The 68632-nt window shown below is 58.9% G+C and overlaps 3 protein-coding genes across 5 annotated transcripts in view; 2 read left to right on the forward strand and 1 right to left on the reverse strand.

Moving 5' to 3' along the window:
• Positions 1-15492: 15492 nt before the first annotated feature.
• Positions 15493-49961, forward strand: LOC125436390. The gene is made up of 7 exons (XM_048503349.1): positions 15493-15567; positions 17700-17793; positions 18168-18377; positions 46955-46984; positions 47602-47701; positions 49558-49679; positions 49840-49961. Exons 1-7 carry the CDS (start codon positions 15493-15495, stop codon positions 49959-49961), a joined length of 753 nt encoding a protein of 250 aa, XP_048359306.1.
• Positions 49962-52037: 2076 nt separating this feature from the next.
• On the reverse strand, positions 52038-53087 carry LOC125436435 (basic proline-rich protein-like; the record flags this gene model as incomplete). The annotated part of the gene is made up of 1 exon (XM_048503418.1): positions 52038-53087. A coding segment is annotated over one exon (1050 nt), but the record flags the coding sequence as incomplete, so codon positions are not given.
• A 5019-nt stretch (positions 53088-58106) lies between these two features.
• Positions 58107-68632, forward strand: part of FAM214B (family with sequence similarity 214 member B) — a 24898-nt gene continuing 14372 nt past the window's right edge. The window contains exons 1-2 of one of the 3 annotated variants that reach the window (XM_048504138.1): positions 58107-58349; positions 60413-60447. The gene's annotated coding sequence lies outside the window, so the exon portion shown is untranslated. Of the gene's footprint in view, positions 58350-60412; positions 60448-63583; positions 63832-68632 lie in introns of those variants that run through there. The other 2 variants (XM_048504139.1, XM_048504137.1) reach the window with 2 other exon arrangements.

Here is a 68632-nt window from a genome sequence, read left to right on the forward strand (position 1 = left end):
GGGGTGGGGGGGGGGGGGGGTGGGGGGGGGGGGGGGTGGGGGGGGGGGGGGGTGGGGGGGGGGGGGGGTGGGGGGGGGGGGGGGTGGGGGGGGGGGGGGGTGGGGGGGGGGGGGGGTGGGGGGGGGGGGGGGTGGGGGGGGGGGGGGGTGGGGGGGGGGGGGGGTGGGGGGGGGGGGGGGTGGGGGGGGGGGGGGGTGGGGGGGGGGGGGGGTGGGGGGGGGGGGGGGTGGGGGGGGGGGGGGGTGGGGGGGGGGGGGGGTGGGGGGGGGGGGGGGTGGGGGGGGGGGGGGGTGGGGGGGGGGGGGGGTGGGGGGGGGGGGGGGTGGGGGGGGGGGGGGGTGGGGGGGGGGGGGGGTGGGGGGGGGGGGGGGTGGGGGGGGGGGGGGGTGGGGGGGGGGGGGGGTGGGGGGGGGGGGGGGTGGGGGGGGGGGGGGGTGGGGGGGGGGGGGGGTGGGGGGGGGGGGGGGTGGGGGGGGGGGGGGGTGGGGGGGGGGGGGGGTGGGGGGGGGGGGGGGTGGGGGGGGGGGGGGGTGGGGGGGGGGGGGGGTGGGGGGGGGGGGGGGTGGGGGGGGGGGGGGGTGGGGGGGGGGGGGGGTGGGGGGGGGGGGGGGTGGGGGGGGGGGGGGGTGGGGGGGGGGGGGGGTGGGGGGGGGGGGGGGTGGGGGGGGGGGGGGGTGGGGGGGGGGGGGGGTGGGGGGGGGGGGGGGTGGGGGGGGGGGGGGGTGGGGGGGGGGGGGGGTGGGGGGGGGGGGGGGTGGGGGGGGGGGGGGGTGGGGGGGGGGGGGGGTGGGGGGGGGGGGGGGTGGGGGGGGGGGGGGGTGGGGGGGGGGGGGGGTGGGGGGGGGGGGGGGTGGGGGGGGGGGGGGGTGGGGGGGGGGGGGGGTGGGGGGGGGGGGGGGTGGGGGGGGGGGGGGGTGGGGGGGGGGGGGGGTGGGGGGGGGGGGGGGTGGGGGGGGGGGGGGGTGGGGGGGGGGGGGGGTGGGGGGGGGGGGGGGTGGGGGGGGGGGGGGGTGGGGGGGGGGGGGGGTGGGGGGGGGGGGGGGTGGGGGGGGGGGGGGGTGGGGGGGGGGGGGGGTGGGGGGGGGGGGGGGTGGGGGGGGGGGGGGGTGGGGGGGGGGGGGGGTGGGGGGGGGGGGGGGTGGGGGGGGGGGGGGGTGGGGGGGGGGGGGGGTGGGGGGGGGGGGGGGTGGGGGGGGGGGGGGGTGGGGGGGGGGGGGGGTGGGGGGGGGGGGGGGTGGGGGGGGGGGGGGGTGGGGGGGGGGGGGGGTGGGGGGGGGGGGGGGTGGGGGGGGGGGGGGGTGGGGGGGGGGGGGGGTGGGGGGGGGGGGGGGTGGGGGGGGGGGGGGGTGGGGGGGGGGGGGGGTGGGGGGGGGGGGGGGTGGGGGGGGGGGGGGGTGGGGGGGGGGGGGGGTGGGGGGGGGGGGGGGTGGGGGGGGGGGGGGGTGGGGGGGGGGGGGGGTGGGGGGGGGGGGGGGTGGGGGGGGGGGGGGGTGGGGGGGGGGGGGGGTGGGGGGGGGGGGGGGTGGGGGGGGGGGGGGGTGGGGGGGGGGGGGGGTGGGGGGGGGGGGGGGTGGGGGGGGGGGGGGGTGGGGGGGGGGGGGGGTGGGGGGGGGGGGGGGTGGGGGGGGGGGGGGGTGGGGGGGGGGGGGGGTGGGGGGGGGGGGGGGTGGGGGGGGGGGGGGGTGGGGGGGGGGGGGGGTGGGGGGGGGGGGGGGTGGGGGGGGGGGGGGGTGGGGGGGGGGGGGGGTGGGGGGGGGGGGGGGTGGGGGGGGGGGGGGGTGGGGGGGGGGGGGGGTGGGGGGGGGGGGGGGTGGGGGGGGGGGGGGGTGGGGGGGGGGGGGGGTGGGGGGGGGGGGGGGTGGGGGGGGGGGGGGGTGGGGGGGGGGGGGGGTGGGGGGGGGGGGGGGTGGGGGGGGGGGGGGGTGGGGGGGGGGGGGGGTGGGGGGGGGGGGGGGTGGGGGGGGGGGGGGGTGGGGGGGGGGGGGGGTGGGGGGGGGGGGGGGTGGGGGGGGGGGGGGGTGGGGGGGGGGGGGGGTGGGGGGGGGGGGGGGTGGGGGGGGGGGGGGGTGGGGGGGGGGGGGGGTGGGGGGGGGGGGGGGTGGGGGGGGGGGGGGGTGGGGGGGGGGGGGGGTGGGGGGGGGGGGGGGTGGGGGGGGGGGGGGGTGGGGGGGGGGGGGGGTGGGGGGGGGGGGGGGTGGGGGGGGGGGGGGGTGGGGGGGGGGGGGGGTGGGGGGGGGGGGGGGTGGGGGGGGGGGGGGGTGGGGGGGGGGGGGGGTGGGGGGGGGGGGGGGTGGGGGGGGGGGGGGGTGGGGGGGGGGGGGGGTGGGGGGGGGGGGGGGTGGGGGGGGGGGGGGGTGGGGGGGGGGGGGGGTGGGGGGGGGGGGGGGTGGGGGGGGGGGGGGGTGGGGGGGGGGGGGGGTGGGGGGGGGGGGGGGTGGGGGGGGGGGGGGGTGGGGGGGGGGGGGGGTGGGGGGGGGGGGGGGTGGGGGGGGGGGGGGGTGGGGGGGGGGGGGGGTGGGGGGGGGGGGGGGTGGGGGGGGGGGGGGGTGGGGGGGGGGGGGGGTGGGGGGGGGGGGGGGTGGGGGGGGGGGGGGGTGGGGGGGGGGGGGGGTGGGGGGGGGGGGGGGTGGGGGGGGGGGGGGGTGGGGGGGGGGGGGGGTGGGGGGGGGGGGGGGTGGGGGGGGGGGGGGGTGGGGGGGGGGGGGGGTGGGGGGGGGGGGGGGTGGGGGGGGGGGGGGGTGGGGGGGGGGGGGGGTGGGGGGGGGGGGGGGTGGGGGGGGGGGGGGGTGGGGGGGGGGGGGGGTGGGGGGGGGGGGGGGTGGGGGGGGGGGGGGGTGGGGGGGGGGGGGGGTGGGGGGGGGGGGGGGTGGGGGGGGGGGGGGGTGGGGGGGGGGGGGGGTGGGGGGGGGGGGGGGTGGGGGGGGGGGGGGGTGGGGGGGGGGGGGGGTGGGGGGGGGGGGGGGTGGGGGGGGGGGGGGGTGGGGGGGGGGGGGGGTGGGGGGGGGGGGGGGTGGGGGGGGGGGGGGGTGGGGGGGGGGGGGGGTGGGGGGGGGGGGGGGTGGGGGGGGGGGGGGGTGGGGGGGGGGGGGGGTGGGGGGGGGGGGGGGTGGGGGGGGGGGGGGGTGGGGGGGGGGGGGGGTGGGGGGGGGGGGGGGTGGGGGGGGGGGGGGGTGGGGGGGGGGGGGGGTGGGGGGGGGGGGGGGTGGGGGGGGGGGGGGGTGGGGGGGGGGGGGGGTGGGGGGGGGGGGGGGTGGGGGGGGGGGGGGGTGGGGGGGGGGGGGGGTGGGGGGGGGGGGGGGTGGGGGGGGGGGGGGGTGGGGGGGGGGGGGGGTGGGGGGGGGGGGGGGTGGGGGGGGGGGGGGGTGGGGGGGGGGGGGGGTGGGGGGGGGGGGGGGTGGGGGGGGGGGGGGGTGGGGGGGGGGGGGGGTGGGGGGGGGGGGGGGTGGGGGGGGGGGGGGGTGGGGGGGGGGGGGGGTGGGGGGGGGGGGGGGTGGGGGGGGGGGGGGGTGGGGGGGGGGGGGGGTGGGGGGGGGGGGGGGTGGGGGGGGGGGGGGGTGGGGGGGGGGGGGGGTGGGGGGGGGGGGGGGTGGGGGGGGGGGGGGGTGGGGGGGGGGGGGGGTGGGGGGGGGGGGGGGTGGGGGGGGGGGGGGGTGGGGGGGGGGGGGGGTGGGGGGGGGGGGGGGTGGGGGGGGGGGGGGGTGGGGGGGGGGGGGGGTGGGGGGGGGGGGGGGTGGGGGGGGGGGGGGGTGGGGGGGGGGGGGGGTGGGGGGGGGGGGGGGTGGGGGGGGGGGGGGGTGGGGGGGGGGGGGGGTGGGGGGGGGGGGGGGTGGGGGGGGGGGGGGGTGGGGGGGGGGGGGGGTGGGGGGGGGGGGGGGTGGGGGGGGGGGGGGGTGGGGGGGGGGGGGGGTGGGGGGGGGGGGGGGTGGGGGGGGGGGGGGGTGGGGGGGGGGGGGGGTGGGGGGGGGGGGGGGTGGGGGGGGGGGGGGGTGGGGGGGGGGGGGGGTGGGGGGGGGGGGGGGTGGGGGGGGGGGGGGGTGGGGGGGGGGGGGGGTGGGGGGGGGGGGGGGTGGGGGGGGGGGGGGGTGGGGGGGGGGGGGGGTGGGGGGGGGGGGGGGTGGGGGGGGGGGGGGGTGGGGGGGGGGGGGGGTGGGGGGGGGGGGGGGTGGGGGGGGGGGGGGGTGGGGGGGGGGGGGGGTGGGGGGGGGGGGGGGTGGGGGGGGGGGGGGGTGGGGGGGGGGGGGGGTGGGGGGGGGGGGGGGTGGGGGGGGGGGGGGGTGGGGGGGGGGGGGGGTGGGGGGGGGGGGGGGTGGGGGGGGGGGGGGGTGGGGGGGGGGGGGGGTGGGGGGGGGGGGGGGTGGGGGGGGGGGGGGGTGGGGGGGGGGGGGGGTGGGGGGGGGGGGGGGTGGGGGGGGGGGGGGGTGGGGGGGGGGGGGGGTGGGGGGGGGGGGGGGTGGGGGGGGGGGGGGGTGGGGGGGGGGGGGGGTGGGGGGGGGGGGGGGTGGGGGGGGGGGGGGGTGGGGGGGGGGGGGGGTGGGGGGGGGGGGGGGTGGGGGGGGGGGGGGGTGGGGGGGGGGGGGGGTGGGGGGGGGGGGGGGTGGGGGGGGGGGGGGGTGGGGGGGGGGGGGGGTGGGGGGGGGGGGGGGTGGGGGGGGGGGGGGGTGGGGGGGGGGGGGGGTGGGGGGGGGGGGGGGTGGGGGGGGGGGGGGGTGGGGGGGGGGGGGGGTGGGGGGGGGGGGGGGTGGGGGGGGGGGGGGGTGGGGGGGGGGGGGGGTGGGGGGGGGGGGGGGTGGGGGGGGGGGGGGGTGGGGGGGGGGGGGGGTGGGGGGGGGGGGGGGTGGGGGGGGGGGGGGGTGGGGGGGGGGGGGGGTGGGGGGGGGGGGGGGTGGGGGGGGGGGGGGGTGGGGGGGGGGGGGGGTGGGGGGGGGGGGGGGTGGGGGGGGGGGGGGGTGGGGGGGGGGGGGGGTGGGGGGGGGGGGGGGTGGGGGGGGGGGGGGGTGGGGGGGGGGGGGGGTGGGGGGGGGGGGGGGTGGGGGGGGGGGGGGGTGGGGGGGGGGGGGGGTGGGGGGGGGGGGGGGTGGGGGGGGGGGGGGGTGGGGGGGGGGGGGGGTGGGGGGGGGGGGGGGTGGGGGGGGGGGGGGGTGGGGGGGGGGGGGGGTGGGGGGGGGGGGGGGTGGGGGGGGGGGGGGGTGGGGGGGGGGGGGGGTGGGGGGGGGGGGGGGTGGGGGGGGGGGGGGGTGGGGGGGGGGGGGGGTGGGGGGGGGGGGGGGTGGGGGGGGGGGGGGGTGGGGGGGGGGGGGGGTGGGGGGGGGGGGGGGTGGGGGGGGGGGGGGGTGGGGGGGGGGGGGGGTGGGGGGGGGGGGGGGTGGGGGGGGGGGGGGGTGGGGGGGGGGGGGGGTGGGGGGGGGGGGGGGTGGGGGGGGGGGGGGGTGGGGGGGGGGGGGGGTGGGGGGGGGGGGGGGTGGGGGGGGGGGGGGGTGGGGGGGGGGGGGGGTGGGGGGGGGGGGGGGTGGGGGGGGGGGGGGGTGGGGGGGGGGGGGGGTGGGGGGGGGGGGGGGTGGGGGGGGGGGGGGGTGGGGGGGGGGGGGGGTGGGGGGGGGGGGGGGTGGGGGGGGGGGGGGGTGGGGGGGGGGGGGGGTGGGGGGGGGGGGGGGTGGGGGGGGGGGGGGGTGGGGGGGGGGGGGGGTGGGGGGGGGGGGGGGTGGGGGGGGGGGGGGGTGGGGGGGGGGGGGGGTGGGGGGGGGGGGGGGTGGGGGGGGGGGGGGGTGGGGGGGGGGGGGGGTGGGGGGGGGGGGGGGTGGGGGGGGGGGGGGGTGGGGGGGGGGGGGGGTGGGGGGGGGGGGGGGTGGGGGGGGGGGGGGGTGGGGGGGGGGGGGGGTGGGGGGGGGGGGGGGTGGGGGGGGGGGGGGGTGGGGGGGGGGGGGGGTGGGGGGGGGGGGGGGTGGGGGGGGGGGGGGGTGGGGGGGGGGGGGGGTGGGGGGGGGGGGGGGTGGGGGGGGGGGGGGGTGGGGGGGGGGGGGGGTGGGGGGGGGGGGGGGTGGGGGGGGGGGGGGGTGGGGGGGGGGGGGGGTGGGGGGGGGGGGGGGTGGGGGGGGGGGGGGGTGGGGGGGGGGGGGGGTGGGGGGGGGGGGGGGTGGGGGGGGGGGGGGGTGGGGGGGGGGGGGGGTGGGGGGGGGGGGGGGTGGGGGGGGGGGGGGGTGGGGGGGGGGGGGGGTGGGGGGGGGGGGGGGTGGGGGGGGGGGGGGGTGGGGGGGGGGGGGGGTGGGGGGGGGGGGGGGTGGGGGGGGGGGGGGGTGGGGGGGGGGGGGGGTGGGGGGGGGGGGGGGTGGGGGGGGGGGGGGGTGGGGGGGGGGGGGGGTGGGGGGGGGGGGGGGTGGGGGGGGGGGGGGGTGGGGGGGGGGGGGGGTGGGGGGGGGGGGGGGTGGGGGGGGGGGGGGGTGGGGGGGGGGGGGGGTGGGGGGGGGGGGGGGTGGGGGGGGGGGGGGGTGGGGGGGGGGGGGGGTGGGGGGGGGGGGGGGTGGGGGGGGGGGGGGGTGGGGGGGGGGGGGGGTGGGGGGGGGTGGGGGGGGGGGGGGGGGGGGGTGGGGGGGGGGGGGGGTTGGGGGGGGGGGGGTGTTTGTGGGGGGGGGGGGGGGGGGGGGGGGGGGGGGGGGGGGGGGGGGGGGGGGGGGGGGGGGGTGGGTGGGGGGGTGGGTGGGGGGGTGGGGGGGTGGAGGGGGGGGGGGGGGGGGGGGGGGGGGGGGAATATATCATGCCTTGGATGGCTCGTGTTCCTTTTTCCTGATCCTGCGACTGTGGCCGTCTGCATTGCTCCCTGGATGTCTTCTGCTGTCTGGTTGCGTTGTTTTTTTTGTATTTTGTAATCTGCCTTGACAACGAGAACTAGTGTGGTAAAGCCTTCAAAGAAATACAGGAGAACAACACCAAAGAAAGAAAGCCGCTTCACGAGGTTCAAGGAATCAAAGGGAAATTTGAAGCACGGTTAGGCAGGCTGAAAGGTCATCACGGAAATACATTAACGGAACAGGACAAAATAAAGGAAAGGTGGGCACAAGACGCTGAAGAACCGCACGGAAGGGAGGAAAGTGCGACAGATTCCTTCCCAGAAGAATCTTTTGAAGACGAAGCGACCATTTTTGCAAGGGAACCGAGAGCCGTTGGGAGACGCAGATGGGACCTCCACAGAGCTCTTCCAAGCCACAGAAACAGAGTCCATCAAAACTTGACAGAAATGTGCCAACCCCCGTGGAAAACAACACAATGGCCCACAGACTGGAAACGCTCAGCCTGCATTCTAGGTCTGGCGGCCGGAGGGGTCGGGGGGTCGGGGTCAAAGACTGCAGCAACTATAAGACCATCACATTAATTTCTCAAGCAGGCAAAGCAATGCTCAGAATCTCACAACAGAGACTTCTGCCATATACGGAGTGAGAAATACCAGATGTTTAAGCTGGACTCAGGAAAGGAGGAGGCACCAGGGGCCAGATTGCAAAGGGATGTTGGTTGCTGGAGCATACGAGATAATTGCAGAAGGAAATCAGCCTGTGTTCGTATATTATTGGCAACACTTTTGACTGTGTACATCTTGTGAAGTTCTGGTTGGTTTTAAAAGAAGTAGGTGAGCCACAATATCTGATTGTTTTAATATAATCCGCTCTGCTCCCCAAGAGCGAGTGAGAACCAACAGGCCCCGTGCTCAGTCTGAGCCTGGCCTCAGCCGCGTTTGGGTTGACCTCTTCCTGCAGCTTAAAGCAACACCTAAGCCTGGCTGAGGCCACGCTCAAATGGGCCCTTGCTGCTCCCAATCTGTACGTGGAGATTGGGGATGAGGTGAGCAGGGGCGTAACGAGCAAAACTGGAGCCCTGGGCAAAACCTGAGTTTGATGCCCCCCATGGGCGGTGGAAGGAGGCGGAGCTCCCCTGTCCTCCCCTGGTGGCTTATGGCTTCCTGCCTGATGACACCCCCCAATTTTGGTGAAGCTTGGTTCATGGGGGACAAAGTTATGGACCCTCAAAAGTGCAGCCCCCATCTCCTTAGCTTCCACTGGAAACAATGGGGGATGGGGCAACCTGTTTGGGGGTCCATAACTTTGGACCCCCTGAACCAAACTTCACCAAACTTGGGAGGCATCATCAGAATAGTCTCCTTATGATATTCTGAAAGTTTGGTGCTGATATCTCTAAAATGCGCCCCCCTGCAGGCTGAAATGTGAAAAAACACTGAAAAATTAAAACGCAGGCGCATGCCCTGCAAAATTCCTGAGCCCTGGGCAGCTGCCCACATTGCCCAATGGTCATCACGCCACTGGGGGTGAGGCGGCTAGCCCCACACCTGACCTCCGTGTGCGATTGAGGTGGGGTCAGCCCCGCTTGTCTGTATTCAGTTGTGCCCTTGCCCCAATCTCTGCCAGAGTTCAGGACTGGGGAGCAGTTGCGAGGGGCGGGGTGTGTGGGTCTTCAGTGTGCCTGTGGGGAGTGGGGCCTGGACTGCAGCCCCCCTCTTATGCCTCCTGGCTATGCCATGGACAGGTGTGAAAGTTGGACTATGACAGGGGTAGGGAACCTGCGGCTCTCCAGATGTTCAGGAACTACAATTCCCATCAGCCCCTACCAGCATGGCCAATTGGCCATGCTGACAGAGGCTGATGGGAATTGTAGTTCCTGAACATCTGGAGAGCCGCAGGTTCCCTACCCCTGGTCTAGACCACATCTTTCCAGATTACCTGCAAGAATATCATGGGGCACCTTGTCAAAGTCCTTAATAAAATCAAGGTGTGCTACATCCACAGCATTCCCTTCATCTACCAAGCTTGTCACTCTATTAAAAAAAGGAGATAAGATTGGTCTGGCATAATGTGTTTTTCAGAAACCTATGCTGACTTTTTGTGATCACAGCATTCCCTTCCACGTGCTTACAGACTGTCTCCTTAAAGATCTGCTCTAGAGTCTTTTCTGGTATGGATGTCAGGCTGACTGAACGGTAGTTGTTTGGGTCCTCTTTTTCCCCCTTTTTGAAGGTGAGGACAACATTAGCTTTCCTCCAGTTTGCTGGGACTTCTCCTTTTCTTCAGGAGTTCTCAATGATTATAGCAAGCTGTTCTGATATTACTGCTGCCAGTTCTTTTAATAACCTGGGATGTAGTTTATCAGACACTGGAGATTTGCATTCATTTAAAGTATTCAGGTATTCCTGTACTAGCTCTTTATTCTGTGCTGAATTTCCCCTACTGTATCTTCTGCTCCATTTCCCCCCAATTGAGCACTGTTTTTCTTTTGGGGAAAAAACCGAGACAAAGAAGGTGTTTAGTTCTGCCTTTTCTGTCCCCTGTCAGAATTTCACCATCTCCACGCACTGACCCTATCATATCCTTTTTCTACTTTTTGCTATGGACATAACCCCAAAATCCCCCCCCCTTTTTTTTTAGCATCTCTCACAAAAGTCCGAACTCATTGTGAGCTTTGGGTTTTCTGACTTTCTCCCTGCACCTCTTGGCTATTTGTCTGAATTCCTCCTCAGTAATCTCCCCCCTTTTCCATTTCTTGTACATGTCCCTTTTATATCTCAGCTCACTTGAGAGATCTTTAGACATCCATCCTGGTTTCTTTAGACACCTCCCATTTTTTCTCCTCATTGGAAATGTTTGAAATTGTGCCTTCAGGATCTCACTTTTAGGAAACTCCCATCCATCTTGTACTCATCTTGTGAGCAGCAGTGGCGTAGGAGGTTAGGAGCTCGTGTATCTAATCTGGAGGAACCGGGTTTGATTCCCAGCTCTGCCGCCTGAACTGTGGAGGCTTATCTGGGGAATTCAGGTTAGCCTGTGCACTCCCACACACGCCAGCTGGGTGACCTTGGGCTAGTCACAGCTTCTCGGAGCTCTCTCAGCCCCACCTACCTCACAGGGTGTTTGTTGTGAGAGGGGAAGGGCAAGGAGATTGTCAGCCCCTTTGAGTCTCCTTGCAGGAGAGAAAGGGGGGATATAAATCCAAACTCTTCTACTCCCTTCTCTTTTAGTATTCTTAACCATGGGATCACACCCAGAAGTTTCTGAAGTTTACTGAACTCAGCTTTCTTAAAGTCTCGAACGTGCGTCAGACTAGACCTGGCATCCCCTTTCCATTGTAAGACGAACTCTAGGAGGACATGAGGGTTTTTTTTAATGCTGCCTCTCAAGGGAGCTCTCAAAAGGCTGCTTACAAAATTGAACATAATAACATGTGACTATATCCAGGGTATCAAGTTGAATAAAATAAACAAACATAAAACGTTGCAACTTGTTCATTAAAACCCGGTATTGAAAACCCAGCTAAAACATAAAAACAGACATGCACGTTTTAAATGCCTTAGAGAAGAGAGTTGCTGCCCTCTAGTGCAGGACTGGTGGAATGAGTGGCAGAGAAAGAGGCCCAAAATGCATGCAAGGCAGGGGAGGGGGCCGGCATCTGGACCTGGCCCACCCACCCTAGCGGAGGGAGAGAGCGGGAGGGAGGGGTGGCATGAAAGAGGGGGAAGGGGAGGGACGCTTACCTCGGGGTTCTTCGGCGCACAGTAAGTTTGTAGTAGAGTCTTCTCACATTTCTCTGTTTACGAGTGAGGAGGCATTCCCTCCTGGGCATGCACTTTTTCTGTAGAGAACTTTCCTGCGCCTGGCCCACTTAACTCCGCCCAGCATCAACTTATTGTTAAAGGCACTTATTCTGATTCTTAAAGGCACAACTCTCATTACACTCAGTAGTCAAGATTGCCTTTAAACTGCACTGTTATTGACATTACTTTTCCAAAAATAATCCACTCCCCAATGAAATGGCAAAGCAATTCCCTGGATCACACACTGCTAAAGAGCGGGACTGTGCCTTGGAGATGATATTCTTTGTACCCCTAGAAGTGGTCTCGCTTGCCGCGAAGAGAATGGAAAGCGAAAATGGGGCTTGAAAAAATACCTCTGTACAAGACGGACATTTGCCTCCACCAGGCGGAAGACACGTTGTGCATAATCAGCCAGAGGCTGCTTCACCCAAGTATTAACAACTCCCTTCTTGTTACCACATCCCAGGCAAACAGTTCTTCAACCCCACTGGCCATGTGGAAGCGGCAGCCAGACAGCTGATTTGCTTGGGGAGTTGCCCTGGCAAGCTCCGTGGGAGTGTTTGCTTGACAGTAGAAGAAAAGGGTCAAATGAAGCCGTGGTCTGTCTCCCCAGAGGCCCTCCGTAATCCCAGCCTGGAGACTGAAGTTGGAAGGCGCTGGAGTTCAGTCCAAGGATTTCTCTGAATTCTGAAGCGTGTCCGAGCTTGCCCTGATCCACCCAGAACAGGCAAACATGCATCAAGGAAAGTCAGCTTTTCAGGAGGAAGCCAGGAGACCTAGCAACTTGCGGAGAGGCAGAAGCAGTCTTGGGGTATCCCAAATACATCCTCAGCTTCTTGCCAGTACCGCTGTGTTGTTGTGCATTTGTGGGGATGATGCCAAATCGCCCTGAAGTCTTAGCGCTGCTTCTCCCGACTATCGAAGCCCAGGGAAAGGGAGCCTGCTGGCCCAGGGACCCCTGTGGTGGGGACACAGGTTGAGCAAAGCTTGTAAGTGGAGAGCTGTAGCCAGGGTGGGCAGCTCTGCGTTGGGGAATTCCTGGCGATTTCGGGTAGGGGCCTGGAGAGGGCAGGATGTGAGAAGATGAGGGACTTCAGAGGTCTGCTATCAGGGTTTCCAACCTCTTGGTGTTGCCCGGGGATCTCCCAAGATTACGACTGATCTCCGGACAACAGAGACCTGTTCCCTTGGAGAAAATGGCTGCTCCGGAAGGTATAATCGATGACAGCGGTGGCGAACCTATGGCACTGCAGATGTTCATGAACTACAATTCCCATCAGCCCCACCGGCGACTCTGGGCATCAGAGCCATACACGGGATGTTTACAGGCTCCGTCTAGTTATGGCACCTCCTACAAGCAAGTGCTGGAGGATCCGCTGCAGAGATTGCGGGCTCCCCCACTGCCTCTCCCAGTTACTCCATTTTAGGTAGGAAGGCCGAAGAGGAAGGTCTTTCCAGAGATGAGGCTGACAATATTCAAAGCATGGAGTAGTTTAAATAGGGCAGGCTACAGACTCTTGAAGGTGCAGCGTATAATAGCCCATCATGATCTCCTTGTTGGGACCTCTCTCCTTTGCCCCTCAACATATGGAAGGATTGGTGTCCCCAGGGAAAGAGCCAGCCCTTCATGGCTTCTGCTCATCCAAGGAAGAAATTGCTGCTCTGTGCCTTGAGTGTAACATGTAATATCTCCCGTTAGAAGATCCCTGCTTGGTTGGATCAGGTCCTGTTTCAAACAGTGGCAGGTTCGGATTTTATCCTGGAGGGGCAACAAACTAAGCAAAACACAGAGGCCGGGACCTCCCTCGATGCTGCTCTGTTGCACTAAGTTTCAGAAGTTTGCTGCCACTGCATATGGAGGCTCCCTTTATTCACTGTGGCTCAATCTGCCTAACCTCCTTTTAAAGCCATCTGGGCTTGTGTCCTTCTCTGGCCAGGAATTCTGCAGTTACTCATTGAGTAAAGAAGTGTTCCATTTAGCATCATAGAGTTGGAAGAGACCACAAGGACCATCCGGTCCAACCCCCCCCCCCCCCCTGCAGGAACACACAATTAAAGCACCCCAGACAAATGGCTATACAGCTTCTGTTGAAAAACCTCCAGACTCCATTACACTCCTGAGGCAGAATACTTCACTGTCGAATAGCCCTGATAGTCAGAAAGTTCTTCCTAATGTTTAGGTGGAATTTCTTTTGTTGAATTTTGAATCCCTTACTCCATGTCCTAGTCTCTGAGGAAGCAGAAAACAAGCTTGCTCCCTCACCAACATGACATCCCTTCCAATATTTAAACATGGCTATCATGTCACCTCTTCACCAAACTAAACATACTCAGCTCCCTAAGTCTCTCTTCGTAGTAGGGCATGGACTCCAGACCTTTGACCATTTTGGTCGCCCTCCTCTGGACCCGTTCCAGCTTGTCAATATCCTTCTTGAATTGCAGTGCCCAGAACTGTACACAATATTCCAGGTGAGGTCTGAGCAGTGCAGAATAGAGAGGTACAATTGCATCCCTCGATCTAGACACTACACTCCTGTTGATGCAGCCCAGAATTGCTTTGGCTTGCTTAGCTGCCCCATCGCCCTGTTCTGAATGGACTGCCCGTCAACTTCCAGCCTGTTGTCTTTATCCCGTTGCTTACTTTAATTCTGTAATCCTCTGGGAGTCTGTGTGAGAAAAGAGGACTATAAATAACGACCTATGGGAACAGAGGGAAGTGAATCCATCTATCACGTCAGGCAGCTGACAGTTCTCCTCCACCAAGGGGGGGCTCTTTCAGGCTCAGTGGGTGACAATAAGGGGCAGGTCTCAAAGGTGGGAGGAGCAGGCAACACGGGTTTCTTATTATATGACTGAGACTGTTTTATCACCTTGGGTTTAAAGTTGCAGTCCCCCTTGAATCTCAACAGGAAAGCTGGACTATGAATGAACCAACAAAAATACATAAAGGAATAGAGGTCTTCTAGTACATTCTTCATGGTAAGAACATGAGAACTAGCCTGCTGGATGAGACCAGAGCCCATCTAGTCCATCTCTTCTACTCTCAGTAGCCCACCAGGTGCCTTTGGGAGCTCACGTGCAGGAGGTGAACGCAATGGCCTTCTGCGGCTGTTGCTCCCGAGCACCTGGTCTGCTAAGGCATTTGCAATCTGAGATCAAAGAGGATCAAGATTGGTAGCCAGAGATCGACTTCTCCTCCATAAATCTGTCCAAGCCCCTTTTAAAGCTATCCTGGTTAGTGGCCATCACCACCTCCTGTGGCAGCATATTCCAAACACCAATCACACGTTGCGTGAAGAAATGTTTCCTTTTATTAGTCCTAATTCTTCCCCCCAGCATTTTCAATGAATGCCCCCTGGTTCTAGTATTGTGAGGAAGAGAGAAAAATTTCTCTCTGTCCACATTTTCTACCCCATGCATAATCTTATAGACTTCAGTCATATCCCCCCTCAGCCGTCTCCTCTCCAAACTAAAGAGTCCCAAACGCTGCAGCCTCTCCTCATAGGGAAGGTGCTCCAGTCCCTCAATCATCCTCGTTGCCCTTCTCTGCACTTTTTCTATCTCTTCGACACCCTTTTTGAGATGTGGCGACCAGAACTGGACACAGCCCTCCAATGACATGGCATGACACAGCTTCTCTCTAAGGGGCAGTTTATTTCATTTATTTCCTTCTTTGTTACCCCAACTTGCTGTCCAGGGAGGGCCCCAAGCAGCTAACATTGTTCTCCTCTCCATTTTAACCTCACAACAACCCTGCGGTGCTGATTGGGCAGAAACGGTGCGGCTGACCCAAAGTCACCCAGCAAGCTTCGTGGTACAGGGAGGATTCAGATGCTAGTCTGATGTTGTAACCACTACACCCCGCTGCCTGCTAGGCCGTTGCCTGAACTCTTCTGCTCATGTTCCACTGGATTTTCAGGAGCACATTTGTTGAGGGGGAAGCGGGTGGTTCCACATCTCTTTCCTGGTGAAGCTGCAGCCGTGAGGTCAAACTTCCTCTCCGTTCCATGGGAGGAAATGAGCCCCGCGCATTCCAGTGTGCCGGCACATGCCGGACGGAAGCGGTGCTGTTCAGGCCCACGCCCTCCTTTCCTTTTCAGAGGTCGCCTGGCTGAGTCCGGCACAGCGGAGAGACTCCTGACTCTGGCCCTCTCTGCAGCAACCTGCCCTCGTGGCCCCTCCTCACCCTCCTTTCGCTAGCCCCGAAGTGGCCCTGAAGACAGCCCCATGTGGGGGCAGTGGGGAAACCTCGGGTGGTCTATTGGGTGCTTCTCCCAGCGAATCCCAGGGTCTGGAAAAGGTCCAGCTTTGAACTGAGTGAGTTAATGGGCCTGGTAGGGCTGGAGGCGGCCCAGAGGGCAATCCAGGGGCCCTACAATTGCAGGGCATCTCCGCTGGCATCTCACAGACCTCCCCAGCTGGGCTCCTGCCACTTTGCTGCTTGCCTGGAATGTACAGGGCTCAGCCAGGGGCTGCCCTTCAATACGCCCGTCTGCAAAACTGCCCTGGCTGTACTGCCTTGCACTGGAGGCCCCCACGGCCCCTGGCTAAGACCTGAGTGACGCACCAGCCAGGTGGCTGCGGCTTCCCCCGTCCTGCTTGCTGCAGTTGCCAAGACGCAACCTGGCACATGTTGCTAGGAAATGGCCAAAACAAAGCCAGGCCCAGTTGCTGTAGCAGCACCCTTTAGACTGAGCTGGGAAGCCGTCTGACCTCATGCTGAGTCACAGCCACTGGGCCACTGAATTCTGCACAGCAGGGACAGGAACACGGGCTGCCACGTTTGGGCCACACACTGCCCGGCCAGTTCTGGAGGATTTGGAAGAGTTTCGTAGCACTTATAAGCTGGACGGGAGGGGAACACACAGACTGCCAACTGGGCATCACGTTGCCATCCCTCTGACACATGCTGGCAGCGTGCCCGGGTGAAGCTGCCCCCGGGGGCAGTTCTGTGGAGTGGCAGTGCTGCGGAGCCATGCTGGTGCCAGCTACTTAGCTGGCAGGAAGAAGAAGAAGAAGAGTTTGGATTTATATCCCCCCTTTCTCTCCTGCAGGAGACTCAAAGGGGCTTACAATCTCCTTGCCCTTCCCCCAACAAACACCCTGTGAGGTAGGTGGGGCTGAGAGAGCTCCAAAGAACTATGACTAGCCCAAGGTCACCCAGCTGGCTTGTGTGGGAGTGCACAGGCTAATCTGAATTCCCCAGATAAGCCTCCACAACTCAAGCGGCAGAGTGGGGAATCAAACCTGGTTCCTCCAGATTAGATACACGAGCTCTTAACCTCCTATGCCACTGCTGGGGTGGATCCAGAGCGAGTAGGCGCCCAAAGCCACTCCAGACCAGGAACATCTCTCACCCCCCAGGGGAAAGTTACCCTCTCAAAAGCCAGTGAAGCTGATGGGTGCCCCTGCCACAGAAAAGCCCCCCAAACAGAGGAGTGGCCGCACTACAAGATGCTGACTGCAGGTGCCATGTACCATCCCCCACCCCCCATGACATGCCCAGCCCCACCAGAAGTTCAGTAGGCAGGGCACCTGGCATGACGGGGCTTTGCTTCAGTCAGGGCTGCTGCAGGCTCTGGATTAGGCCATTCCTGGAGATTGGGTGGGGGTGGGGGTTGGGCAGGGGAGGGGCCTCAATTCGAGTCTAATGCTGCAAAGTCCACGCTCTGGCGCAGCCATTTTTGCCTGGGGAACAGATCCATTATGATTCCAGGACATAGGTGTCAAACTTGCGGCCCTCCAGATGTAATGGACTACAGTTCCCATAATCCCCTGCCTGCATCATGCTGGCAGGGGATGATGGGAACTGTAGTGCATAACATCTGGAGGGCCACGAGTTTGACACCTGTGTTCCAGGAAATCTTCAGCCCACATCGCCAAGGACTGCCAGCGGTCTCTGCCAGGCGGATGTAAAGTGTTGCTCCGTGGGGTGGGAGAGGCACAGGAGGGCACTCAACGCAAAGGCCTCAGGGGGAGAGCAAAGCCCCTGTCGTGAGGTTAACATAATTCAGAACCTGACAGCTCCCCGCCCCCAATCTCTGGAGACTCAACCCCCACACTGATCGGGGGCAGGAGTGGGAATCCAGATTCCCCTCCCTGGGAGTCAACACCTGCCTCTCATGGGCCTGGGCACCAACCCAGCAGTGATGGCTCACCTGTCTGAGAGTAGTGGTGGGTGTGTTTGGGGAGGAGGGCAGCTGGGAGGTCTCGATCCTTGAATCAATAAACAGACTTGGCTCAGGGCCTTTGGAGTGTCCAGCCATTGATTGGAACGCCCCTTTTAGTCTCCTTACATTTGGGGTCCCTTTACATCAATGGAACCCGCCGTTCCCCCTTCCTTGGGAGGGTTTGAACAAGAGTTTATCGCTGGACGCCATTTTATTGTATTGACTGCTGTATTTTTAATGGGTTTTTTTAGTTTTTTATAGTTAATGGAGCCTGTGTTGTTTATTATATTTTGTATTTGTTGCTTGCTCCATCAGTTCCGGTTGTATGTTGTTGTAAAGTTATGTTGTGTACCACCCAGAGCCCTCTGGGGGTAGGGCGGTATATAAAACTCAAGAATGAATGAATGAATAAATAAATAAAGGTCAGCGACAGAGAGAGAGGAAGCCACCTGGCCCTCAGTCCCCACAGAGCAATGGGAACATCCCGCTTCCCGTGGGAATAGAAGGTGTCAGGGATAAATCTAGTTATCTGCCAAGTGTGTGAAAGCACAAATGGAAGATCAAGGAAAGACTGTCCCATTGACACAGTGGTTACACTGAGCAGGCAGAGCACAGTTATATCTTATATAATCACCCTCCGCCAGGCGGTCTGGAGTTAGGCTGCCCCTCGGCCACCTGGGTGCCATAATCCTGACAGAATACGACGACTGAGGCTGAGATTAAGCTTGGGAGAGCCACTCTTATCTCACCTCAATCTCGGGTTCTTTTCCCTCCTATTGACTCCAAACCAGCTGATGGTTCAAGAATTTATTGTAAAAGTTCAAAACAAAGAAATAAAACATAAATGCAGTGAGAGATTCTCAACGGGTTACATTCCTTTCGGTTCGTTGTCCCCATTCCGGGAACCCATGGCCCAGAGATGCTTCCCTGACCACGTCTCAAGAGCAGCAGGACACGGCAGCAGGGCCCTGGTGGCAGCGGTCCCAGCATGAGCACCCCCCGAGGGGGGAGTCCCAGATGGGGGGAGGAGGGGGCAGGTAAAGGTGAGACCCCCAACAGACCGGAACGGAGTTATAGGACGCGCGCCCCGCCCCCCCCCCCGACGTTTCCCAAAACAAGGTGGGGCAGAAGGAGTAGAAAAGGCAGGGCGGAGGGGAGGGGCGATCCTGGCAGCTGGGCTCCCCGTAGCGGCGGCGGCGGCGGCGGCGGCGAGAGAGAGGCGGGGGGGGCCATCTGCGGGGGTTAAGCGGGGCCAGCCCCGCCCCCAGCCCCGCCCTAGGGAGGGAGCGCACCTGCAGCCCCGGGCGGGCTTGGTTCGGAGGAGGGGCGGGGCCGGGAAGGGCGGGGCCCAGGTGTCGGCTCCCCGCCCCGCGAGGCGATTGGACCCGGCCACGCCCCTCCCCCGGGCCAGGCTCCCGGCTGGCCACGCCCTTACGCCGCGGGGTCTCCGGCTGCGGGCGCCGCGGGAGGCCGCTGTCGGGCCGGCCGCGGGGGTCGCGGGTTCGAGCCTCCGCTGTGCCCGGTGGGCGAGCGAACAAGGGCGGCAGCGGGCGGGAGGGAGGGAGAGCCCAGGCGGCGGAGGCGGCAGGAAGCGGCGCCATGTCCCTCCTCTGCGTGCGCGGTGAGTCCTGCCCCCCTCCCACGCCCCCTCCCCACTCTACACGCCCGGCGCCCCCCCCTGCACACGTGCGCCGGAGAAACCCCCCCCCCGCTCCCAGGTGGGGCGCGCCCAGGGAAAGCCTCGGGCGGCGAAGCGAGGCGGGCTCCGGCAGGTGCGGCGGTGGCCGGGGGCTTCCTAGACCCCCGCGCGGTCTCCGGCGGGACAGGCGGGAGGGGCAGGTCGCGGCCTCTTTCCAGACCGCAGCGGTGCCCAGCAGGCGGGGGCCCCGGGAGGGCGAGCCAGGTGGACCCCCAGGGCGGGGTATGCTGCCTCCCCCCCCCCCCTTGCAAAAGGGCTTTCCGGGGCACTAATTAATAAATGCTGGGTTTTAAAAAATAAGATCATCTGCCACATTAGGTGATGATGATGATGGTGACTCCATGGACCCAAGAGCCCCCCAGCCCGCCCCGCCCCGCCTCGCCTCGCCTCGCCTCCTCCCCCCAGTCCCGAGGGCAGCTCCTGGCCACACTGAATTGCTATGCACGGAAGTGTCATTAGAGCCTCTTTAATGATCATTCATTAGGAAAGAGTCCCGGGATTTCAGTATTATAAAGTGAACCCGGGAACTCGTCCTGTTGGCTCATGTGCTGGGCAGAGAGTTGATACTTTTCCTTCTGTTTGCTATACCAAATGTAAAGTTTGCCTTCCATATTTACCTGCTTCCTACCTGCTGTGGCAGCCTCAGGTGTGGCCACTGGGCACTTTTTCTGAGCACTTGGTGTACCTGCGGTTCTTGCAGAAAACCTGGACATTTATAGTTCCATAAACCTGCCATCCCTCCCATCGCCCTTCCACCTCAGCTTCCCCTCCCCTCCCCTCCAACAATCTTCTACCCCCCCATTTCCACCCCTTCCCTTATCTGTCTGTCTTCCCCATCTATTTTTCTCCCCCCCCCCCATTACTTTGGTCTCCTCTCCATCTGCAATGTGGGTGGAAGGGCCCCAGGAGCTGCCACTAAGCAGACGGGGTGTGTGTGTGTGTGTGTTATTTATTAAGAAACGTCTGTATGCAGATTTTCTGCGTAATTAGGGCCCCCAAGACAACAAAAATTGAGAGACATTAAAAGCAAACTTTTACAAACTTAATCCAAATGTTCGTGTGTAGAACTAACTGTTGCACGTCAGCCAGTCTGTGGATATGTAAATCCGCAGACTGGGTCCACAGTGACATAAAGGGAATTTTTCTTCGGATGTGTGGACCCCCAGGTTTGTAGAGAAATCCAAAGACATGGAGAGAGGGGAGGGGGGCATTTTATTTCCCCCAAACCATTGGGCTTTAAAAGTTAATATCAGCATCTTGAATTGACACACTTGAATAGTGTGGAATGCACTACCTTGGAGGGTGGTGGAGTCTCCTCCTTTGGAGGTTCTTAAAGAGAGGCTGGGTGGCCATCTGTTGGGGGCGCTTTGATTGTGTGTTCCTGCATTGCAGGGGCTTGGACTGGATGGCCCCTTGAGGGTGTCTTCCAACTCTATGATTCTTTGATTCTCTATGACCTGGAAACTGATGCAGATGGAACAAGATTTGACAGACATGGTCCCTGTGGCCACCTCCAGTCAGCACTCTGGCCTCAGCATTTTGTACCAACGGGAGCTTCCGGGCAGTCTTCAAGGACAGCCCCTGTAGAGCACCCTACAGTAATCTAATCTAGATTTTGCCTAGGCCTGCATCACAGTGGCAATATTTTGTTTTGTCCTGTAAAGAGATGAGGCTGGTGGAGGGCACCCTTGGCCACCCCCACCACCTGTCTGGCAGCACCCCAGACCACAAACCTGCCTCATATCCTGGGTCAGTCTTGCTGGCCACTAGCAGCACTTCTGTCTTGTCAGGATGAAGCTCCAGCTCCTTTGCCCACGTCCACTCCAAAACTGCCTCTACACACCAGTTCGGGTTGGAAGCCTCCATGGGATCAGCTGGAAAGCGCCCGGTGGAGCGATCATCTGAACGCTGCTGGCAGCACAGCCCAGACCTTCATCGGGCAGCTTCACCTGAACCCTAGAAAGTGTCCTGGGCAAGGTGGCTCCTTGCAGGGTTTCAAAGGGCGCTGAATGACACCTCTCCCCCCCCACCCCAGCACCTACTGAAATCTACCTCTTGAGTAGAAAGGGAACCACCCCAAAACTGCATAGATGGTCCAGAAGGGCACGGTGGGTGATGGTCCTGGAAGCCACTGGGAGGAGGGTGAATGAATGGGGGAGGGTCATGGGGGCCATATTGGCCCTCCAGTCTTGTTGCATCTGTTTTGGCCTCCAGCTGGCTTCCAGGCTCAATCCAGCAGACTTCAAGGATGACCTTAAGAACATAAGAACGAGCCTGCTGGATCAGATCAGAGTCCATCTAGTCCAGCACTCTGCTACTTGCAGTGGCCCACCAGGTGCCTTTGGGAGCTCACCTGCAGGGTGTGAAAGCAATGGCCTGCTGCGGCTGCTGCTCCCCCCGAGCACCTGGTCTGTTAAGGCATTTGCTACCTCAGATCAAGGAGGATCAAGATGGGTAGCCGTAGATCGACTTCTCCTCCATAAATCTGTCCAAGCCCTTTTTGAAGCTATCCAGGTTAGTGGCCATCACCAGTGACCTTCTCCCCCTGAGGACTTAGCTGACCACTCTGGGTCAGTGGTCACCCATCTGAGACTAAACCCAAGAAGGGGCAGTTTTGGTAAGGGCACCACATGTCCCTCCTCAGGGAGATTCATCCGCCTGCCTCCATCGCTTTCTTCGGCCAGCGGGTGAGGGCGGCGGCTCTCCTGCCTCACTTGACACGCCCCCAATAACTGAGGTTGGGCCTCCGCCCTAGTTTTGGCATGATGCGGATTATGTTTACTTTGAAGTTTTGTGCATGTGTACTTTATTTTAAATGTTTTTTTAATGTTGAAATGTTTTTGATGTTTGCTAAAGGTGGTGGGCCACTGTGAGTAGCAGAGAGCTGGACTAGATGGACTCTGGTCTGATCCAGCTGGCTCGTTCTTATGTTCTTATGTTCTTACTTTGGAGACCCGGTTTGGGTGGGAGGGCAGCATAGAAATGTTTTAAATAAATAAAAATGAAATGTGCGGGAGAGCCATCTGAGTCGCATGGTGTTTCAGTGGTGCCGGGTCTGTGGTGGTGTGGTAACCTGGCTGCCGGGACTGGCCACTGGCTTGGCTTTGGACCGCACGAGCATAGATGGGGTTGCCACCCCTTTGCAAGCGCAATTGGGTCAGTCAAGCGCAATATACACCTTACAGGGAAAGAAGTTGTAAGGATCGGCAGTGGCGTAGGAGGTTAAGAGCTCATGTATCTAATCTGGAGGAACCGGGTTTGATTCCCAGCTCTGCCGCCTGAGCTGTGGAGGCTTCTCTGGGGAATTCAGACTAGCCTGTGCACTCCCACACATGCCAGCTGGGTGACCTTGGGCTAGTCACAGCTTGTCGGAGCTCTCTCAGTCCCACCCACCTCACAGGGTGTTTGTTGTGAGGGGGGAAGGGCCAGGGGATTGTAAACCCCTTTGAGTCTCCTGCAGGAGAGAAAAGGGGGGGGGATATAAATCCAAACTCTTCTTCTCCTTCTTCTGTCCTGCCCCCCCCCACCCTTTCTTGCTCTCTGAATTCTGTAGAAACTATAGAGCATATAGAGCATAAAGTGTCCCCTTTATGAGGAGGCAAGGAAAAAATGCCTGTCACATCGACTACACAAGATGACATATTGTTCTGATAAAGTTTGTTGTGAAAAACTATTACAAGATAAGAAGGAGAATATTACTAAATGGGTAGCAAAATTCTGTCTATTCATTATGAAAAAGAAAAAAATGATCTGAATACGGTATCCCCCTTAGATATTTTTGTTTTGTTTAGTATTTTTATGCTGTTTGGTGTGTTTACAAAGTATAATGATATCTAGATGGATAGTGCTGGAATACGGGAGAGAGATTTGCATTCTTGTTTTGTTGTAGATATTTTGGAGATTTGTAATATATCTGGTCATTGACTGTAAATAAAGTCTTCTTCTTCTAATGTGACACATAAGCCTGTTTGGGTGCTCACTTTCTCTCTAAATAGCCTACCTCCCAGGGTTGTTGTGAGGATACAGTGGAGGGAAGGAGAACGATGTGGCTCCTTTGCCTCTCCATGCAAGAAAAAGTGAGGTAGAAATGATGTGAATAAGGACACCGTGGTGTTTCCTCCTTTCCGTTGAGTGTTAGGCGGGGAGAGCCTGTCTGGTTGGTCTTTTGTGGCAATTCCAGCAGCTGGCTGTTTCAGGGAGCTGGTCTTTGTTTTGAGAGCACGTGGGGCCTGCGCCTCCTCATAGAAGCTCACTTCAGCGTCTGTGTTGCACGCAGTGGTAATAAGCAGGCTCTCTGTGCATGCTTCTTTGAGATCTGCCTGGATTTAGTCCACTTCCAATAAACCTACAACTGGCTTGACAAGTCAAAGAGAGGCTGGGGGAGGAACACTTCCTGACCGCATCATCCTCTGCAGAATTACTTGGGTCTAAGCCCATTCACTTCAGTGGACCTAGAACCGTGGTGGCGAACCTTTGGCACTCCAGATGTTATGGACTACAATTCCCATCAGCCCCTGCCAGCATGGTCAATTGGCCATGCTGGCAGGGGCTGATGGGAATTGTAGTCCATAACATCTGGAGTGCCAAAGGTTCGCCACCACTGATTAGAACCTGAGCAGCTCTACATAGGAGTGCACTGTATGGATTCAAAACCTTATTCTGGGACTGCCCCAAACAAAACAAAACAAAACAAAACAAAAAAGCCTCCTAAAAAACATCTTTGCAGAGTGTCATTTTTATGTAGACTTTGCCTGTGCGTAAATTTATTCAAAGATGCTTGCCAGGTGACAAAGGCAGGTGACAAACCACGATTACTTCTGCCCCATAAATGCACAGGGTGCTCTGAAAAACTGAATCATGCATCTGCCCCAAGAAACTTCTCAATTTCGACAGTGGGAGGAAGAGCTGACAAAAGGGTAGAAGGAAAGTTGGAAAGAGGGAAAATTCATGCCACAAACAGTCAAGTGTGAGAAACAGCACGGACCTTGTGAACACCTGAGGATTGCAGAGTTGTAGGTCTGCCTTTGCTTAAAACTTGGGGCTTGTTTTCATGGGCGGTTTTTTGGACTGCAATTTAAGTACTGCTAAATATTGTGTGACAATAAAGGGCCTCAGATGTATCTTCAGTAATATGGGGACTTGAATAGGAACCAAAGGAGAGTTCAGGGAGGAGTTTAGCTTTTTGGTTTGTATGTGTGAGAAAAATTTTAAATAGTTTAAAAATTATTCAAGAACAAAGGTCAAATACACTGCATTCATATTATTAACACCAACCAGAATAACCCATCATGGAGTACAAGCTTTCAAACTGTCCCAAATTCTTTATAGGGTGGATGTTAAAATAAAATAATAAAAAAGGGTATTGTCGAAGGCTTTCCCGGCTGGAATCACTAGGGTGTTGTGGGTTTTGCGAGCTGTATGGCCGTATTCCAGTAACATTTTCTCCTGATGTTTCGCCAGGTGAAACGTCAGGAGAAAATGCTACTGGAACACGGCCATGCAACCCAGAAAACCCACAACACTAATAAAAAAAGAATTGTGCAGAGGGAGCCTGTCAGACAGTCTGATGCACAAAGAGTGGGGAGGTTTGCAATGCAGTTCTAAGCATGTTATTAACTAGAAACTAAGATCAATTGAGCACAGCGGAGTTTACTCACTAGTTAGTATGGTTAGGGTTGCAGCCTTTGTGTACTGGAGGGGAACTAACTATGCCGAGAGGGAGAACAGGTTCCCTCTTACTGCAGAATGGCAAAGGGGGGGGGGGTCCCCTCATACTTCTTGGTGAGTATTCCCGCTTTAAAAGGTACAAAAGTTAGATAGAGACACACATTTTTGTTTTAGCTCTTCTGTTTTCTAGCACTTTTGAAACGTTGATTATAACTTGTGAGGAGTTTTATTTATTTTAGCTGTTTGTAAGCTGGCATGTTCTTGTAAATGTAGCAAGGCAGCCAATACACGTTTTAAATAAATATTGTGTCACCCAGTGGTGGGATCCAAAAATTTTAGTAACAGGTTCTCATGGTGGTGGGATTCAAACTGTGGCGTAGCGCCAATGGGGACTGGTGAACTGCTTGAGGGCGGGGCCTGGGCTTTCGGGGGGTGGGGCATTCCTGGGCGGGGCTGTGGCAAGGACGCAGCCACTGTGCCGGTCCTTGGTGAGCTTAGGAATGCACTTAGGCGCCAGGCTGCCTTGCATCCAGTGCACCTCCTGCTAGACTGCTTCAAGTTCTGCGCGCTACTGCTGAGAGGAGGGCGTAACTAAGGCAAAAATCATGTGGCAAAATCACCCATTAGTCACCCCCTCTCGGCACACACAAATAATTAGGAACCTACTCTCGGGAGCCTGTGAGAACCTGCTGGATCCCACCTCTGGTGTCACCCCATGTGCCCTCCTTTGCATGTATCCCAGACACATGTGGACTCTCTGACTTAGGTATGGGACACTCACCCTCCCCCCCCCAAAAAAACAGCCACCTTAGGGGAACTTAAGTGAAATGTTAGGGGAACCTCTGTTTGCTTCTGCAGCGTGGTTTAGAGAATAATTTATTTAGCGGGATGATAGGGGTACAGGAATTGAAAAGTTCTTAAACATAAGATCCGTGAAATGGTTGTGTTCAGAAAGACGTATGTATGAAGGTAAGGTAAAAAGGGAAAGAAGGGAAAAGGTAAAGCAGCAAGCAGCAGGTCATTACTGACCCTTGGGGTGACATAATAGACAAAGAAGAAGAAGAGTTTGGATTTATACCCCCCCACCTTTCTCTCTTGGAAGGAGACTCAAGGTGGCTTTCCTTCCTCTCCCCACACCTTGTGAGGTAGGTGGGGCTGAGAGAGCTCCAAAGAACCATGACTAGCCCAAGGTCACCCAGCAGGAATGTAGGAGTGCGGAGACACATCTGGTTCACCAGATAAGCCTCTGCCACTCAGGTGGAGGAGTGGGGAATCAAACCCGGTTCTCCAGATCAGAATCCACCTGCTCTTAACCACTACACCCTGCTGGCTCTCCCAAACTAATGGGTGGTCAGCCATCGCCTTCCCCGGCCATCTGCACTTTACCCCTAGCTAGCTGGGCACTCATTTTACTGACCTCAGAACAGGAATCAAGGAAGGACTTGATCCCGCTCCCTGAAATTGACTTCAGGATTGAACCCAAAGTAGGACTTTGACTGCAGTACTGAAAGGTGGTGAAAGGATAATTTAAATGGAGCGGAAAGCCCAACCCCAGCCGAAGAGAGGGGGTTCCTCTATCCTTAGGAGCAGCAGTGGCGTAGGAGGTTAAGAGCTGGTGCACTCTGATCTGGAGGAACTGGGTTTGATTCCCAGCTCTGCCGCCTGAGCTGTGGAGGCTTAGCTGGGGAATTCAGACTAGCCTGTGCACTCCCACACACGCCAGCTGGGTGACCTTGGGCTAGTCACAGCTTCTCGGAGCTCTCTCAGCCCCACCTACCTCACAGGGTGTTTGTTGTGAGGGGGGAAGGGCAAGGAGATTGTCAGCCCCTTTGAGTCTCCTGCAGGAAAGAAAGGGGGGATAGAAATCCAAACTCTTCTTCTTCTTCTTCTTAGCCTTCTGAGCTCAGCAGACTACGTTTTGATAACCCAAAAATGGAAAGTGGGGGACTTAGGCAGAGCCCCCAGAAACCCTGGGCACTCATAAGAAGGTCGATTAGCGTAGGGACGCTTCTGTTTGTGGGGTGAACATCCCCGAGGCCCAAAGAAAGACAACCAGATACCATCACCCCACTTTGGCTGGTGGGGCAGCAGTAGTTGCAGGAGCCAGTGCACAAGAATTGCCCAGGAATGCTTGTTGAATGCAGGCGTTGGAGGTGAGTCCAAGTGAGCCTCTACGGATTTCCTGGCTCTGCTTGGGTTGAGGATGATGATTCCCCAAATGGGACTGGATCCAGGCAGGGGAATGGCAAAGGGGTGGTGGGTGGGGGGGGGAGGGCTTCACTCGGGCCTGAGGCAGCCTGGGGGGAGACATTCACGCAAGGCTGGAAAAGTTAGCCAAGCCCACCGGCCTGCTTGATGCTAATTAGATGTTGCGCTCGGAAAGACTTGCATTTGCTGTCAAAACTGATAGACACCCCCCCCCCCCACCATTCACAGCACGGTGGGGGGGGGCCTACGGATGTCTCCTCAGTAGGTCAGTCCACTGCCCAAAGTTTATGCACATGTCAGGATATCTCGACTAAGGAGAGCCTTGCCCTTCCCTTTGCCGAGGGGAGGCCTTGTTAGCCCCTTACCTGGCCACTAAGGCCAATTTAGTCAGAATGGGGCCAGCAACCCACCTCTAGGATGGGAAAGAGGGGGTCCTGGGAGCACTTCTCATGCACCTCCCCCCCCCCCAAGCCTGCATCAGATAATACCGTGTTTCCCTAAAAATAAGACAGTGTCTTATATTAATTTTTGCTCCCAAAGATGCATTATGTCTTATTTTCAGGGGACGTCTTATTTTTCTGCTCCACAGCTGCATGCTCTGGTGTTCTGTTGGACGGGCATGCTTCCAAACAAAAACTTTGCTACGTCTTATTTCCAGGGGATGCCTTATTTTTCTGTGTTCTGTTAGTCGGGCATGCTTCCAAACAAAAACTTTGCTACGTCTTACTTTCGGGGGATGCCTTATATTTCACACTTCAGCAAAACCTCTACTACGTCTTATTTTCAGAGGATGTCTTATATTCGGGGAAACAGGGTAGATGGAGTCAGGGTCTCTTCTGTGCAGCTGCACCTTAGCTTAAATCTAAGAGCCGGGGAGGGTGTGTGTGTCTCAGGTGGACTAAAAAAACCCTTCTGATAATCACCTGAAAGGCGTTAATTGTCTGAAACTGCCAAATATGCTTAATGTAGCATTTTCTGCTTGGTTAACCTATTACGTGTAATGCTTGGTTCAGATTTCTACTTGGTTTCCTATTTCTCTGCCTGTTGATTTGGACTATAATCCACTGTTGTCTCGCAAGACCTGAGAAGGCCCCAGGAGATGGGGAGTTATGTGTGGGGGGAGGGAGTGAGGGATGCAGGGTCCGGGAGGGATGGACTGTCTCGGCCTTCACAGTCGTGGTCTGGGCTGCTCTCGTCCCCAGGGATGGAGAGAAAGAGCCAGCTGCACAGGGGAGAAAAGGGGAATATCCCAGTGGGAATTGACCCCCGCCCTTTCCTTGGGAACTGGCCACAGAGTTCCTGTGCCGTGGAGGCCAAGCCAAGGACCCCGGTGGCACCTGCACGCCCTCTCCTCTGTCAGCCCAGGCTGTGTGTTGTGACTGGCCGCAAGCCAATGCAGGTGTCCTCCCATGATAAACAGAACAAAGAATCTGTGGGTTGTTAATTGCGTGATGCAAGCGGGTCCTTCGAAAGAGAGAGCTCTCCCTGCAGAAATAGCTCTCTGCCTGATGTCTGTTGCTCCCCAGGAGTCTGGCTTTTGGTTCCCGTGTATCACCAAATGCCCGAGGGTCCCCGTCTCTGGGGGAAATGGCTCCTCTTCCAGCAAAATCCTAGACGGAGCTGCTTGCTTCGAAGGGCAGAGGGCTGGAGTTGTGCAGCTGGTGCCCGCACGCACACAGCTTGCTCCTGTGGAGTCCGGAGGGCAGCAGTGCTGCAGCTGGGCCACGCTCAGAAAGCCGCAGCCGGGCCGCCTCTCCAGGGCAGGTGCGTCATCTCCCTCGGCTCACGCCTGTGGCTGTCATGTGGCTTATCAGGAAATGTCTCCGGAGGAGTCACGCTTGTTTGCAGACCTTTGCAAGCCATGGGAAGGTGGCAGTTCCACAAAAGCAGCGTCCAAGTGTGACATCTCTTTTGGGCTGGTGGCTGCCCTCAAAACAAACAGGCCCTGAGCTCAGTTGCCATTGTCAGCAGCTTGTGCGGACGGACGGGGCTTTATTCTGAAATGGCCCCAGGGAGAGAAGCAGGCCTGGCTCGTCCCTCTGCCGCAGCCTCGGGGTGTTGATTTTGGAAGCAGCGGATGCTCTGGTGTGCGGGCTCGCTGGGGCTTGACGTCAGGGGCTGGGTGCTTCTGTATCACGGCTGTGCTGGCCGTGCAGAGAGTGGCGATTTTGTGCTTCCTTTTCAACCCAGCCCAAGTGCAGCGCAGTTTCTGTCAAGGGGGCCTCTTGGGCAGTGGTGGGATCCAAACATTTTGGTTACAGGTTCCCATGGTGGTGGGATTCAAACTGTGGTGTAGCGGGGTATGACGAGGGTGTGGCCGGGCATTCTGGGGGCGGGGCATTCCTGGGCGGGGCTGTGGCAAGGACGCAGCCGCTGTGCCGGTCCTTGGGCGGGAAACGAATGCACGCAGGTGCAGGCTGCCGCGCACGCTGGTGCACCTCCTGCTAGACTGCTTCCAGTTCTGTGCGCTACTGCTGAGAGGAGGGGCGTAACTCAGGCAAAAACCACGTGGCAAAATCACCCATTAGTAACCCCCTCTCGGCACACACAAATGATGAGTAACCTACTCTCGGGAACCTGTGAGAACCTGCTGGATCCCACCTCTGCCTCTGGGGTGCTGGATACATGCAGGGGTCGTGGCGGCCAGAGTGAGAGCTGACCTTCCCACGCTGGGCTCAAGGGCTCTCCATTCACATTCAGGGTGGGTGACGGAGAAGTGGTGTGAGCTGGCACACCTTTCCGGCACCTGGCCGGCAGCCCCAGGCAAGCCACGTGACCCGGGGGGGGGGGCACATGCGCCTCTTCTTGACCTTTCCGTCCTTCTGCAGTCTGCTCCGTGCTGAAGGCTCAGGGCCAGGCTGGGGGCGATGCTGGGACGTGAGCCCCTGAAGGGCCCGGGGGCTGCGGGGGCTGCAGCAGCTGCCCTGCGAGGAGCAGAGGAAGCACGGAGGGGGGCCGTTCAGCTGGGAAGAAAGGCACGGAAAGGGGGGTGGCACGGAGGCCTAGAAAATGATGCCCGGGGCAGAGGGGGAAGAGAGGAAGCGGTTTTTCTCCCTCTCTCATAGGCCCCTTCCACACACGCAAAATAATGCGTTTTCAAACCACTTTCACAACTGTTTGCAAGTGGATTTTGCTCTTCCGCACAGCTTTAAAGAGTGAAAGCAGTTTGAAAGTTCATTATTCTGCATGTGCGGAAGGAGCCATAGTGATCAGCACTCGTGGTCAGCTGCTGAAGCAGACTAAAGGGAGTATTCCTCCACACAAGGCATGGTTCATCTGTGGAACTCCTGGCCCCAGGGTGTGGTGACGGCCCCCAACTTGGCAGGCTTTCGAGGTGGGGGGGGAGTGGGCGTGTTCACGGTGGATAGAGCTACCCATGGCTACTAGAAAATGGCTACTAGTCATGACGTACACCTCTTCTGTCAGGTGCCGGAGCAGCAGGCCTGCCCTGTTGGGCGCTGTGGGGCGCAGGCGGGAGGCTGCCGCTGCGTCTGCTTTGCTTGTTGGCTTCCTGGTCGGCTGCTGTGTGAACAGACCGCCGGGTCTGCTGGGCCTTGCTCTCCTGCACTGATGACTCCACTCATTAGTGAATTGCGGTGGTGGATTACGATTGGAATTAACTCTGGGTGGGGGAGAATTAGCATTCCACCCCCACCCCCCAGCTGCAACAGTTTTACTGGGATCCCTCCCAGCTCCCTGGGGCTGCTTCTAGCTCCGTGCCAGACAGCAAGACACCTGCTGGGGCTTCAGAGCCCGGGGGGGGGGGGGGGGGCTGGCCTTGATGCTTGGGGGCAAAACACGTTGCCTTAAACATCCCCCCACCCCAGCTCTTCAGTTCCAAGGCGCTGCGACCCTGCTTCCCTCTGCTGCTCTTCCTGGACCCCTCCTGCTTGATCACTTGAATCCCACAGGTGCCCAAGTATCCCAGGCACATTATGCAGTGAGCAGCGACTGCGCATTTTGATGGCTTTGAGGGTCCTGGGACACGTAGCAGCAGCATTACTTGCAGAACTGTTAGTTGTCGGGTCGATGATTCAATCAACGACAGACGCTGGATTTTCTCAGTCAGAAGTCTCTATTGGCACAAACACTGAACCCCTGGTTTTTGCAAAGCCCGGTCTGACCCCACCCCCAAATGCCAGTGACTTTATTACCTCCGCTGTTCACCTGCTCCCGTCTGCGTAAAGTAAAAGTGGGAAAAGGAAAGGAAAGCGAAAGTCCCTTCCCCAGGTCTAAGGAAAGATAGAGAGCCATCTGGCTACCCCTCCCTTTGAGCAGAGGCCCAGTGAGAAAGGAGACATGGAGGGAGAGACTCAGTAACCCAAAGAGACCCCAGACATTGAGCACACGCCGACACTAGTTCTGCTGTCATGAGTACTGGGACCGGTAGAAGAGGCCCCGGCTGTTCCAGTGAAGAGGAGGCCGTGGGGCGCCCCTCTGCTTGCTGCCCTATTGTTACCGCTGTTTGCCAGGTAACAATAAGTGATTTCAGCTCAGCAACTTAATGAGGCGCAGGAAGCAGGCGTTCTTCAAAGCAAAAGGATTTTATTGCAAGTGGTGGTCACCGCTTGGTCAGGAGAGAATCGCGCCCTTGCAACGCAGTGCAAGAACTTTTATTCCCGAACTCAAAGAGGGCAGAAGAGGCAGGAAAGGGGAGGGGAGGGGGCAAGTCCCTCACCCAAACACCAATTGCAATACAAAACAGTTCCAAAGCAAGATACAGTCACACTTTTCTGAATGGGATCACCAAATCCTGCTGTCAGCCATCTTCCCGCGGGATCTCACAATGGTGCTGAAGGAGAGCCAATAAGGATTTTATTCATAAAATCCAGGTGACTCACTATCGCAATGCCCTCAGGCTCCCGCTTCACCTTGCTGTAACAAAGAGAAGTTCAAACCATCCAATGGTGGTCCCTGCACGTCCTGCAACGGCTGGGTGACCCTTGGGTGCTGACAACAGATTCGATTAGCAAGTCCAAAGAGGGTCTTTGTCCTTACCAAAGAGTCGGCTGGGCGTTGGTCTAAGCTGCATTTCAGAGCCAACTTCCTTGTCCCTTAATATCAGACCTTTACAGGCTATTGTTTTTACTATCAGACACAAATTTCAAAAATAACATTTCTAACTTAAACATTAGGGAAACCTTAAAGGATAAACACATATACTTATACTTATAGGCAAGACTTTACATCTACCTATTGGCAGGGCTTGCTTAAAACTAACTGAAGAACCTTGTTAAACTAAAATCCTAAACTGCAGGCATAAACTCAACTAAGAGGGGCTTTTATTACATCCTAGAATGACACAAACACAAGGGAAACCATATAGCATTGGCACAAACACACATATACATTCTTTTTGAACCTTATGGAGGCTTCTGAACCACACAAGTCTCCGTGTCCGGGCATGGAGCCAGTGTAGCCAGGCAACCTGACTTCAGGAAAATATTTTGTTCATTTTCCTGGCGGTAACAGTACAGCAACAGCTTGGTAGGATTGGTGGTCCCTCCTGAGGGATGCTGGAGTTCTGTTTCACTTCCGCATCTCCCTGCAGGCGGGGGGACGCCATCCTCTGCCAACAGTGCCCGCTGACACAGGGCCAAGGGGGCTGGCCCCACACCAATGCAGAGAACAGTCCAATCCCCCCGGGCGTATTGTCTGCAGGCCCTAAGACTCCCCAGTTCTCAACAGAAATGTCAGAAGGAGATTCCAGTCGAAATTTAATATGTTAGAATTTGTCTGTGGGTTTGAGTGTATTAACCAGGGGCTTAACAAATGGACATACCTCCTCTCTCTCTCTCTCTCTCTCTCTCTCTCTCTCTCTCTCTTTCTTTCTCTCTCTCTCTCTCTCTCTCTCACTCACACACACACACACACACACACACAGCAGGTACTGAGCAGCTGTGTTACCACAAGTGACAGGCCTGGTAAACGGCCCTGGTGCTTATCTTGTATACTTGTGTGTTCTGCCTGCGTAGAAAAGTCACGAGGTGTCCGTCTCCTGCGGCTCCCCTTCCCCACCCGGGCTGCCTGTAATTGTGTTTGCGGAGGCACCTGACGACGACCTGGGCCTTTCCCTGGGCAAACCTCTGATTCAGTCAGTCTGTTCGAGGGACCGTGAGGTGCACACACGGCAGGCGGAAAAGTACTGGCTGGACAGTAGGAAGCACTTTTGTACGGCGAGGAGAGGGGTTCAGCCGTGGGATCAGCTGTCTGGGGAGGCCGTGAGCTCCCCTTTGCTGGCAGACTTCAAGCAGCGGCTGGACATTCGCTTGTCAGGGATGCTCTAGGGCTGACCCTGCGTCGAGCCCATTTGGCCCCTTCCAGCTCTGTGGTTCTGTTACTTTATTCCACCACCGGGCTCCTGTTGGGGAAGGCAGAATTCTGTCTGTGGTGGAGTAAAAGAGTAGTGCTGAAACGTCTGACCTGTGGGCGAATCCTGGCTCTGTTTGCTTGGGACCATCAGCCAGGCTTGAACCTTGGGGTTGCCGTGGGCCTGTTGGAGCTTGCGGGGGGTGCTCCCAAGTGAGCCCGTGGTGTGGGGGCTCCGGCACCACTCAACTCTTGCTCTCTTTGGGGGAGGAGGCAAGTCTACATGTCCTCCTTTCAGGATTGGTTGCCAAAGGTCAGAGTTGACTTCTGCGGCCCTCTTGTCCTCCTTCAAGCCTGTTGCCTTATTGGCCATGCTGGCAGGGGCTGATGGGAATTGTAGTCCATAACATCTGGAGTGCCAAAGGTTCGCCACCATGGCCTTAGGAGGAAGGAGCTGAGCTCACAGCACACTCAGACCCAGCCCGGATGCTGCACCTGGACGCTTTTGATCGTCAGCCTACCTGGGGCTGCCCTGTGAACAAAGTTTGAGTTTTCTTTCTTTTATGCAAGTTTCCAACTGGGGCATAAAACCGGCCAAGTTTCAAAGAGAACTGCCATCAGCAGAGCCGTCTGCCAGGAAGGCTGAGCCGATCGCTTCTCAGTACAAAGGGATTTAACTGCAAACCAAATCTAATCACAAACGTCTCCGGAGGGGAAGCTACAAATTACAATGGAATTCATTTCAGAATTAAACGTGCGCATCCTTTGATGATGGAGGTGGAGGACCATTTGGGTCACGGGCAGTCACGGTTCCAGGCGTGAAATCCTCCTCCTAATTGCCTTTTGAAGAAACGGTTTATCCCCCGGAAACGTTATCCTGGGACATCCCTGCTCTGAAACGTGGCCCAAATTCTGGCTTGTGTGGGGGACCGGGTCGCTTGGAAGAGTTGCCTGTTTCTTTTGCCCGTGGCATCAGGATTAGCATCGCATAATCTCAGTGATTGAGTTAGAGATTTTGTCCCTGTCCTCACTGTTCAGTTCAAACCGGCAGCTGGGCAGAAACGGAAGGGCGATTCTTGGATGCGAACAGGGAACAGCCGCCGACCACACAAACACTGATGAATCCCTCACCAAAGTCAGCAAACTGGGTTAACGGCGTCACCAGAATTTTGTAAAAATAATAAGCCTTTATTTGGCATAACAATAATCATAACACAATAAAAAAACCTGAGATAAAAGGTACACAAATACAAAGGTTTAAGATAGAATGTAAATTATTGATTGTGCACCACCTCCAGTAAAAATCGTGCTACCCATTCACAAGTTTCATTGTCAGAATTGTCCAGAAGGAAAGGGAGTCTACCTGATTCTCCCATTTCACTAGGTATCCTAGAAAGAATATTGGAATATTTTGATCTGATATTAGCAAATTTAGGGCAGCAAAGCAGTTGGTGTGCCAACGTTTCAATTTGTTGTTCACCGCAAGAGCATACCCTTTTGCTCATTTCCAAGTTGTTAAATCTACTTACATAATAAAGCGGAGGAGGAAGCATTGGTAGTGAGTGTGGGAATGCTCTTCTCTGCATAAAGTTGATCCAAAAAAAATACAAATAGGGAGCCGTCCTGTTTTGATATAGGGGTATTAAGAACATAAGAACATAAGAATTGAAAGTATTGAAAGATGTAAGGGTGAACAAGTTTTCATAGCAGCCCTAAATAAATTAATCCATTCGCTTTCCAACATTTTTTGTTTTAACAAGTTGTAGGATTCTGAACTAGATAGCGGGAAAAGAGAGTCAGATATACCAAGTGATTCAATCTTTCTTTCGATCAGAGAGAACCATGGATTAGCCTGAGTATCAGACAAAAATAGGTGAATCAGCGAGTGCCCATCGTAACCAGAATTTTAAGACTAGCAAGGAAACCTGCTTGCCCGTTGTTCACACGGTGGCAGGAGTGGCAAAGCTCAGACTTGGGCAGCTCAAGATAGCCTGATCTCGTCAGGTCTGAGAAGCTAAGCAGGGCCAGTCTTGGTTAGTATTTGGATGGGAGACCACCAGAGTTGCTGTGCAGAGGCCGGCAGTGACAAACCACCTCTGTCTGTCTCTTGCTTTGACCCGGATGGCCCAGGCCAGCCAAGTCTCAGATCTTGGAAGCTGAGATTGGCCCTGTTTAGTACGTGGCTGGGAGACCTTTGTGGCAGCTCATGGCCATTATGCAAAGGCAGGCAGTGGCAAACCACCTTCTCAGCTTGAAAACCCCATGATGAAGAAGAGGAAGAAGAAGAAGAGGAAGAGGAGTAGGAGTAGGAGGAGGAGTTTGGACTTATATCCCCCCTTTCTCTCCTGTAGGAGACTCAAAGGGGCTGATAATCTCCTTGCCCTTCCCCCCTCACAACAAACACCCTGTGAGGTAGGTGGGGCTGGAGAGCTCCGAGAAGCTGTGACTAGCCCAAGGTCATCCAGCTGGTGTGTGTGGGAGTGCACAGGCTAATCTGAATTCCCCAGATAAGCCTCCACAGCTCAGGCGGCAGAGCGGGGAATCAAACCCGGTTCCTCCAGATCAGAGTGCACCTGCTCTTAGCCACTGCTCTTAGCCACTACGCCACTGCTTTTCGGCACCATCAACGAAAGACAAAAACATCGAGGGTACCCATGTCCCTATGAAATTGTCAGGAGATTTATCACAGTAAGAAAAGTGAGCCAGCCGTCAAAAATTATTATTATTACTATATGGTTTTTATATTTAATACCACCACGGAAAATTAAAAAATTAAAGAAAATAGATTTTACAAGAAATAATAATGGGCAACTGTACTTAGCTGACTTGGATCGTAACATTTGTAATGTTCTGTTTTTGAGAGAACCTTCATTGTCACACAACCACTTTTGAGTCAGGTTGTTCTGTAACGTGGTGCTTTTAACAACATTTATGTATCAACTGCAGCACACGCCCAAGCAGAGGGAGGAAAACCAGCAGTGCTGTTATCCCCATTGCTATGACACATTGGCATTGGTTGGACGTTTGTGACATTCTATTTTTGATATTATTTTATGACATCTTATAACGTCTTACTATTTACAAAACTTATGTATTAATTATGGCACATACACAGCAGACCCGGAGCGAAATCTGCAATTATGCCATTTCTGTCACTCTGGCATTGAACAATAAGCCTGCCACATTTTAAACAACTGGTTGTTTTCTTGATTTATCTTAGATTATAAACTCATTGACACCTGCGGCGTTGAGAGCATTTAATGCCAAAGTGAGTCAGCAAATCCTTTATGGGATCCCCATCTGGATAGGACAGTGGTGGCGAACCTATGGCACGGGTGCCAGAGGTGGCACTCAGAAACCCTCTGTGAGGCAGCGCCAAGAGGCCACATCTAGGCTGGCCTGGGCCGCTGGGCTCGATTATTAGCATTGAACCTAAGACCTAGTTTTGGGGAAGCAGGGTAGGTAACCCTGTTAGAGCACTGATTTTCATGAAGTCTTGTGAAAATCCTTTACAGGGTAGCTCCAGTTGCTTTAGCAATGGGGTTTGCTTCTGAGTAAACCTCTAGAATTACGTGATTCACCCATTGAAAGAGTTGCACGGTTGCTTCAAAGCAAAGCCACCGACTGCCACCAAGCTTACTCCCGAGTAACGCACACCTCAGAGCCAACTGTTTTTTCTAACCAAAACCTCAGTATTCAGGTTAAATTACTGTGTTGGCACTTTGCGATAAATAAGTGGGTTTTGGGTTGCAATTTGGGCACTCGGTCTCGAAAAGGTTCGCCATCACTGGGATAGGGACATGGAGCAGAGAGGTTGAAAGGGTCCAGTCGTACTTTCTGTATAAAATCCTTGGCTTGCCCCATTCTATTCCCTATGCGGCCCTGTGCTTAGAAACAGGCCAGCATTGGCTGGAAACTCTGGACTGGTGCCGTACATTCAAGTTTTGGGCCAGGATTTGTTTTAATCGAGATGAACTGGACTATACATCCCAGGGACACTTCATCCTCTACACAATCCAGTGGTGGGTTAAAATCGAAGCCAAACTTAATGAGTTGGGCATTTCCTTGGAGGACCTGCTAATGTTAACAGAGCAGGAGGTCTACGGGGCTATCGAGAAGAGACTTTTTGATAGAGAGTTTCAACAGATGCTAGAGGAAGCTAATAAAACCTGTTCCCCGATCTCTCTGGGAATACCTGTGGATAGATTAATTGTAGCCTGGTACCTTTATCTCCTGATTGAGGCCTGGTGGCGTAGAGCAATCACCTTAGCTAGGTGTAATGCCCTGCCTTCTTCTTTTAGCCTTGGACGCCACCTTGGAATTCCACATAAAGGAAGGAAATGCCCGTGTGGCATGGGTTCCGTGGAAACAGTATCTCATATGCTGTTGGATTGTCCTTTTTACGAGATAGGTAGGAAGAAGCACATAATCCCCTTCCTGCATGGAAGTGAAGGCATTACAGATACACAGAAGGTTATATATCTTTTAAACAGCCACATCTAGGAGCTGTTGGAAGCGGTTGTAAAGGCCGTTATTACCTTGCAGTGTTAATCTTAAACTATTTATATGCCATTAAAGGTATTCGAAATCGAACTCATTGACACATTATCACCATACTAGGTGAAGCATAACTTCCACTACTGACTGTTTGGGCACATTGGGTGAAAGAGCAGACAGTGTTTTTGAGACAGGGTAAGAAGTCTTGGTTTCTTCCAGCTGTGAGGTGGACGAGGTTGGGAGAGTGGCTGGCTGTTGCGGACTGGCCGAAACCTCTGTTGCTGGCCCTGACCTCACAGCCATCTGGCTGATTTTGCTGGGGTTCAAGGAGGGGGGGGGCTGCGGATACTGGCTGGCTGGCTGGCTGGCAGAGACCCTGGCCCCACGGTGGCCTGGCACAGCCTAGCAGAGAAGGGTGCTGGCAGGACCTCCTCCTATGGCTGGGCGGGGCAGGGGACAGTAGTTCCCCCAGGCAGGAAGGGTGCAGGGGCAGCAGCAGGGCATGGGATGGAATGGCTGCATGGAGCTAGTGGGGCTGGGTGCCCAGGAGGATGGCGCTGGAGCTGCTCCTCTGCCCAGGGGTGCTGAGAGCAGGGAGAAAGAACTGGGTGAGACGGCACCTCCTTCCCTCCCTACATGAGGACTCTGTGGGGTGGAGAAGGGGGAGGGGGAGGGGGAGGACCCAGGGGATTGCACAGCCCTCCTCTCGCCACCCCCCTCCCCCCCGGGGGTCTTGTGTGTATCTGAGTTTGTACAGCCGGACTTTGCTCTGGCCAGATGGCACAGGCTTAAGGGTTGTGGGGGAACGGGAATTTGAACCCAGGTCTCCCAGATCCTGTTGTGAGCGTCCTTGAACTCTGTTACGAAGAAAGGCTGCTAGTCATGTTTTTGGAAAACAGCCTGGCGCTCCGACTGATCTCTGCTTCTCTGAAGCGTCTCCCTGAACGCCGCTTGCCCAGTCTCTTTGATGCCGCTCTCTGGCTTTGGCCGCTAATGATTTCGGTTGGAGGCAGCACTCGGCCTTCATGCTGTGGGATCCTCTGTGCATGCAAAGCACTGAGGGGGGAGGCGTGCCTCAGTGGCGGGGGCTCTGCTTTGCCTGCAGTAGGTCCCGGGTTCAATGCCCAGCATCTCCACTTGGAAGGACCAGGCAGGAGTGGGCGGAGAAGCCGTTTCGCTGCCTGAGGCTGCCACTCTGAGCAGGCAATGCCAACCTTGATGGATGACCCAGGGTCTGATTCAGTACAGAGCCATTCCGCGCGTCCACGGTAGCACTGCCCACAAAGCCTGGGACCGTGCTGCCAATCATCCTGGAATGGGGGCTGCTGCCGAAATGCCCGGCTGCCCATCTGCTCCCCCATCTATAACTTCTGCTCCAGTTCACCTGGGATGTTTATTTGCCTTCTTCCCAGCCTGCCTGCTCCCTACGGCTGGGGTGGGGTGGGTGCCCCAGCTTCTGATGCATGCCCCCACACACACCCAGGCTAGCAGGGGCGAAATGCCCATTGGGCAAGGTGGGCAGCTGCCCAGGGCATCACCTTGTGGGGGGCATCAAAATAGCAAAGGGTTCGTTTTGGGGTATTTTTAGTGTTTTTCCATTTTTGGCCTGCAGGGGGCGCAGTTTTTAGGCTAGCGGCACCAAATTTTCAGCGTATCATCAGGAGACTGTCCTTATGGTACCCCCCACGTTTGGTGAGGTTTGTTTTAAGGAGTCCAAAGTTATGGACTCCCAACATGGGTGCCCCATCCCCCATTGTTTCCAATGGGAGCTAATAGGAGATGGGGGCTACAGTTTTGAGGGTCCATAACTTTGGCCCCCCCTGAACCAAACTGCACCAAACCTGGGGGGGGGGGTATCATTAGGGCAGTCTTTTGATGAGACCCTGAAAGTTTTGAGACTGTGCCTTCAGAAATGTGCCCCCCCCCCCCAGCCTGCAACCCCCATTGACAGCAATGCAGAAAACTCAATGCAGAACAAAGATTCTTGGGCAAATTTCTACGATGTTCCTGCAGGGGGCGCATTTTTGGATGTATCAGCACCAAAATTTCAGGGTATCATCTGGAGACTGTCATGATGGGACCCCCCAAGTTTGGTGCAGTTTGGTTTGGGGGGTCCATAGTTATTGGACCCTCAAAAGGGTAGCCCCCATCTCCTTAACAAAGAATGGGGGATGGGGCACCCCCTTTGGGAGTCCATAACTTTGGACTCCTTGAACCAAACCTCACTAAACCTGGGGGGTAGCATAAGGACAGTCTCCTGATGATACGCTGAAATTTTGGTGCTGATATGTCTAGAAATGCACCCCCTGCAGGCACCAATGTCCTGGTGCAAAAATTTTTTGGTCGTGGTGGAGTGGCTGCCCGTTCAGGTTTTGCCCAGGGCTTCATTTTGCCTCGCTACACCCCTGCAAGCTAGGAATGCTTTCCCACTCATTGCTGGCAAACTTAATTCTTTCTTTTTCTTGAATGAGGCTCAGATGAACCCATATCCTGCATGGGAAAAGGAAGGAAGGGTTGTTGGTTGTATTGTCGAAGGCTTTCACGGCCAGAATCACTGGAGTGTTGTGTGGTTTCCAGGCTGTTTGGCCGTGTTGTAGTAGCATTTTCTCCTGACGTTTCGCCTGCATCTGTGGCTGAAGATCCTCTGAAGATGCCGGCCCATATACAGCTGCCATGCATTGAGTTGACATTCCCGTGGAACTATCAACTAAGACGCCCAAATCCCTTTTCTGGTCTGTGACTGATAGCACTGATCCCTGTAGCGTGTAGGTGAAGTTTGGATTTTTTGCCCCTATGTGCATCACTGTGTGGAGAGGGGGTGTGTGTCCAATCTGAGAATCCCCTGGGAGGCTGCGCTGCTTTGGGTCAGAGATGGAGGGAGGCTGTGCGAAGAGCCCCTGCACAGGTCTCTTGCCGCCCTCTCCGTTCCGGCCTCAGCCCCACTGCTTCAGACCCAGACTTTTCTGAGGCTGCTGAAACACCCCCAAGAACAACAGGCTTTGTACATCATGTGCTGGATTTAGATAGGAAATAATCTTTTGACCATCTGCTCCTTCGTTCAGGGTCAGGGGATGAGCCCCCCTCCCTGTATGTCTGAATTCAGCTTGAAAATGCAGATGTTCCCTCCTCCCTTTCCTTAGTTCTTTGGAGCACCTGAGCAGGTGATTGCCTCCTTCCGAGCCAGCGAGCCAGCGAGCGAGCGTCACCTTTTCCTGCTGCCGGCCGGCCCTGCCTCAGGCGCTGAGCTCTTACCCAGATTTGGACGCAGCCTCTGGGCTGTCAGGGACTCTGGGCAACGCGTGCCAATTTGGGCAGCTGCTGCAGCGCTCGGCAGGACGGATTCTCTTGCCTGTGACAGACATGCAGGACGCTAAAGAGGAGACACAGGGACTGTGGGATTTTTGAGGACAAGAGGCTTGTGTGTGTGCGTGTGTGTGTGTGTGCATGTTTTGTGTAAGTTTATGAAATGTGTAATGTAATGATGGTAAGCATACCCAGAATTTGAGATGTCTCAGGAAGTTTTTATCACTTAGGGCAGTGGTGGTGAACCTTTGGCACTCCAGATGTTATGGACTACAATCCCCATCAGCCCCTGCCAGCATGGCCAATTGGTCCTTCCAATTGGCCATGCTGGCAGGGGCTGATGGGGATGGTAGTCCATAACATCTGGAGTGCCAAAGGTTCACGACCACGGACTTAGGGAAATGGGTTTGTATATAAATAGAAGCCACAATAGTCTCCCAGATTCTCAGAAAGAGCAACGAAGGAGGCAATTTTGGTGAAAAGTTGCTAACTCGCTTTTCTGTCCTCTTCCTTCCTTGGGACCCCTGGCCAGAAGGGGAGGGTGCCTGTCGCCAGAGGCGTCTGTCACGCGTGGAGGCTGAATGGTGGGGAGTTGTCGGCTGACAGGCAAACCTCCCTCCGGCCTCGCCAGGGCTGGACAGCCAAGAGAGACGCAGGGAGCGTCGTTCCAGCTGAAATGAATTAAGCGGCTTATTGGACATCATAATACAAGAAAGAGGAAAGGGCTGAACGGAGGGATGAGGAGAGATTATGGGCATAGCGGAGAGACAGCCAAACACGTTGCAAATGAAAAAGCAAATGGCTGTATGATAGCAGGGAGAGGGGAAATATGCATGGAAATGCGATTGAATTAGGCCCACGTGTCTGGCCTTGCCGGGCTCAGGAAGAACTCCTTCGTGCTCATTCAAATTGAAAGTGAAGTGAGCAATATTCATCTCTGCCTTTCAAGCCATAGTTACCTATCGCAGGCTCAGGACGACAGCAGGAAGAAGAAGAAGAAGAGTTTGGATTGATATCCCCCCTTTCTCTCCTGCAGGAGACTCAAAGGGGCTGACAACCTCCTTGCCCTTCCCCCCTCACAACAAACACACTGTGAGGTGGGTGGGGCTGAGAGAGCTCCAAGAAGCTGTGACTAGCCCAAGGTCACCCAGCTGGCGTGTGTGGGAGTGCACAGGCTAATCTGAATTCCCCAGATAAGCCTCCACAGCTCAGGTGGCAGAGCGGGGAATCAAACCCGGTTCCTCCAGATTAGATACATGAGCTCTTAACCTCCTACACCACTGCTGCTCCTAAAGCAGGAACTCACCTGCTTTAGGACTCTGGATGACCTGAGGAAGTCGCGAAAAACCTGAGTCTTCCAGAAAATGGCGGGGTATAAATGTAATGTAATGAAATAAACAAATAAACGCCTGAGCCTGCTTGGCTAAACCCATCGACCCCTTTGACTTTTGCCCATTTTTCCGGACTGGGGGGTTGGGTGGGGCATGGCAGAAGTAGGAATGTCATATTAGTTTAATGCCTAATATTTTTTCCAAGGGGCCACTAATTCATGCAGTCATGACCCCGCAGTTGGTAGCTGAGGGCCCCTCTGTGGTCGTTCTCCTTGGCTCTCTCAGGGCATCGTGTGGTTACCTGGTCAGGTCTCCTGGCCTCGCACAATTCTTGTGCCAGATGATTCCCAGGTGCTTCTTGCCCTGTCCGTACTCAGCACCCCTGCGGCACCCAAGAGTCCCTGATGCACCCTTCCCTTGAGCCCACAGTGGTGCAGAACAGCTCAAGTCAAGGCTAAAAGTGCCTCAGAGATCAACCGGATTTCCTGGGCATGAGTTTTTGACACTCAGTGTTGCCTTCATTAGATACCTGAAGAAGGGAGCGTTGACTCTTGGAAGCCCACGCGCCACAGATCCTGTTGGCCGCCTCTAAGGTGCTCCTGGACAATAAGAGTTCTTCTCCTATTGAAGGAGTTCTTCTGGACAATAGGAGTTCTCTTCAATAGGAGAGCAGCAGTGGCGTAGTGGTTAAGAGCAGGTGCATTCTGATCTGGAGGAACTGGGTTTGATTCCCCGCTCTGCCGCCTGAGCTGTGGAGGCTTATCTGGGGAATTCAGGTTAGCCTGTGCACTCCCACACACGCCAGCTGGGTGACCTTGGGCTAGTCACAGCTTCTCGGAGCTCTCTCAGCCCCACCTACCTCACAGGGTGTTTGTTGTGAGGGGGGAAGGGCAAGGAGATTGTCAGCCCCTTTGAGTCTCCTGCAGGAGAGAAAGGGGGGATATCAATCCAAACTCTTCTTCTTCTTCTGCAGACGAGCATCCTACAATCCTCCTTAGTGGTGTGGAGTTCTCAGCTTCCTCTGTGCAATTCTGCTCCAACCATCACTAGTTCTAGGGCATGGGTGGGGCTTAGCAGAAGGGAGTGCATTCCCCCCGCCCCCCACCCAAAGAAACCTTGGCCCCATCAGTACTCCAGAGCACCAGGCCTTTGAGCTCCGTCTTCCGCTGAGGCCCACAACTTTTCCTGGCCAGCCCCTGATGCTCTTTCCAAATCTTTGTCCAAAGGTGGTCTTCTGAACGGCCAACAGCTTTTGTTGCCTTGTGCAGAAGGCACCTAAAAATCCAGCAATTTTAATTCAGACCACTCATGCACCGTCCTTCCCCAAACTGTGTTATCTAAAACCAAGTGTTCTTTTTCTCAACGTCCAGCAGGAGGCGCTGTTGGCCTATCAAAGCCTACGAGGCCCCGGAGAGTGATTGGAAATCCCAGGTCTGGGTGTTATTTACAAAGCAGAACAAATCGTCTTTTTGGCAGGACGTGCTGCCCCGGCAGGAGCGGCGTTCCTACGCGAAGCCCGCCAGAGCACTTGTCACAGCTTCTCAGAAGAACTCACACAAACTCCTGCTTCCCCGCAGACTGAAATCCATCTCGTTCCAAGACAGTCTCCACATCTGCCCCAGCCCCCCTCCTCCTTACCCCCGCCATGGGCCCAATACCATCAGGACCCATATTTTTCATTAGGAGGGCTCTGTAAGGGATCCGTGGGGCGATGTTTTAAGATGACTGTTGTTTTAAACTGTATGTTTTTAGTTGATGTTTTATTGTACACCGCTCTGAGCCCTGAGGGATAGGGTGGTATATTAAATTCAATCAATCAATCAATCAATCAATCAATCAATCAATCAATCAATCAATCAATCAATCAATCAATCTGAACGTGGACCCTTCTGGTTTCCCAAGGCAGGGTGTTGCCAGAGCCAGCGTGGTGTAGTGTGTCATGCTGGGATGTGGAGGACCCAGATTTGATTCCCGCTCTGCCGTGGAAGCTTGCTGGGTAACCTTGGGCCAGTGATACCCTCTCAGACTAACCTGTCTTGCAGGGTTGTTGCGAGAATAAAATAGAGACAAGGAGAACGAGGTAAGACAGCCCTCTGAGGTCCATCTGAGGTCCTGTCCAGGGCACTGCGACAGAAGCAAGAACTACCAGACCACGGTCACACGGCCTGGAAAACTCACCACCGTCAGCAAATATCTTGGTCTCACATCCTACCGCCAGGAGGGGCCATTTGGAGGCTTCTGGGGAGCTCAGAAATAGGGCACTAGAATAGCAGCTTCTTCCGAGGTTGGCTTAACTCCCTTGGCTGACCACCGTTGACAAGTTGGGAAGGCCCTGAGGGACTGGAGGGGAGTGATCCGGACACGCCACGCTCCCTGGACTGCGATGCAAAAGAGGGCATCCATGGCTCAGAGTCAGCCAGCTGTCTTCATCTGGGGCCAGGGCTGGGTGGAGCTCCCCGCCTAATGAGACCTAGGCTTTGGGGGACTTGGCCCAGTTTTGCAGGGCCTCTCAGGTGGAGGAGTTGTGCCTGCAGCGGAGGGCAGCCACCGTCTCTATCTCAGCCGTCTCTATCTCATCCTTGTCCCTCCTGAAGTCTGTATTGAATGCAACGAGGGTGTGGTGGGCGGGGGGGGGGGGGCGCATTTGGCTATGAAGAAAACATTCCAACCCTGGGGTTTTAATGGAATGTGGTTTTATTGGCAGAGTCAGGTGGGGGGCCGTGCTGGTCGACAGCAGCAGAAAGAGAGAAAGAAAGTTTGACTCTAAGGGCACCTTTAAGACCAACAAGGTTTTATTCTTGCCATTGTTATCACTGACAGTTTAATCGCATTTAATCACATTTAATGGCATTTATTAGTCACTTATATTCAATACATTTTATTCCTATGTTATACTAGTTATTTGTAGTTACTCACTTAAGAAAAACTCTTAACTCTCAATCTGAGCTGAATGAAAGGGAGCCAAGCAACAGGGATATAAACATAAGAACATAAGAACTAGCCTGCTGGATCAGACCAGAGTCCATCTAGTCCAGCTCTCTGCTACTCACAGTGGCCCACCAGGTGCCTTTGGGAGCTCACATGCAGGATGTGAAAGCAATGGCCTGCTGCTGCTGCTCCCGATTACCTGGTCTGTTGAGGCATTTGCAATCTGAGATCAAGGAGGATCAAGATTGGTAGCCATAAATCAACTTCTCCTCCATCAATCTGTCCAAGCCCCTTTTAAAGCTATCCAGGTGAGTGGCCATCACCACCTCCTGTGGCAGCATATAATAAACACCAATCACACGTTGCGTGAAGAAGTGTTTCCTTTTATTAGTCCTAATTCTTCCCCCCAGCATTTTCAATGGATGCCCCCTGGTTCTAGTATTGTGAGAAAGAGAGAAAAATTTCTCTCTGTCAACCTTTTCTACCCCAGGCATAATTTTATAGACTTCAATCATATCTTCAATCTACACTTTCAATCATATCTTCAATCATATCTTCAATCTACACTTTCTGTTGATTAGGCAGAACCTGAAGGCACAGGTGAAACTTAGCCTAAACGAACCCCCAACACATAACAAAAAGAGGCCTTTAAGGGTACAGCAGCCAAACGTTGGGCAGTAAATCCTTCTGACTGAACCAAGGCCAGAGAAAGAGAGCCGAGTTAGAGGTGCATATATTAGCATCCAGGACTACACTTGCCTATATTCTTGCTTTCGTTCGTGCATTCCTCCTGTCAAATTCTGTGTTCTGCCATCCTTCTAAGTGGGTGAAAGCAGGCACACTGAGATAATGCCAAAGGTCGAGAAGCATCGGGAGGAAGTTGCTTTAATAAAGTGGAGAATTATTCAAGGACTTTCTTGTAATGAACCCTGAGTTTAACCGAGGTATTGCAATGAACATGTAATAAAGAAACGATCAATCTATAGGACATACCTCTCAGAATCGCCAAAAGAAAACATCTTTATGTCAAAGAATCATTAACCTGACAAAATTATATGAGTCTGTACTGAAGGACATTAAGTTTTGTATGTTGTTCCGAGGTGTCAAGAATTCTGTGATGTATAAGAATTTAATGACTTACCATGTGAAATTTTCCTGTAAAAAGGACAGCCCCAAAGCCAAAATTGAGTCTTTCCTCCCAGGGTGCTATTGTAACCTGTTTCTCTCTAATAAACTTACTAAGGGAGCAGCAGTGGCGTAGGAGGTGAAGAGCTCGTGTATCTAATCTGGACGAACCGGGTTTGATTCCCCGCTCTGCCGCTTGAGCTGTGGAGGCTTATCTGGGGAATTCAGATTAGCCTGGGCACTCCCACACACGCCAGCTGGGTGACCTTGGGCTAGTCACGGCTTCTCGGAGCTCTCTCAGCCCCACCTACCTCACAGGGTGTTTGCTATGAGGGGGGAAGGGCAAGGAGATTGTCAGCCCCTTTGAGTCTCCTGCAGGAGAGAAAGGGGGGATATAAATCCAAACTCTTCTTCTTCTAACTTCTTAAAATCATCTTCCTTGTCTGTCTCTTTGATTCTCTAAACAAGAACTGGGTAACTTATCCTGTTCCCTCTAACTGGGGTAACACTATGAGCTTTTGTGTGCACGCTGCACGCTACTTCAGGTGATTTGTTGCTTTAGCGACAGCGTTTTTATTATTGGATTTAGCATCTGTCTCACTTACGGGCTTGTCTGTTTCATTTTGGCTTTGCTGGGGGATGTAAATTGAATGTAAAAACTCCCAAGGGCTTCCAGAGTTCTTGAATGGAGGTAGGCGGGGCAGGTGGTGATGAGCAAGGTCTCTCCACCAATACCGTGGCAGTTCCAAGGTGCAGTGAGCGAAACAGCGGTGGTTGCCCCTCGGCCTTGACCCCCCTCGGCCCGTGAGCCCCCACCCTTGCCTGGGCAGAAGCCAACCTGGGCCCGCACTGCAGGGCTCTTGGATGGAGGGCTTTGTTCTCCTTGTTGCTATTCTCTTGGGCTTAACTGTTCCCCCTTTTTTCTGAAGAAATCTGGGACAGAGCAGTTGAGCTTATTCAAGCCCCTTTGTTGTGAATAAATGATGCCATAACTGTAGGGCTCCTTTTTCTCTTGTCTGTATTCGAAACATTTAATTAACTTGTGAGAAAAATTGCTCTGGGGAGGAACAAGCTGCTCACTCTCTCCTCTCTCTTCTCTGTGTGTGTGTGTGTGTCTCTGTTTTTTTACAGTTAAAAGAGCCAAGCTCCAGGGCCCCCCGGGTGAGTGCCAGCCTTCCTAAGCCGAAGAAGCCCCATCGCCCGTTGTCGTTTGTGTCCTCTCTGTGGATCAGACTCTCTGCACGTCTCCTCTGCCCCAGCTCGTAGGCTCAGAGGGGGGGGGGGGCTGCAGCTCACAGCTGAGCTCCACGATCCCGTGAAGTGGGAGAAAGTAGCCCCCGAGGGCTCCCAGCCCGAGTCCGATCCTGGCTCCTGCGTAGCGGCAGATCGAGCCAGGCCACGAGAGCTGGGAAGTCCCAGGTTGTGGGGCAGCTACTTGCTGGGTTAGCTTGCAGGGGGTTCTGAAGCTGCTGCTGCCGGCCCTGGAGGCGTATTTGGCTCCTTACGTCGGAGGCGCTCCTCTTGGGCGGCCTTCCTTTGTGGAAACTTCCGTTCCTCAGTCCTTCCCCACTTTGCACAATAGCAGCAACGCTGAACCATCTGGAGATTTTGCTGGCCATTGCGGGGGGGGGGGGGAAGTCAAGCCTCACCCCCCAGCACGTCGTGCCTCCTTAGTGGCCGAAGCGAAATGCTTCTGAGAGCGGCCCCTGCCCTGCTGTCACCCTCCCGTAACGATGCCCTTTCTGCCCTCAAGCGTGCTAACTGTGCTCTCTGTTTAGAAAAATTCAACACATACGTGACCCTGAAAGTGCAAAATGTGAAGAGCACGACCGTTGCCGTTCGAGGGGACCAGCCGTGCTGGGAGCAGGATTTCCTCTTGTAAGTCTGACGCCGCGCCCAGGAGAGTCAAGAGCCCTTCGGGGGTAGGGCGGTATAAAAAACTCAAAATAAAAAAAAATAAAAAATAAAGTGCTCTGTAGCCATTGTGGGGAAAGGATTCTGGCCCGAGAGACTTTCCCACTGCAGGACAGGGAGGGGAGGGTCTGTCTCCAGCCGCTGGCCTGAAGTTGTACCGTAAGCAGCACCAAAAGGGAACTTGGGGTGTGAAAGGGAAAAAACACACACTAAAAAGCACTTTGTGATATGACTGCATGAGGGAAGACGCATCAGCCAGGACAGGAATTCCTCAGGGCAAGAAGCACACATGGGTATTAATTAACATGCACTAAGTGCACTTCCAGCTGCAGAGCGCAACAGAGCTGTCCCCCAGTAATGTTAAGGAGAATGGAGAGACTAGGGTGTTGTGCAGACCCGGGCATTATACGGCCCGCGGGCCACATCCGGCCTGCCGGATGACCCTGACAGGCCCGTATGAATCACAAATAGTAAAAAATGTTAACATTTTGTCTACCATTGTTTTGAGAAATTTGTGTGAATAAATTACATTTTTTGGAAGGCAACCTCTCTTTTTCATTGCATAACTTTAACATATACTAGTCATGCCCGCTTGTCAAAACAATGCTATTTACTGCTTTTTCATATAAACAAATACAATAAATATTATGCAGAATTGAGTTCAGCCTTTTGGCCCGGCCCTCCACAATATTTTCTGTTTCTTATGCGGCCCCATGGAAAAAATAATTGCCCACCCCTGGTGTTGTGGGTTTTCCGGGCTGTGTGGCCGTGCTCCAGCAGCATTCTCTCCTGACGCTTTGCCTGCATCTGTGGCTGGCGTCTTGATCCTCCAGTGGTGATATGTTTTGTGCTGCATTCTGATGGCCTCCGAGACTCTCAAAGGGTCGCTCACCGGTCAGGATGACCGTTTTGCGCATTTCCAACACAGTGTGAAAATCCCGGACAGTCCTGAGCCCTTTTTAAAGCTCTCTGTGGCCGTCTCTGCAGCCTCTGGCAGTGGGTTTAATTACTTATTCCATAAAGCTGCTCACCGGATCATTGATGAACAAGTGAAATAGCACCAGTCCCAGCACCAATCCTTGCTGAGGGCCAGACTAGATGTTGTGACGTCCAGAGGTGTGACTCGTGGATGTCTAGTTTAGCCCTTGGGGGGGGGAGGGTCTGGCTCCTACTCATGAGCTCAAGAGGCTGGGAGGGCCGGCTGGACTGAAGGGGCGTGTCCCTTGTGTCTGTACACGGGACACAGGCCTTTTTACATACAGGATGCTCCTCGTTGCTTAGACTGTCTTGGGAAGGGGGGCTTTTTCTAGTCAAACCTGGCTTATCATCTGGCTGGGTTTCGAAGGCTGGGGGTTCTTGAGAGTTAGAATATCTTCCTCCTTGCTGGGCTAAGCTGGGTTTTTTTTTGGTTTGGGAGCAGCTGGTAATTGGAAGGGGCATCACTGCTGCTTTATTGGGGCCGGAACTGTCCAAAGGGACACATGAAATAATAATAATAATAATAATTATTTATTATTATTTATTAGGCTTGATAAACCACCCAACCCCCGAAGGGCTCTGGGCAGTGTACAAAGAGACATAAAACAGATACAATATAAGGTCTCATAAATACAATATAGCGATAAAACATTAAAATTCATTAAAATACATTATAGCAGCTGTAGGATTTCTTCCATTTCCATTTCTTCAGGGGTGTGTGTGTGTGTGTGTGTCTCTTTGTCCATGTCCGTGTCTGTGTTCAGTAGGGTCGTTTTGTGCTGCTGGGAGGAAAAAAAAGAAAGATGTTAAAAGTTGTGTGTTTGTGTCCTTTCCTTTTGAAGCGAGATCAGCCGCCTGGACCTGGGCTTGATTGTGGAAGTGTGGAACAAGGGACTGATCTGGGACACCATGGTTGGGACAGTGTGGATTGCCTTGAAGGCTATCCGGCAGTCGGACGAGGTCAGTAGGCGGGCAGGGCGGAGAGGGCTCTGCCGCCCCCCCCCCCCCGGGAGTGGGACCGGTGGCACTCGTGTGAGTGGAAGCAGCGTGGGGCCACTCAGATCTGGGTGCCAGCAAAGACGTGCCTCTGTGGCTGCTTCTGGCCACCTGGCCTCCATGAACAGCCATGCAATTGTGGGGCATGCACCCGTGGGTGGCTCTGAAGGTGTCATCAGGAGAGTTGGCAGCAGATTCCGTGGCATTTGTTGTAGGCCACGTTCTGACTGAGCCGTCCTCGGCTGCCTGACTTGCTTCACAGTGTCATGCGTGCCCTTCACGACCCGCGCAGCCTTGGCCATAAGGAACCCCAGCCAAGAAGCCTTCCATTGTCTGCCGGGGGGGGGGGGGGGTGTTTCTGACGGCAGATGGAAAGTGCCCAGTATGGGTGGGGGGGGGGGGGGGTGGGGGGGGGGGGGGGTGGGGGGGGGGGGGGGTGGGGGGGGGGGGGGGTGGGGGGGGGGGGGGGTGGGGGGGGGGGGGGGTGGGGGGGGGGGGGGGTGGGGGGGGGGGGGGGTGGGGGGGGGGGGGGGTGGGGGGGGGGGGGGGTGGGGGGGGGGGGGGGTGGGGGGGGGGGGGGGTGGGGGGGGGGGGGGGTGGGGGGGGGGGGGGGTGGGGGGGGGGGGGGGTGGGGGGGGGGGGGGGTGGGGGGGGGGGGGGGTGGGGGGGGGGGGGGGTGGGGGGGGGGGGGGGTGGGGGGGGGGGGGGGTGGGGGGGGGGGGGGGTGGGGGGGGGGGGGGGTGGGGGGGGGGGGGGGTGGGGGGGGGGGGGGGTGGGGGGGGGGGGGGGTGGGGGGGGGGGGGGGTGGGGGGGGGGGGGGGTGGGGGGGGGGGGGGGTGGGGGGGGGGGGGGGTGGGGGGGGGGGGGGGTGGGGGGGGGGGGGGGTGGGGGGGGGGGGGGGTGGGGGGGGGGGGGGGTGGGGGGGGGGGGGGGTGGGGGGGGGGGGGGGTGGGGGGGGGGGGGGGTGGGGGGGGGGGGGGGTGGGGGGGGGGGGGGGTGGGGGGGGGGGGGGGTGGGGGGGGGGGGGGGTGGGGGGGGGGGGGGGTGGGGGGGGGGGGGGGTGGGGGGGGGGGGGGGTGGGGGGGGGGGGGGGTGGGGGGGGGGGGGGGTGGGGGGGGGGGGGGGTGGGGGGGGGGGGGGGTGGGGGGGGGGGGGGGTGGGGGGGGGGGGGGGTGGGGGGGGGGGGGGGTGGGGGGGGGGGGGGGTGGGGGGGGGGGGGGGTGGGGGGGGGGGGGGGTGGGGGGGGGGGGGGGTGGGGGGGGGGGGGGGTGGGGGGGGGGGGGGGTGGGGGGGGGGGGGGGTGGGGGGGGGGGGGGGTGGGGGGGGGGGGGGGTGGGGGGGGGGGGGGGTGGGGGGGGGGGGGGGTGGGGGGGGGGGGGGGTGGGGGGGGGGGGGGGTGGGGGGGGGGGGGGGTGGGGGGGGGGGGGGGTGGGGGGGGGGGGGGGTGGGGGGGGGGGGGGGTGGGGGGGGGGGGGGGTGGGGGGGGGGGGGGGTGGGGGGGGGGGGGGGTGGGGGGGGGGGGGGGTGGGGGGGGGGGGGGGTGGGGGGGGGGGGGGGTGGGGGGGGGGGGGGGTGGGGGGGGGGGGGGGTGGGGGGGGGGGGGGGTGGGGGGGGGGGGGGGTGGGGGGGGGGGGGGGTGGGGGGGGGGGGGGGTGGGGGGGGGGGGGGGTGGGGGGGGGGGGGGGTGGGGGGGGGGGGGGGTGGGGGGGGGGGGGGGTGGGGGGGGGGGGGGGTGGGGGGGGGGGGGGGTGGGGGGGGGGGGGGGTGGGGGGGGGGGGGGGTGGGGGGGGGGGGGGGTGGGGGGGGGGGGGGGTGGGGGGGGGGGGGGGTGGGGGGGGGGGGGGGTGGGGGGGGGGGGGGGTGGGGGGGGGGGGGGGTGGGGGGGGGGGGGGGTGGGGGGGGGGGGGGGTGGGGGGGGGGGGGGGTGGGGGGGGGGGGGGGTGGGGGGGGGGGGGGGTGGGGGGGGGGGGGGGTGGGGGGGGGGGGGGGTGGGGGGGGGGGGGGGTGGGGGGGGGGGGGGGTGGGGGGGGGGGGGGGTGGGGGGGGGGGGGGGTGGGGGGGGGGGGGGGTGGGGGGGGGGGGGGGTGGGGGGGGGGGGGGGTGGGGGGGGGGGGGGGTGGGGGGGGGGGGGGGTGGGGGGGGGGGGGGGTGGGGGGGGGGGGGGGTGGGGGGGGGGGGGGGTGGGGGGGGGGGGGGGTGGGGGGGGGGGGGGGTGGGGGGGGGGGGGGGTGGGGGGGGGGGGGGGTGGGGGGGGGGGGGGGTGGGGGGGGGGGGGGGTGGGGGGGGGGGGGGGTGGGGGGGGGGGGGGGTGGGGGGGGGGGGGGGTGGGGGGGGGGGGGGGTGGGGGGGGGGGGGGGTGGGGGGGGGGGGGGGTGGGGGGGGGGGGGGGTGGGGGGGGGGGGGGGTGGGGGGGGGGGGGGGTGGGGGGGGGGGGGGGTGGGGGGGGGGGGGGGTGGGGGGGGGGGGGGGTGGGGGGGGGGGGGGGTGGGGGGGGGGGGGGGTGGGGGGGGGGGGGGGTGGGGGGGGGGGGGGGTGGGGGGGGGGGGGGGTGGGGGGGGGGGGGGGTGGGGGGGGGGGGGGGTGGGGGGGGGGGGGGGTGGGGGGGGGGGGGGGTGGGGGGGGGGGGGGGTGGGGGGGGGGGGGGGTGGGGGGGGGGGGGGGTGGGGGGGGGGGGGGGTGGGGGGGGGGGGGGGTGGGGGGGGGGGGGGGTGGGGGGGGGGGGGGGTGGGGGGGGGGGGGGGTGGGGGGGGGGGGGGGTGGGGGGGGGGGGGGGTGGGGGGGGGGGGGGGTGGGGGGGGGGGGGGGTGGGGGGGGGGGGGGGTGGGGGGGGGGGGGGGTGGGGGGGGGGGGGGGTGGGGGGGGGGGGGGGTGGGGGGGGGGGGGGGTGGGGGGGGGGGGGGGTGGGGGGGGGGGGGGGTGGGGGGGGGGGGGGGTGGGGGGGGGGGGGGGTGGGGGGGGGGGGGGGTGGGGGGGGGGGGGGGTGGGGGGGGGGGGGGGTGGGGGGGGGGGGGGGTGGGGGGGGGGGGGGGTGGGGGGGGGGGGGGGTGGGGGGGGGGGGGGGTGGGGGGGGGGGGGGGTGGGGGGGGGGGGGGGTGGGGGGGGGGGGGGGTGGGGGGGGGGGGGGGTGGGGGGGGGGGGGGGTGGGGGGGGGGGGGGGTGGGGGGGGGGGGGGGTGGGGGGGGGGGGGGGTGGGGGGGGGGGGGGGTGGGGGGGGGGGGGGGTGGGGGGGGGGGGGGGTGGGGGGGGGGGGGGGTGGGGGGGGGGGGGGGTGGGGGGGGGGGGGGGTGGGGGGGGGGGGGGGTGGGGGGGGGGGGGGGTGGGGGGGGGGGGGGGTGGGGGGGGGGGGGGGTGGGGGGGGGGGGGGGTGGGGGGGGGGGGGGGTGGGAACATCTGGAGAGCCGCAGGTTCCCTACCCCTGGTCTAGACAATGAAACTGGTAGATGGATTCGTAATTGGTTGACTGGCCAAACTGGTAGATGGATTCGTAATTGGTTGACTGGCCAAACTTGATGAGTGCTCATCAATGGCTCATCTTCATCCTGGAGAGAAGTGACTAGTGGGGAGCCACAGGGTTCTGTCCTGGGCCCAGTGCTATTCAGTATTTTTATCAATGACTTGGAGGATGGAATAGAGGGCATGCTGATCAAATTTGCAGATTATACCAAATTAGGAGAGGTAGTTGGAAGGCAGGGGCAGGACGGAAAATGATCTGGACAGAATTGATAGCCGGGCCAAAACTAACAAAATGAATTTCAACAGAGATGAATGTAAGATTCTACACTTAGGCAGAAAGAATGAAATGCAGAGATATAGGATAGGTGACACCTGGCTTGAGAACACTACATGCGAACAGGATCTGGGAGTCTCAGTAGACCACAAACTGAACACGAGTCAGCAGTGTGATATGGCAGCCAAGAAAGCCAATGCAATTCTGGGATGCATCAATAAGAGTATAGTGTCTAGATTGAGGGAAGTAATTGTACCTCTCTACCCTGCATTGATTAGACCTCACCTAGAGTACTGTGTTCAATTCTGGACACCACAGTTTAAGGATATTGACAAACTGGAATGTGACCAAAGGAGGGCAACCAAAATGGTAAAAGGTCTGGCGTCCATGACCTACAAAGAGAGACTCAGGGAGCTGGGGATATTTAGTCTGAGAAGCGAAGGTCAAGGGGATACATGATAGCTTTGTTTAAATATTTGAAGGGATGTCATGTCAAAGAGGGAGCAAGCTTCTTTTCTGCTGCCTCAGATTAGGACCAGGAGTAATGGGTTCAGGGTGAAGAAAAAAAGGGATTTCACCTAAATATTAGGAAGAACTTTCTGACTGTCAGGACTGCCTCCAAGAGTGGTGGAGTCTCCTTCTTTGGAGGTTATTCAACACAGAGAGAGAGTTTTGCATTTATATCCCCCCTTTCTCTCCTGCAGGAGAATCAAAGGGGCTTACAATCTCCTTGCCCTCCCCCCCTCACAACAAACACCCTGTGAGGTAGGTGGGGCTGAGAGAGCGCCGAGAAGCTGTGACTAGCCCAAGGTCACCCAGCTGGCGTGTGTGGGGGTGCCCAGGCTAATCTGAATTCCCCAGAGAAGCCTCCACAGCTCAGGCGGCAGAGCGGGGAATCAAACCCGGTTCCTCCAGATTAGATACACGAGCTCTTCACCTCCTACGCCACTGCTGCTCTCTTCAGCTCATCTCCCACATCCGGCTGGATGATCATATGTCAGGAGTGCTTTGATTGTGGTCTCTTCCAACTCTATGATTCTATGACAGGGGTAGGGAACCTTTAACACTCAAAAAGCCATTTGGACCCGTTTTCCACGGGAAAAGAAAACACTTGGAGTCACAAATAATTTTTGACATTTAAAATAAAGATAACGCTTTTTTTTAACCTTTTACTCCGCTCATTCTGAGAAGCGCATGGATGCGCTTGCCCTGCTGCCTGCAGGGCGGGCAAGGATGAAGCCGGTGGCTCGGCCTCGCCGGCCACCAGGAAAGCGCCCACCCCGCTCCAACAGGGTGGATGAGAGGGGAAGCCCGCGGTGCGGCCCATCCGACCGCGAGCAGTTGGTGTGCCCACCCTGCTGCCCGCAGGGCGGGCAAGGATGGGGCCGGCAGCTCGGCTCGTGGAGCCGCAGTGCAAGGGCAGAAGAGCCGCATGCGGCTCTCGAGCCGCAGGTTCCCTACCCCTGTTCTATGAGCAGCCTTTTGTGTGAGCTGGTCATTTCCACAAGACCAAAACATCTGTTTCTACCCACTCTTTCAACTAAAGGGCTGTACCTTTTTAAAGCTGTTTTATTGTTTGCTCTTAGCCTGAGGGCTGATTTGTCAGAATAATTTTAGACTCGTTTGTTTGGTTTATGTGCTGTTGGCTTTATGTACCTTGTTTTAATGGGCACGGTTTTATTGCCTGGCTTTTATTTTACTGACTGGTCTCAGTTTGTGACCTTTTTAGTGGCATGTTTTCCCCTCAGTGTCTTCTTTCCTTGTTGTCCGGGCTCGGCCGCAACGCCCGGACTTGCCCCGCTGGGTCACGCAAGGGCTGGCACCGCGGGAGATGGGAAGGCTGCAGAGGAGCCTCTTGCAGGGACGGTGGAGGCCTTGTTCAAAGAGGAAGGCAGGGGAGAGAGGAGTTTTAGGCCCAGCAGGACCCGCCTGCCCACAGCTGAGCCGGATGCGGGAGATGGGCTGGGGAAGCAGCTGGGACGAGGCAGAGAAAGGAGAGGGCAGAAGGGATATCAGGAAGTGGGAAAGGGCGAGTCTGGAGCTGCCGCAGCAGCAGGGAATGTGGGTGGTGGTGTGAACAGACAAGGGAAAGGGACAGCTCCATGGTGGGAAGTAGGAAGGAGGGAAGAGGGCCCTGGAGCCCAGACCCCCTGCCAGAACCCAGGGCACGGTTTAGGCTGGTCCCAACCCTGTGCACTAACAGGGTGGGAGTCTTTCACACAGGCTGGAGGGAGGCAACAGGGGAGAAAGAGAGGGAGGGTGCGAACCCTCCAGGGGAAGGAAGGCAGAGAGACCTGCCAAGAGGGGGGCGTTGACTGTGTGGGGAAGGCCAGGGGGTACACTCACGCAAGTGCCCTGTGAGCAAGGTTGTTTTTTGGCCCTCTGGGCCAAAGGGATGAAACACTGTCTGGGGAATCCAACCCTCAGGTTAGGGAAGGAGGGACGGGACACTCGCCTGAGGACACCGGGCAGCTAGGGGAAACGCCACACTTGTCTTGGTTGGTCTTGATTGTTTCAGCTGAGAGTGGCCACAAATAGATCCGAAGTGGGGGGGGGGCACATTCTAAATAACTCATCAGTGCAAGGAGTAGTAGTAGTTTGGATTTATATCCCCCTTTTTCTCCTGCAGGAGACTCAAAGGGGCTGACAATCTCCTTGCCCTTCCCCCCTCACAACAAACACCCTGTGAGGTAGGTGGGGCTGAGAGAGCTCCGAGAAGCTGTGACTAGCCCAAGGTCACCCAGCTGGCGTGTGTAGGAGTGCACAGGCTAGTCTGAATTCCCCAGATAAGCCTCCACAGCTCAGGCGGCAGAGCTGGGAATCAAACCCGGTTCCTCCAGATCTCTTAACCTCCTACGCCACTGCTGCTCCTCTGAAGAGCAAGAGCTCTGAAAAGAGGCATACAGTTCTCAGGAGTCCCACCCCGGCCTCCGACATTCTTACAAAATTTTGTTCCCAGGAATTCATGCATCTCAAGGGCAAGTGCCCCTGAGCATGTGTGGAACTTCTTCTGCTCCCCCAACAGAAGTGAGGTGTCCAAAACAAACTGAGCACGGCCCTTCTGATCCTTGACGAAGCACCTTTTCTGTAGGAAGCGAATGTTCCCTCGTATTGTCGAAGGCTTTCACGGCCGGAATCACTGGGGTGCTGTGTGGTTTCTGGGCTGTATGGCTGTGTTCTAGCAGCATCCTCTCCTGACGTTTCGCCTGCATCTGTGGCTGGCATCTTCAGAGGATCTGATGAAACGTCAGGAGAGAATGCTGCTAGAGCACGGCCATACAGCCCGGAAACCACACAGCACCCCGAATGCTCCCTCACCTGTCTGGGGATCTCTGGGTGTGCCCTGGAAGCCGGCTTCACCCTTTGGCTCCCTTGCCCTCAAGTGCCACAGACGCAGCCTGCTTAAAGGTGGATAAATGGTTTGTTGCCCCAGCTGAGGCAGTCCAATGAGCCCTGCCACAGTTCCCAACTTTGGGCCAGACCATTCCTGGAGATTTGGGGAAACAGCCTGGGGAGGGTGGGGTCTGAGCAGGAGGGGGAGCTCTGCAAAGTATATGGTGGCGAACCTTTGGCACTCCAATTGGCCATGCTGGCAGGGGCTGATGGGAATTGTAGTCCATAACATCTGGAGTGCCAAAGGTTCGCCACCACAGGGCTAAGTAAAGTTCATGCCAAGTGGACAAACATCCTCCTTTCGGAAGCTGCCATTTCCTGCAGGGGAACCGACTTATGTCCTCTGGAGATCCACCGTTGCTCCAGCAGATCTCCCGGGTCTCTCACTTGGAGGCTGGCAATCCTGACCCCTACAACATGATGGTTTGCATGCTGCCTTGAACCACCTGGGACCAAGAGGAATACAGAGGGTGCTCAGTGCACGCATCCATGGCGCCTGCACCTCTTTCCCAGCTCATACATTATGCTCCCAGCACGAGCAGTTGTATTAGGGCTAACAATTCCTCTCCACCCGTATTAACAGCCACAATCGCGTGTCTGGAAGTTTCCTCTGGCTTCGCATCCTCTGACGCGGGCAGGAATCCCAGAGCAGCGGCCACGTGAATGGATCGCTGTTGTGGGCTGGGGGGCTCTCCTGGCCAGGGGTGGGGCACTCCAAAGGATTCCTCGCCAGCCATGGTGGGTGGGTCCTAGTCCCAGCCCCTCCTCCAGCCTCACAGCTTCCCTTGCTGCCGTCCCCTGAGCTGACCCACCCGGCTCCTGGGGCTGGAGTTGGGACCCGCGGAATCCCCCCCCCCCTTGAGGACCCCTGAAGAATTTCCTGGGCGCTTTAACCCCTCCCCCGAGAAGCGGCAGAAGGAAACGGCCGGACGCGGCGCACAAACCCAGGTTAGCTCCCAGGCCGGGGCAAACTCCGGGGGGGCCGCAGCAAAGGGGCGGGGTCAGGGGCCCTGCGGAGACCCCCCCCCTCCCGAGGTCTGCCTGCAAGCGAGAGGGGCGGGGCGGGGGACGGCCGAGAGAGCCGAAGCGCAGGGGGGCGGGACGAAGGACGAGGAAGCCCCGCCTCTCCCGCTCCAGGCCTCCTCCTCACCGCCCGCCTCTTCGCCCCGCCGCCCAATCAGGCCCCCTTTCCTCTGCCCCGCCCACTCGGCGGTCATCACAGACTTGCACGTGGAGGGGGCGGGGCCGCGCTGGCTCCCCGGCGCCCGGCCATTGGCCCCCGCTCGTTGACGTCTGCGGGGCTTGTCCGGCCGGCCAAAGAGCAGGAGCGGTGGGCGGGGCCAGACGCAGACCCGGAAGCCGCCGGCCGAGAGGGAGGCCTCGTCCGCAGCCGGCCGCGCCCGGGAAGGGAGACGCCACCCAGCCAGCCAGCCAGGCCGCCAGCCAGGCCGCCCTCCTCCTCCTCCTCCTCCTCCTCCTCCTCCTCGTCGTCGCCCCTGCGGCTCCTGCTGCTGCCAGGTGAGCCGGCGACGCGGCCTCCCCCCCCCCCCGCTCGGCCTGGGCCCGGCCGCTCCCGAGCCCCGCGACGCCCCCCCTCCTCCTCCCGACGCAGCCTCCCCTGGGCCCGGGGCGGCGGGGGGAGGGGCTTCCCTTGCGGGCCCCCTCCCCAGTTGCCTTCTGGAGGGAGAGGGCGGGAGCGCTGAGAAGCTGCCCTTTTGGGGGGGGGGTCCCTTCAGCGCCTCCCCTGCCCCCCCCCCGCCCTTGCAGCGCCCTCCGGCCCCGGGGCCAGCCTGGCCAAGCCGTTGCTGCGAGGCGGGGCGGAGGAGGCCGGGCCGAGGAGGCGCCTCTGCGGGGGCGGGGGGGGGAGCAGCTCCGACCGGAGGGCCGAGCCCGTCGCAGCCGGCGCCTCCCGTGGGTGGGTGTTGTGTGCCAGGCGGCGCCGTGCCGGGGAGCGCCGTTGTGATGCAGCGGGTGATGCCCCCGCGGCCAGACGTGCCGGGGAAGGGCTCAGGCTCCGCGCTCCGGAGCGCCGGGGCTGCTGCCACCCCCGCCCCGCTTCCCAGGTCCAGGAGCGGCGGCGCTGCTCCTCCGAGGCGGCCAGGCCAGGCAGCCAGGCGGGCGCTCTTCTTCTTGTGCAGAAACCAGGCACGTTCGTAATAAGCTTAAGTGCTGGGTAGGGGTGCAATTCAGCTGTTGTTGTTTCCCCACCCCCAGGTTAGGCGCAGGGGCGAAATAAGAACAGCATAATAATAATGTTTGGGGCTGAGCGGTATAAAAGTCAAATAAATAATAATAATTATTATTGTTCAGATACATTCCCCATCCTTTATGACCGTCTCAAGGCGCGTTACAGTAGTACTAGCATGGCTGACAAAGCGGGCACAGGCACCAAGGCCCTCCACTGAGATTCACAGCTTTACTGCCCCTGATCATGGAGGCTCCCTTCGCTTGCTGCAGCTGTGTGTCATGATCAGCAGCTGTTTGACCTTGTCATGTATCCTGTCCGGGATGTGGGATCCTTTCTCTCCTCACTCCCCGACCCCCTCTATTCCTGTGGTTGTGTTTTCTCACTCTCTTCACTGTGCTTTCTGAGCAGTGCCTTCTCGGTACATGAGGCACCTGCTGTTGTAGTTCTGTCAGTGTTGTGGAATGTAGGTTGTTTTGACCCCTGGCCCCCCCCCCCCCCCCCGGGGGAGGCTGCATCGTCTCCGCTTGAAAAAAGGGGGGGGGACCGGGGGGGGGTGCGATCTCCAACGGGAACTGGTAGTCAAGGGTGATGTTGTGTGATGTGAGGGCATGAGATGGGGTATAACAGTGGGCAATTTGTTGCTTATGCTTAGTTCTGGCAACAGAAGTCTAAACGTTTATTCCTGATTCATTACAAAGAAATCCTCTAACCATGAGTGATAGCGCACCCACTTTTATACGCCATGCCCCCACGCCACGTAACGCTACCGCTGACTACCAGTCCCACGGTCCGGAGATGGCGCAGCCTCCCCTGGGGTCAGAACAACCTACATTCCACACTGCTGGCAGAACTGCAACAGCAGGTGTCCAATGAGCTGATAAGGCCTTCCGCAGAAAGCACAGTGCAAATACAACCACGGGAATGGAGAGGGAGGGGGATCCCACACCCCAGGCAAGAGCCACGGCAGGAGCAAACAGCAGCTGGGCATGACACTATCTCTACCAGAGGTGCCAAACTACCCCTGGTGCGCAGATTGTTTTTTCTGCCCCCCCGCGGCACACACACACACCACCCCCCTTCCCACGCTTACCTACGTTCCTTTTCTTTTTGTAGGAAAGGTGGAAAGGGTGTGTGTGTGTGTGTGCGCGCTGCGGGGGGGAGGGGGAGGGGCCAGGGGGCCTCCGCCACTGATCTCTACCTCTACCAGCAGTGAGTTTCCTAATTTTCTTATGCCTGATTTTTGTTAACCCTTATCGTATGTCTGTTTAAGCATCCTTTTTACCTTAACAGAAGAGCATTAGATTCTTTGGCTTTTCCATATGAGAAAGGTGGTGTAACCCTCTATTTATTTATACGTATTTATATGTATTTTTATCCCATTCTATACCCAAAGGTCTCGGGGTGGACGACAACATAAGACTTGTAAAGGTAATAAAATCTTTTACAAGGTGTTACAATAAAACCTGTTCAAAATTCATAAGACCTACTAAAAATTAATGCAACCTGTTTAAACATTCAGGACGATAGCAAAAGTCTGCAGTGCCCTTTGTGAGATGCAGCAACCACTTGGCATTCTGGACGAGGCTGCTTCGTAGATCTGTACTAGATCATTGCAATATGGTTGTTTTATTTTTAATCTCTTTCCTAATAACTCCTAGCACAGAGTTGGACATTTTGGCGGCTGCTGCATGCTGAGTCAGCATCGTCATTGAGCCGTCTGTCTCAACGCTCTCAGCCAGTGCAGACGCCACCGGTGTATGTTTGAAATTTAGGATATTTGTTGCTGTGAGCATCACCTGGTCCTTAGCTACGTTGTTGTCCATACATCCAATTGAGAGAGATCCTTCTGGAACTCTTCACAACCAGCCATGGTTTTCACCATCTGGAATAAATTGGTACCATGTACAAACTTGGCTATTGTCCCATTCACGTGCAATTCTAGATCATGTATTTTGACTTTCCACTGAGACCCAGCACAGATTACAGTGTAACTCAGTAACAAACGGTCCATCGAAAGTGACACCTAATAAGCACGGCATAGGTTGATACAATCAATATTATGACAATCTTTGCAATATACTGTGTGTTAGTGTAAAAAGGTTGTCAAGTCGCAGCCCATTCGCAGCAACCCTATAGGGTTTTCAAAGCAAGCGGCTAACAGCCGTGGCTTGCCGTTGTTTTCGTTTGCATAGCAGATGACTAAAATCTTAGCATGGCATAATAGGCATGACACAGAGTGTAGGTATAATGAGGAAAAATGGCATGATATCAGTAGAAAAGAAAGGAACAACCGGAGGGTAACCCGTGCAGCCAACTGTTAATATGTCACGCACAGCCCCTATCCCTAGACAAAGCACCTTTCTAAACTGCTCTGTTACAGCATGGCCCTGTTTACCTTTCTAGAAAAGCTCTCCTGAATAACAATTGCAGAATAACAGGCATGTGGGCCCTGAACCGATTAAATAGCCTTGGTCCCAGCAGGAATAGTTCTGGATGCAGATACCCCAGCCTGGCACCATCTAGGTTCCGAACGGTTGGTAGAAACCACTAGAATGATTCTCCCCGTCCACCCTAGAAAGGCTTGGTTTGTGTCCTTTCCTTTAAAAAAAATTGGGTGTCTGGGATTTTTGCAGAAATGATGGATTCCATTTGCCAGCTACGGTGCTTAGCAAGGAAATGGTGGGACAATCATAGTTGAGGTCATTTCTGTGCAAGGGGGAAGGAACCAAACATTGTGAGAAGTGTCAAGTATAGCTGGCTTGTGGGGACCCAGTAAGCCAGAGATGAACAGGTAAATTGCCATTGCCTGGCTCTGAGTCGCGACCCTGGCATTCCTTGGAGGTCTCCCAGGGTGCTCCCTGCGTAGCTTCCAAGATCTGAGAAGATTCCGCTAGCCGGGGTCATCTAGGTCAGATAGAGGTGGTTTGCCTCTACGTAACGGCCCTGGAGTTCCTTGGTGGTCTTCATCGAAGCACTGTCCAAGGCCGACCCTGCTCAGTTTCCAAGATTGGGCACGGTTGGCCAGCCTGGGCCACCTGAGTCAGGGATGCAGGACGTGACCCACGTTGCAGGCAGTTGGGGAAGATCCTGCCCCTCTCCGTAGGCAGCTGGCTTCGGAATCTGGGCCGCATTCCAGCTGGGGCAAGTTAATCCTTCCCAAATTGCACCCTGCCTGTGTGAGTCTGTGGGTAAAGTGATACCTCCCCCTGCTGTGGGGAGAGAGGGGCCCCGCAGTTCTCCTCGCAGGCTTTCTTTGTGGACACGCCCACTGCTTGGCTTCTCCACGAGTGCTCTGGGCAGCCAGTGCTGCTGCGATTTCCGGGTGCTGGCTGGCATGGCTGTGGGTCGGTCTGGTGCCCACTGGTGGCAGGGTGGGGGCGGCCTGTGTGTGTGGGGGCTGGGAGTGCCTGCTCATGCTGGCTCCTCCGCCTGGGATTCCCAGCCAAGGGGGACTGTCTTGGTGTGTGTGACGGACAGGCTGGTGCTCCAGCGCCAGGAGAGCGGGTGGCAATGAAACTGCTGCCTCTTCAGAGTTTGCAGAAGTGCGTCTCTGGCACTTCCCCATCTTTGTCCTGCCGGAGCGGATGGTGCTGCTCAGACCTGACCTCTTTCTTCCCACCCTTGCCCTGGTTCTGGTCTGAGCCTTTCCTTCCTGTTTCTTTGCTAGGGTTGCGCACTTCATTCTTTACTCAGTTAAGGAGCTCCGCTGCCCCGTGCAGTCTACCTGATTAAGTAACCCCCTTTGAAAGATGCCTCCCACCACCACCCACTCTTATCTTTCTGAGTTTGGGAAATGCCAGGGGAGGGGGCCCAGTGGCACTGGCTGGCTCCTCTTCCTGCCCGTTCTCGCTCTTGGTGCATCGGGCCCAGCTGGGACTTGGCCTCCGGGGGAGCGTGGGGTGCCACCTGTGGGCCGCCCAGCTCTGAACAAACCACTTTTGGTTTGTTTTGTGCGGGTGCCTGCCTAATACTCCCCCGGGCTTCTCTGTGGGCTCCCGTGGCCGTCAGCTAGCGAGGGTGAGGCCGGCCAGCTGTGCCCGGAGCCACGCTCTGCCTGCCTGCCTGCCTGCCTGCCTGCCTGCCTGCGGGCGCCTGCCAAGACCCGTGCCCCCGCTCCTGGGCGGTGGGGCCCTGGGCGTGGTCGTGCGGGGGGGGGGGCGGCCCAGCAGCTGTCGTGGCCTGGAGGCCTCTTGCGCCCCCCCCCCCCGCCGGACCACCATGACTCGGTCTCCTGGGAGCGGCCCTGGGGCTGAGCCAAGAGGATCCGCAGCGCAACCGGGCAGGGGGACGCGGGACTGGGCAGCCGCTGCCCGGCGGGGGGGGGTCTCCTGCCTCCGGCTCCCCCGGGCTCCAGCCGCGGCGAACAGCCTCCAAGGGCGGCCCCCGCGGAGGAGACTCCCCGGAGCCAGGCGCCCGCCGAGCCAGGCCGGGGTCAGCTGGGGACGCGGCCCGCCCCGCCCCGCCCTCCGGGGGAGGGGGCAGGGGGCGGGCGCTCCCGGCATGCTCGGGGGAGGCCGCTTCTGCCGCCGCGGGGGCTGCCGGGTGTTGTAGTCCGGGACGGCGGGCGGGGGAGGGGCTGCCCGGCGGGGGGGGGGGCCTCCGGAGGCGCAGCGAGTCAGAGGCGGGCGCCCCCCCTCCGGACAGAGGGGAGGGGGCGTCGGGGCTGGGGGCTCTTGCCGGTGCGCGCGAGGGGGGCGACCGGAGCCTGCTGGCCCCCAACCCTCCCCCCCTCCCCTGGCACCGCCCCCCCCCCCCGTGCCCTGCCGCAGAGGCCCCCGCCGGGAGTCACAGGCCGCCGTCCGGCGTTTAAGGGTTCGCAAAATAGCCTGGGGTTGCCAGCCTGTTGCGGGGATTTCTGCCTCCCCCCCGATCCCTGAGCCTTTGTTTAAGTCACCCCCCCCCCCCCGGGTTTCCCTAAGTGCATGGCAGTTTTGCACCTTTCGTCTGAAGCTTGTCTCGTGGGGGTGGGGGGTGCCGAGGAGGAGGGGCTGACCTTCCAGCCCAGCTGGCCCCCTCCCTCCCTCCCTGGCTTTGTGTATAGTCCCCCCCCCCGTTCCTGACCTGGACCTACATTTTGCCTGGATCGAATGGGGTTTGTCGTTTGGAAGCAGGGAGTCAGAGGGGGAAGCAGCAGGCCCCCCCCCCGGGGGCGGGCAGGGGGGCAATCTTCCTCCAAGCAGCAGGCGGACGGGGTGGGGGCTTGTTTTCCCATTGCCCTGCTTGAGGGGCAGTCTGTTGGGGGGGGGGGCTGTGGACCCCACAGGCGGTGGCCCAGCTACCTGGGAAGGGAGGGTGGGCCTTATGGAGATCCGGCTAATGGCGGGGTGGGCTGGGAGCCTGAGCTGGCCCCCTCTGGATGTTCCTGCCTGCAAAACAGGGACCCCTTGGAATATAAAATGGCCTGCCAGGGGCCCCAGGGGCATCAGGGCACTATTGCCCACTGCGTGCAGGGTGTGTGTGTGTGTGTGTGTCACATGTTGGACTTTTCAAAGTCAAACTGATAACAGATTCCAGTTGTGGGGGAGTGAGGGTCACCACAGGCCGAAATCAATACTGAAACTGAGCTGTGTGGCGTGGGAGTTAGGGTGGGGGCTGTGCAGACTTCGCCTGCTCTCTAGGTAGGCAGGTGGCTGCTGCCTGGCAGGACGGAGCCATTGAGTGCAGGCCTCCGTTCAGGGACGGCTCTACCCACTCCAAAAGGACACCTGTAGGGTGGCTGCCTTGGCTGGGCCCCAAAGGGCACTGGGGCTGGGGGCTGGGGCTGGACTGGCAAGCCCATAGCAGGGGGGGCTGCCTGGAGGGGGCCCCTAAGCCAGTTGAGGCCACCCCCTTCCCCCACTCTTGCTCTGGCCTGGGAGGGAGGGGGCAGTTGCCTCAGTTTGGGATGGTGGGTGAGCAGGAGGGTAGTCAGGACAGGCCAAACGAAACGCATCTTTACTCAACAAGTAATTAAATTGTGGATTTTGCTGCCAGTGCAGGGATTGTTGGCAACAAGCACAGATTGGTGGGAAGGGGGGTTTGACCGATGCATGGAAGGGAACCTGGTGCTGAGAAGCGGCGTCAGGGGAAGGTCGCCATGGCCTCTCAACCTGCAGCAACTATTGGGTCAGTGGTATGAAACGGCATGGGCGACTGGGTAGGCTGATGCTGTTATTAAGTCCTTCCCTGTTTTGTTGGGGGTGGGGGGAAAGGACGCATTAGTGGAGCCAGTGCGGTGTTGTGGCTAAGAGCAGTACACTCTAATCTGGAGAACTGGGTTCAGTTCCCCACTCCTCCACATGAGGCCTGCTGGGGGACCCTGGGGCTCTCCCAGCCCCACCTGCCTCAGAAGGGGTCTGTTGTGGAGAAGGGGGGGGGGGATTGGAAGTCAGACACGTTGAGACTCCTGACAGGAGAGAAAAATGCGGTATAAATCCAAACTCTTCTACTACACATCTGTGGAGCAGCAGGGAAAGTGTGTGTGTGTGTTTTTTTTGGGGGGGGGGGGGTGAACAGGGATCTCGGCCCTTCTGCATGCTCGTTGTCACTTTGGGTCAAGAGTGTCCATCTGGTGGTCCGGCGGTCGTGGTGGGGAGGGCGGGAGAGAGTGTGGGGGGCTAGGAGAAACCTTGCAGAGGTGCCAGTGAGAGGCAGGCCAGCTTAGTGGGAGGGAGGGAAGCTGGGGGGGGGGGGGTTGTCATGGGCCAGGCAAAAGCATTTGGGCTCTTGTCTGTGGCTGTGTTGGGTGTCCTTGGATCACCTCCAGGTGCCTTGCAGAGACCCCCAAGTGTGTGTGTTGCATCTCACAAGCTGCCAAGACAGTGTGAGGGGTTCCCTGTTCATCCTCCTTATGAGGAGAGGCTGCAGCGTTTGGGACTCTTTAGTTTGGAGAGGAGATGTCTGAGGGGGGATAGGATTGAAGTCTGTAAAATTATGCATGGGGTAGAAAATGTGGACAGAGAGAAATTTTTCTCTCTTTCTCACAATACTAGAACCAGGGGAAATACATTGAAAATGCTGGGGGGAAGAATTAGGACTAATAAAAGGAAACACTTCTTCACACAACGTGTGATTGGTGTGTGGAATATGCTGCCACAGGAGGTGGTGATGGCCACTCACCTGGATAGCTTTAAAAGGGTCTTGGACAGATTTATGGAGAAGTCGATCTTTGGCTACCAATCTTGATCCTCCTTGATCTCAGATTGCAAATGCCTGAGCAGACCAGGTGCTCGGGAGCAACAGCCGCAGAAGGCCATTGCTTTCACCTCCTGCAGGTGAGCTCCCAAAGGCACCTGGTGGGCCACTGCGAGTAGCAGAGAGCTGGACTAGATGGACTCTGGTCTGACCCAGCAGGCTCTTTCTCGTGTTCTTATCTTGGCTGGGGAGGGGCAAAGGACGGTGCTCCCGCCTGCAGAGCCCCCCTCCCTCTCCTCCCTGCTGCCCCCTCCCACTGGCCCCCTTCTCTGCCTGCTCGGCTCTCTTGGCTGATTTACATGCTGAGCTCCCATTGGCTGACTGAGCTGCAGGGGAGGTGTGAGGGGTGGGGGTGTCATGGTGACCACTGGCTGAATGGGGGCTTGGCCAGGGGGGCCGGAAGGCAAAGAGGGGCTGAGGCTGGTGAGTTTGGAACCGTGGATGCACCCCCCCCCCCCGCCCTGCATTCCTTGCCAACTGTGGCGAGGGGGGGGGTGGCATCTTTGGTGGGACATTTATTTCAGACAACCCCCTCCCCCATTTTGACAACCGAATGTTAGAAGATGCTTGAGAGCTTCCTCAGTTTCCCTGGATGATAACCTTTGCAGGAAGCAAGCCTGCATGTGTGTCTCTGCTGGCTCCCCCGGCCTCTTGGTGGCTCCTCTGTCCATGGATTGCATCTGCTGTTTGGATTTGGCGCCTGCAGAAGAGTGGGTTTCAGGGGGGCTGCAGAACGGCTGCAGGGGCCCACCTGACCTCTTTCCCTATTTCACGTGCCCATCAAACCTTGGCTGGGGGGGGAGGGCCGAGAGACATACCTGTGCCCTGGTGAAGTCCAGATTCGTTCTGGTGCGTCTGTCTAATCCTGAAAAGGCAAAAGAGGTCCTGAGCTTTTGTGGGGTGGGCGGAGGGACACCTGGTCCAGCTCCCAAGGTTGAGAGGGTGGTCTTCAGATGGAATTGGCCCCCCTTTGAGGACCCTGGTTGGCAGCTCAGGAGTGCTCCAGGATGGCCGGGGGGCAGCTGGAACAGCCCTTGAGTGTGGCCCCTCGTGCCCTGGTGCCATCCAGGTAGGGCGAGTTCTGCACGCTGTGTGAACACTGCAGCGGAGGCCCCGTGTGGGAGGCAGGTGACTCCCACCTTGCAGGTCCAATTTGGCGTGTGCTGGTTTTGTCTTAGAAAGGCTTGAAGGGCCCCTGGGAGGTGCTGAGCCGGTGACTTGGGCGGGGGGGGGGCGGCTGTCCCCAGGGGGGGCCACCTGGCTTCCTGCTGCCTGCGGAGGCTCTGCTTCTGCCCGGGGCTCCCTGGGCCTGTGTCTGGCTCACCTGGCGTCGTCCTTTCACCTTTCCTGTCCTTCCGCTGGCGTTCAGCTGCCGGTTGATTGTCCGGAACACTTTCTTGATGCCTTATTTTCAAGGTGCTCTTGGTTGTGTCCTCCCTCCCGCCCTCCCTTTCACAACAACCTTGTGAAGTGGGTCAGACTAAGGAGAAGTGGCAGGCCCAAGGTGTTTCTTCTGGCTGTGTGGAGGATCTGAACCCAGCCTTCTGGCCTCTGCACCAGCCACGCACTCCACAGGCCAGCTCTTCAGGGGCTGTCTGTTGTCGTGTGTGTCTGTGTTTTCTCCTGGTAGCTGCTTGTTTGTGGTGAGTTGTCCGGGGCGCCATGTCAGGGTAGAAATGCTCCGAAACAGCCGGGGGGTCTTGTGTGGCCGCAGACCGTGTTCCCGCCAGCCCTGGCTCGGAGCATCCGGCGAGAGTCTCCCTGCTGAATTGGGTTCCGGCTGGTTTGGCAGGTCTGGGGTTGCTTAGGGGGCTGACGGGGTGAGAGTGTGTGTGTGTGTGTGGGGGGGAGTGCTGCAGACCTCCCTTCTGATTCGGGCTCGTGTTAAGAGCAACCAGGCGGCCTGCTGCCCTATTTGGACTGGCCTCTGAGCTGTCACGAGAGCAGAACGGACGGGTCCCTTGTGATGGAGCCCAGGGGCCCCTGGGCGTGTGGATCCGGCTGCAGCAGCTGCTGCCCAGCAAGGGGCCTGGGCAGGGAGCCACGGGGCAGCCCCACATGCCTCCTTCAGCAGCATTCCCTGCCCCAGAAGGCCCAGGTGTGGCAGCCTTGAGTCTGGTCGGGGGGTGGGGGCGTGCTCCATGGGACTGGCTCATCTTGCAGGGAAGCGTCAGCGTCTCCTCGGTGGGGGTGGAGGGGCCTGTGCGGGGGGGGGGGGGGCTGGCCCTGACCCTTGCTCACTTTAGGGTAGCAGAAGGGGGCCAGAGGACCCCGCTGGTGGCACCCAGGTTTCACCTGGGCCGCTCAGCAGATGTGAGCAGGTAGAACGGCCTCTCCCTTCCTCTTCCTCGCTTGCTGTTGCACGGAGGCAGGGCGAGCGCTCCACACCCACCCCGGCTCTTCTGCTGCTGCCGCCGCCGCCGCTGCCTCTTTGTTTTCT

This window comes from Sphaerodactylus townsendi, linkage group LG07 (assembly GCF_021028975.2).
Source record: "Sphaerodactylus townsendi isolate TG3544 linkage group LG07, MPM_Stown_v2.3, whole genome shotgun sequence".
In the NCBI taxonomy this organism is placed as follows: Eukaryota; Metazoa; Chordata; class Lepidosauria; order Squamata; family Sphaerodactylidae; genus Sphaerodactylus; species Sphaerodactylus townsendi.

Bases quoted from the DNA above. Each gene is read 5' to 3' on its own strand.
- LOC125436390 (XM_048503349.1), top strand. From the start codon at position 15,493: ATGCTGGCAGCGTGCCCGGGTGAAGCTGCCCCCGGGGGCAGTTCTGTG. The intron at 47,702-49,557 runs GTAAGTCTGACG...TTCCTTTTGAAG, and splicing joins TGGGAGCAGGATTTCCTCTT to CGAGATCAGCCGCCTGGACC. The intron at 49,680-49,839 runs GTAGGCGGGCAG...CTCCATGAACAG, and splicing joins CCGGCAGTCGGACGAGGTCA to CCATGCAATTGTGGGGCATG.